Source organism: Spermophilus citellus (assembly GCF_964194105.1).
Source record: "Spermophilus citellus genome assembly, chromosome: 3".
NCBI classification, from domain to species: domain Eukaryota; kingdom Metazoa; phylum Chordata; class Mammalia; order Rodentia; family Sciuridae; genus Spermophilus; species Spermophilus citellus.
Genome location: NC_138184.1, coordinates 44,398,619 through 44,470,707, shown reverse-complemented (window position 1 = coordinate 44,470,707; position 72,089 = coordinate 44,398,619). Strand labels below are relative to the sequence as shown.

The 72,089-nt window shown below is 38.1% G+C and overlaps 1 long non-coding RNA gene across 1 annotated transcript; it reads left to right on the top strand.

The window, feature by feature from the left end:
• Positions 1-36,771: 36,771 nt before the first annotated feature.
• On the top strand, positions 36,772-69,874 carry LOC308645432. Its single transcript, XR_014021215.1, has 3 exons — positions 36,772-36,889; positions 69,208-69,294; positions 69,751-69,874. It is a non-coding gene; the product is annotated as an uncharacterized lncRNA (long non-coding RNA).
• Positions 69,875-72,089: the final 2,215 nt, after the last annotated feature.

Genomic DNA, 72,089 nt, shown 5'->3' with positions numbered 1-72,089 from the left:
AAAGCAATAACCACTCCATTCTAGAGGCATCTCTGACTCTCCAAAAAAAAGGGGTCTCTGTGGGTTTTCAGTTGATAAAAAACCTCCAAGCTTGCAGCCCTCTAGAGTTCCCCTCAATGAGGGAGTAAAAGTTCACTCCTTGTTCTTCCTGGGAACAGGAAGACAGCTGTCTGGAAAGTATATACATGGCTTATCTTCAAGAGTGCCTTCAAAAAAGGAAATACTGATCATTTACCCTATGAAATGTATTTAGTGTTTTCTTCATGCAGGCCCTGGAAACAGCTGGAATGATCAGATTGGGAAAATTGAGTCTTTCAGAAATTTTCAGGAAGAAATAAATTGTTTTGTATGACCACTCATGTGCAAACTATCTGCTTTTTACTTTTTGTCTTGAGATTAACCACCAGTTTTAATAACTCTATTTATACTTGGATTTTTAAAATAATTACAAAACAGAATTAACTTCAGTCTTTATCTTTTGATGCAATGCTAAAGGACTGTTTGGAACACAATTCAGTCTCTGTCCAGAGTACGTTGAAATAGCCCAAAGTATCTGTCAAGGCATAAACAACTCAGGAGGAAAGCATTGCTGTGGTTTTACTGAACAGATGGTGTGATGACGTCAGTGTCTCCAAATTACCTGCAGCCAAAGCAGATGGAAAAATTAACATTGAAGCCCAAGCTTGATGGCAGGCAGAGAGTCATGGAGAACTTCACAGGAGAAAAATCACACAGGGTGCTTTCTTCGCATTGTTTTCAAGTTCTATAAGGGATCTTTTCCGCTTTGCAAATTCCTTAAATAAATAAAAAAAAAAGAATTATTATAGCTGATCAACAAACAACCAGCACCAAAGCAGGACTGGAGGAAGTGACACTTAGTAATGTCTCTACCACTAAAAACAAGGATATTGATTCTAAAAAGAGACTACTCAATGTGTAAAAGTATTATGTAGATGAAAAAAATTCTCAGAGCTATAATTAAATCTGATGTTTCTTAGAAAAATCATCACAATGGCTTCATATTTAACCCTGAGCATAGCATAGTATACTTTGTGGGACTTACATTCCATCTTTTCTCCAACAGCATGCATTATAATTAACATTTCATCTGCGACTGACTGCACAATCCTTTTATCTCTATCCATCTTATTTCCTTGTTTGGTACTATGCTCTCACCTTTTCCTGCCTGCCAGTGTCCCTTATGTAAAGTTGTCAGCTGCAGAAAGTGATGCATTCCAACCTTAATGTGGACCAGCCAGTCGTGCTGGATTCTCTCAACTGTAAGATCTGAAACCCCAGAGTCAGAATCACAGAGCTTTCTGTTCACAAAGAACTAGGCCTCCAGATGTTCCACACTAACTGTGGGCACAAAGTGGAGAAATGGCTGAAGGCAAAATCAGAACCATGGAGTCTTGACACTCTACAAACCCTAAGTGCCCCAAACTCTCCTCTCTTAAGGGGCACAGAACTTGAGATAATTGGTTTGTATACTTCACACTTATAGAAAACTCACTAGGACCTGAAGAAATGGATTTTAAGTGTATTTTTTCTGGAGCACTCCTATCTAGTTTTCATGGCAGCATAGCATGGTGCAGGGTTGTCTTTGATTAATTATCAGAAAAAAAGGTTCTGAGACAAGAATCTAGATACAAGGATTTTGGAGGGAAGGTGATCTCAGGTGATAAAGGTAGGGGAGAGAGGAAGGAAGATGGAAGGGGAAAAACATACTCAGGGTCATCCTAACCAAGAGGGTGAGGGAGTTGGAGTATGTATCCTTTAATTCCCCTCTATCATTAGAGAGAGCTGCTTCCAGGGGCATTAACTCCTCCCCACTTCTGGAACTTCTGACCTGTTCCACTGGGGTGAGAAGAAGCCCCCAAGTGGAGAGTGACTGATGCATTCAGTAGACTACATTAGAACAATGAGTGTCAATGATGTGTCTTTGTCCATTTTGTGTTGCTGTAAAAAGAATACCTGATGCTTGGTACTTCATAAAGAAAAGAGGTTTATTTAACTCAGTTTTAAAAGCAAAATTCTAAGATCAAGTAGTCCCTGATGAAAGTCTCTGATGAAAGTCTCCGGGGGCTGCATCACAACATGGTGGAGAAGCAGAAAAGGAAACAACCACATACAGAAGGGACCAAGAACATGGAGTGGACTCACTTTATAATAACTCCCTGTTGCAAAAATTAACATGTTCCATGAGATCAGTATTAATTCCTTCTGGAGGGGGTGCCTCCATGATCTTTCACTAGGCTCCGTCTCAACACCACCACATGAACCTTTGGAGGAGACACTCAAACCAAATCTAAACCATAGCAGGAGATGGGGGCAGAGTATAGGCAACATTTGCTATGGTCATATTTGGGTTCAAACCTGCATCCATTGACTTGCTGGATGGCCTCAGTTAAGCTACTTTCCCTCTAATCCTTAGCTTCCTCACCTGTAAAATATAGAGAATAACATCATCGTGAGATATTGTGAGCAGCAAGTGGAATAATAAGAGATATAAAGTTCTTAGCACAATGCTTCATACAAGGAAGGTCTTTGAGAGATGGCATTAGCACTATTATTTTCCTCACCTTGACAAACGTGTGGCAGGGAAAATGCAATTTAGAATCACATCAGGTGCTTCAGGAGCTAAGGGCCTCAGACAGTACTTAGGCCAAATTCCTGATTTCAGGATGAGCTCAAGGATGAGGGAGATGCTTGTCTCAAGAAAAAAAAAATCCTCTAGCAGTGGTTGGCAGAGCCAGACGGGCACACTGCGGCATCTGGCTCTGTAAGCAGTGCTCTTTCCAAAACCTTGGACTGTCTTCCTCAGAATTATTCATAGAATATAGATCTAGAAGGAAGAATGAATCATCATCTTGTCCTGGAAGGCAAAAAGATTTTCTCTCACAACTTTGATAAATTAGCGGTGGCCACCCAGGGGGGCTGTGTTGAGAAAGATTCTGTTGCGAAGGTGCAACAGGCAAATGCACTTGATTGATTCTCAGTCTTCCATGTGCATGCTGATCCTGTTGGGTCAGAGGTTATTAAAGAAGTTGAGTGCTGAACTTAAAGTTGGTACCAAGGGAATGAGGTGATCAATTTGTTTGTTTGTGTGTTTCCTTGCAATAATAATGCATATTCATCATAGGAAATGTAAAAGATACAAATGAGAAAATAAAAATTACCTCTAACGTACAGCCAAGAAGAGAACTAATCTCTGGTACTGATTCAGAGTCTTGAGACTGAGAATCAGAAAATCTGGGAAGAAGAAAGGGCTGGAAACAGAAAATCAGTTGAAGATCTGTATAAGGAATCACTGATTCCCCCTCATCTTAGATGCAGAACAACGGGCAGCCAGTCATTTAATCACAGGATAAGAAAGAAAGAAAGAGGGGGGAAAAAAAGGAAATTTAAATCTCCCAAGTTGATTGATAGATTCAGTGCAATTCCAGACAAAACATCAGCAGGGGTGGGGGATTGTTTTGTTTTTCCCAAAGAATTAAAAGCTAATTCTAAAATTTACCTGGATGAGTTAGGAACAAAGAGTGGTGGCATTTCTGAAGAAGGGGAAGGAGAAGGGGAGACTTACAGACAACATAACTTACTATGAAGCTATTATCATTAAGGCAGTGTGGTTCTGGTACCTACGGAGCTTTGATCAATGATAGTGGTGGCTTGGCAGTGGGAAGGAAAGGGACCCTATGATATGCGGAATTAAATGCGTATTTCCCCTATGGATAAAAAAGAAACTAGATTCCTACCTTACACCATACTCTGGGGAATAATTCTAAATGAGTAAAAATCTTTATTATAAGACTTTAACATTATAGTAAAAAAATATAGATTAATATTTTGTTTCTGACCTTTAGGGAAGATAATTTTCTTAAATAACATGTGAAAAGTGAAGCTCTGAAAAAAATCTCGGCAAGCCTATGGGGAGCTTCAGAACAGAAATGTGGACTCCGGTATTTCTACCACACTCAGTCATTGAGTGGGGCAGCCAGAGACCCTGGCCTCAGGGAGAGCACTAAGGAATTCTGAGTGTGCGACGGGTGAAGTTATTAGCTAAATGCCATCATCCCAATAGGTTCACTCTCCAGAAGATCTAAGTGGCATATAATATGGCTGCCACATGCCAGGATTGAGACAACCTGGCTTCAGGACTGAGATCATTGTAAGAAAACTCCAAAGCTTCGTGTTCAGATTAATTATTTTAGGGAAAAAAGATGGCCCCAGTCATGGCCTTTGGGCTTTGATTGGCTTCTCTTTTGAAAAATGATTCTTCCTGAACTTGTCTCTAGATTTGAGAGTCTGCCTGACTTTGGGTGCCAGCTTTTTGTTGACTTATTCATGATTCTCCAGCAGTCTCTGGCTGTATGGCTAAGTTGTTTACACTCATAAAATGATTGGAAGATTTGTGAAGTACAACTGGAAGATTGGAAAGTACAGGCCAAGAAGATGAAGATAAGGCAAGTTGAAAGATACTGAGATAGATCACATCAAATTTATCTGATATCAGGATGCATGGGACTTTGTAGCTCTTCTATCCAGAGGTAGAAATCGATACCCTTTTAAAACTGGGTGGGCGCTATGACTTGTTTTGACCCATGAAAAGAAGTGGTGGTAGTGATGTGTGCACTCAAGAGGCTTAGGCAGCTTCTGCCTCCGCTCATCTGAGACACTGCCCTATGGCCACTGTGTTATAAAGAAGCCCAGAAGAAGGACCACATAGAGATTAAGGCCCAGCAAGCTGGCTGTCTCCACCAGGTCTAGTTTTTCTGTAAGTAAGCCCACATAAGACCACAGAAGAACTACTCACATTCAGTGGAAGTAATACACTTTTCTTGTTCAGAGCCACCAAGGTTTGGGAGTGTTTTTTTAAATGCTGCAATAGACAGGCCAAACAGACATAGTCAAGGTCTTAGGTTTTCATTTTTCTTACTGACCTGATGCTTTTCAAAAGATTATATATTTTCAATATATTATAATAAACATACATTTCCTTTAAACTTCTCTTTTACGTCTTGAAATATATAAAACTTTTCCCTTTCAACAATAACAAAATAACAAAATAATAATATTTAATTAACTAATTCAAACCTTAACAAATGGCTGTGGTCCATTAGTGTTCAGGAACAGAACCTAGTTCTGCTTTTTTTTCTTTTCTTCCCTAAATTAACCAGTCATAATCAAGGTCTTTAGTGTACTGCTGGTAAAAAAAAAAAAAAAAAAAAAAAGCAACACAATTACAATTACCAATCTCTCTTTCTGTGGGCACTTAGCATATGACTTTGTGTGTATATCTCACTTGATCTTCCCAAAAACCTTATGAGATAGATCCTATCACATAGTTGAGTAAATTGAGGCACTGAGAGGTGAAATAACATGACCAAGGTCACATGGCTAGCAGGTGGCAGGTCGGCAACTTGACTCTGTTTGTCTGATTCCAAAGTCCTGCTTGTATATCACCACACTTAAAATAAACCAAAAAATGATTTAAAAAATTAACAAACAGAGGTAGGAAAAGAAGCATGCATTCCACCTTTTCTTCTTTGCCTTTTAAATTGCACATAAACACTCTAGCTTAGAACTACACTGATGGGCTGGGGATGTGGCTCAAGCGGTAGCGCGCTCGCCTGGCATGCGTGCGGCCCGGGTTCGATCCTCAGCACCACATACCAACAAAGATGTTGTGTCCGCCGAGAACTAAGAAATAAATATTAAAAAAAAAGAACTACACTGATAATTGATGACTGTCATTTTAAAAATGAGAACCATATTAGAAATTGGCTTCAGAGGAGTGTTCTCCAGTAATAGGCAAGGAATGTTTTGCACATGTTCCTTGCCTTTCTTGTGCCTTGGTTTCCTCATCCGTGTACCAAGACTGTTGGATGAAATTATATTTAGGATTTTTTTTTAGATGTAAAACTGTGTGATTGTTTAAAGAGCTTTTGTTAGTTCTTCACTGTTTTCTCTAGGTACTTATGACACTTTCTTAAGAAATCAGATACAGAATCCCTCAAGATTGTTAGTAGAAACTTGACTTCACTTTTTTGGTCTTGATTTTCATCTGGAATTTTAAAAGTTCTTAATGTTGATTTTCCTGTATTTTTCAGGATATGGAATAGAGGGCATGTGTTTATGTGCATTGAATTGTTATGGTTATCCTTTTGAAGGTCCAAGAGAAGATGGGCATGTTCCCCATTATAAGCTGACACTTCTTAGGATGTGGGAATTTTGAGAAACTGCTGGCTTCGGTGCTAGCCATCTGCTGGGTTTATATAATCCACCCAGTACTGGGCTCTCCCATATGTTCCCCTCTGCCCCTGGATGAAGGCCTAACAAGGAGAGCTCAGATAGCTGTGTTCCAGTCCTCATTTAGCACCCAGTGAGTTACGTGATGAAGTACTGCTTCCTTAACTTGAGCCTTGATTTCTTCATCTGGAAAATCAGGGCCTTTATATCATGTTTCCCTAGCATGTCTGGACACTATTTTGGGAGTTAGATAAGTTTAGTGTAAAATAGTACACTTAATCCCAACATAATTTTAGCATATAATATGCACATGTTCAATTGCCCTTCAGTAGTTAAAAGAGAAGTTAGCACCTCAATAGGAAAGACAGAGAATCATCACCCCAAAGGCCTGTAGGGCCTTTGTGATATCCCTGACATTACCAGTCATGCTCTACACTGCTCTAACTGAATGCCAATTGAATGTTCCCTTCTGTATCACCACTAGCTGCAGGGGCCACATCATCACCACATCCCAGAAAATAACTCCTCTGTTATTACAACAGACAGGAACTGAGATGGCCTCAGTGGCTTCTCTCCAAGAGCTCATCCAAAAGTAGACCTTTCTACAATTTTTTAAGTAATGAGTTGAGCTGATGACATGAGACATATGGAGCAGGTACTCTAAGGCAAGATCTCCCATGCTGACACAACTGACATTTGGGGCCTGGTGATTCTTTATCATCCTAATACTTATAAATATTAGGATATTTAGTAGCATCCTTGGCCTCTACCCATTACATGCCAGTAGCACCAACTGTGACCAAAAAAAAAATGTCTCTAGATTTTGTCAAATGTCCTTTAGGGGACAAAAATCACCCCTGGTGGAGACCTGCTCCTCTAAGGGTAATGTCTTTTTCATCTGTCAACTTCTCCATTATCAAAAGCAGACCTTGAGACAAGGAATTGGGTGCAAGTAGTTTATTTAGGAGGTGATCTCTGGAAGCAATCTGAAGGAGAGAGGAGGGGAAGAGAGCTAATCCAGGGTCTGCTGTGGTCAGCAGGAAGGCATTTTCACTGCAGACTTCTATTGGGATTATGCAGAATACATAATTATGCAGAATTGTCCCGCAGAGGAACACAGAAGCCAAGATGTTTATTATCTATCAGTCCTTGGGACAGTACACAAAGCCCCCCACCTTGATTCATCCCATCTCCAGACCTTTTCCTTTGATTCAGATTCCTTTTAGTCTTACAATAGCAATGTGTACTTTGTTTTGTTTCTTTAAATGCCTGCTTAACAAAAATATTCATTTCGAATAGTTCTATCTTTTGGGTACACAGATCCTCTAATGTAACTAGGCTAGAAAATCTTTAAAGTCCCCCTCAGCACCCACATCCAAGGACTCTTTGTTGTGATTTGAGGCCAACTCTGAGGATGCCTATGAATAAATAGAGAGCACAGCCTGAAGAGGTGTGGGGTGGGTGGAGAGGCACTCATCTTTTATCTTGCAAATTGAATACGGAAATAATTGCAAGAGAACAGGTAAGACTTCCCACATTGTCATTTTTCACTAAAGGCACTTTTGTAACCATGACTTCACTGCGGAATTGACATTGCATTGGCTCCTCTGACAGCCTTAAAGAGATACCATCAAGACTTTGTCACATAAATTGAACAATTTAGACAGAGCTTAGACGACAATAGAACTTCAACTGGAATGTTGTGGGGGCAATGGGATGAATCCCTTACTAACTCTGTGCCAGTTCAAATTCCTGCATCTCCTTCTCCCATAACCCACATTAAACCTGGGTATTGAACCGTTGATCAGTTTGGAATGTAAAGAAGAAAGTTGGGGAAATGAAATTTGAGCAAATGAAGATAGAAATAGCTGCCAATCATCTCAGCAAATGGTAGACTGGTGAGTCTCCTTTTTTGGTTATTTTTTAAATGGCATTTTTTTCTTTGCATTAAAACTGTTTGAGATAATCCTAAAATTGTATTGCTTTCTGCTGATGAAAGCTTGGATATACAGCTTCCGACTTGGCCATAACTCCAGCTTTCCTTCCTAGGAGTGCAAAGCACTTTCACTTGTGCTATACCATATTCTTTAGTTTTGTAAAACTGAGGCAAAAACAGAGAGGAAAGATGGATACACAGGAATCTATTTGACCAGTGAAGATGCAAAATGTGTAAATATTCAATAAATACAAAGGTGCTAAAGATGAGTGGCTTGGCCAAAGTAACTCAGAGAGTCTGAGTACTATGTCAAGAGTTTTCCCAAATCCTAAACCTGAATGCAGTGGGGATCATGACTCTGGCAGGGATTTCCCTTTAAGAAGCCTGCATGTCAGAAAAGATGTCCAGGATTCTCAACAGAAAGCTCAGCCCAGCAGTATGAAAAGTGCATTCCCTCAGCCAGTTTGGAGGTTTTGGCATGATCTTTATCCTGATCAGAACAAAAAGTAAAGATTCAATACCAGCTGAGGGTTTTTTTATTATTATTATTTTAGTATTAAGAAACAGAAAATAATCATCCCCTTTCCCGCCAAGCATGGCATTGCAAAGACTAGCCAAGCCCACCTTTCTTGAAAACCCATGATCTGCTTTTCAAGGGAGGATGAAAGTGCCAGGAATAGATAATGGTTTTGAAATACTGGCTGACTTTTGAATATTCATGACTATTCTAATGCAAATGAATATTTCAAATTGAGCTGTTTTTTGCCCAGGTGCTGTTGGAAATGTATACACTTATAAAATTGCTTTTCTAATTCTGCAGATCCCCAAGAATGACTTTCTTTGCTTGTTTATAATTCTCCTAGAAGGTTTCCCAGGTGTCAGCCTGGGGCTGGAGTTTCACTTGGTTTCTTTTCTTTTTTTTAATTTTTTTTATTGTTGGTTGTTCAAAACATTACATAGTTCTTGATATATTAAGGAGAGTAACTAAGAGCAGACTAGGGAAGAAGAGCACGAGAAGAAGACCAACATTAAACAAGGATGAGAGGTGGGAGGGAAAGGGAGAGAGAAGGGAAATTGCATGGAAATGCAAGGAGACCCTCAGGGTTATACAAAATTACACTTGGTTTCTTTTCACCAAAATTGAGGGTGGCAGTTTAGCCTAAGCTAGGACGGAGGCCCGGCTCTGTCTGATTGGAGTCCGGGTCTGATAGGCCCTTCTTGTTCTGCCAGAGGCCACAGAAGCTTATCACACATCAGATTGTTTTTCCTTTGCGGTAACCTCAAACTAAAGCTCACTGTTCCCTGAAGAACAAAGAGAGAGTGAGAACGTTGTGCCAGTGCTTAGCTGCGTTCCCATGGCCAGGAAATCAAGAGGACTGTTTGGATTTTGCTGACTCTGTGTGCCCCATGGATAGCAGCCTAGTGGCTTTGAGTGTGGTATATGGCTTTGCCAGGTGGAAAGACTGAAGATACACAGATCCCAAAGGCTGGAGACTTTAGAGACCTCCAGAGCGCAGTGAGTGTTCAGTTCCCTGGAGGTAACTAGGGGCCTCCTTCCTACTGCCAGGATTCAGGAACAGTGATTGGGAGAAGAAGCGGGGAGGGGTCTTCTCTCCATCCCAAATATTTGGTCTACTCTCCATCCCAAATGTTTTTCTCTGTTCTGTGATCACTCTCATCATCTCATCTTTTCCTGGGGTATTTTTGTTATCTGGAGTTCCCTCCTTTCTCAGGTTTTAATTTTGCAAAACCTATGCTCACTTCTGAGGCATGCAAGGATTGTCGTTTCCATTCAGCTTCTCCCTGATTTTGTCCTTTCTCCCCAACTTCTGTAGCATATCTGTCTTGTATAATTTACAATATAATTTTAAGTGGCCTCACTTTGTTTAGTGACTATTTTGAATGTGAACTAGTCTAGTCTCCTTAACAAATATATAAATTATTTAAAAAAACCTGAAACCTTAAATCAGCTCTAAGTGTTTTAACCCTTAAGCATACTGTAGTAGAAAGTCTCCAGATATGGTCACCATCAATTCCTTCCCTCTCTGTATACTTATACTGTTTTGTCTCATTTAGAGATAAATAAATATATAAATTCCTCGAGAGTTGGCGTCAGATATTACAATTACTCTAAATCTCTTCTCAGTGTTCCATTCCCACTCCAGCACTTGGCACAAGGATGAACAGTAAGTGTCCACTCACTACTGTTAGTGGCTCTGATGAGGATTATGTGCTGGTCCTGACAGCCCCCAGCTGGGGTGGAGGTGGGTAGTTGGTGGGAGGGTGAGGAACCTGTCTCTAGACTAAACCTCTGGTCAAATATAGTAGCCATGACCCTGAAGTAGACCCTGAATATAATATAGGCAAAGATATCAGCAAACAAAGATAGATATTTATACATAGAAAATATTTCCTTCCTTTGCTTCCAGATCAAGGGACATTCCTATTTCATTTAAAAAAAAAAAAAAAAAAGAAAGGAAAGAAAAAAAGTTGTAAGAGTAAGCAGTAAGCAAAGGTGTACCTCATATGACCTCTGGCAAATTACTTTTCTGAGTTTCACTTTCCTCATCTATAAAATGGGAATGATAAAAAGAACGTACCTAGTAGGGTTGTTGGGAGGATTAAATCAGGTCATGCATATAAAGCATTTAGCCCAGAGTCCTGAAAAGTGTAGTTTAGTCAGTTATTGATCACTATTCCGCTCATTATCTTTGCTAATGCTGTCCTGTTAAATCAGTGTTTCTCAAAGTCTGACAAGTGGATTATTTGGTGGTCTAGACAATAATTTTACACGGATTGTATAAAAATTTTCATGTGTGCTAGGAAAAACATTTTATCACATTTATGATTTCAAAATGGATAGTATTTCCATTTTAGATATTTATTGTTGCATAGGAAGCCGTGCCAAAACTTGATGGCTTTAAACAACAACGATTTATTATTTATTTTGATTCATGATCTGGGCTGGGCTCAGCAGAGTCGTTCTGCTCTTCTTCACTCACTTTTCTGGCACCTGAGCAGACGGCTAGAACAGCTGGGGCTAGCTGGGAATCTCTCACTCCTGTGGGATGAATGTTCTCATCCAGGCAGCTGGACTTCTTCATATGATGGCTCAGGGGTCCATGGGCAAGCATTCCAAGAGGAAATTTTTCATTGTGCAAGTGTGTGTTAAGGCTCTGTTTGCATCACACATACTAAAGTCTCATTGGTCAAAGCAAGTCACCTGGTCAAGCCAGGTCAGTGTGGGAGGGATTGCACAAGGGTGTGAAAGGAGGAAATGCAGTTCACTGGGGGTCACAATGTAGCAGTCTACCACAGTCATAATTTATCCAAAATCTGAGTTGGTAAGTAGCCAAGCTGGGATCTGGAGCCGTCTGGCACCAGCTCTGTGGTCTTAAACACCAGGCAGCTCTCCTCAAGTGGAGTACTGCAGTAATCTATTCTCAAATGTAGTGATTTAAAGCAATGCTTCTTAATTTTGGTGATTAGTTTTTAGGCCATGAATCTTGATAGATCACAGCAAAGGTGGCTGATCTGCTGACAGTGTCTAGGACCTCAGCTGAGATGACTTAAATTGCTGAGAGCTGACTGAGATTGTTCAAATGGAGTCATATGTTTGGGGCTGTGGTTCTCCCTGTCTGCTAAGTTGCTCAGTTACCCCGAAGTGACCTCCTCACGTCACTAGCTTCTAGGCTTCCTCACAGCATGGTGGCCTCAGGTAGTCAGATTTCTTATATAGTGACTAGCTTCTCTGCAGAGACCAAGGTGGAAGTTGCCGAGTCTCTTAATGGCTGGGCTCAGAACTGTCACTGCTTCATCCCTGCCCATTGTATTGTTCAATGAAAGTCACAGAACAGCCTTAAATCAAGGAAAGAAGAAAGGGACTCTTTATCTCTTGATGAGATAAACAGTATAAATGTTCAGGGAGGGAAGGAATTGATGGTGACCATATCTGGAGACTTTCTACTACGGAATGCTTAAGGGTTAAAGCACTTAGAATTAATTTAAGTTTTCAGGTTTTTTTTAAATAGATTTTATTTTTTTAGAGCAGTTTTTGGTTTTCAGCAAACTTGAGAGGAAGATATAGGGATTTCCCATATACTTCCCACATATACTATTCCCATATACTATCCCCACACATGTATAACCTCCCTGCTTATCAACATCTCCCACCAGGGTGTTACACTTACTGCAGTTGACAAACCTACATTAGCACATCATTATCACTCAAAGAACAGAGTTTACATTAGGGTTTGCTGTTGGTGTACATTATATGTAGGTTTGTACAAAGGTATAATTGTATAATTGGTATTATGCCATTATAGTATCATAGAGTAGATTCACTGCCCAAAAAGTCTTTATGCATCTATCTTTTCTTACTAATCTCTGGAAACAACTTATCTTTTCATTGCTTCCATTGTTTTGCTTTTTCACACTGCCATATAGTTGTTATCATACAGAATATTTTATATATATATATATATATATATATATATATATATATATATTCTTTTGATTCCAAAATGCAACAGTATTTTCTACATATTTATTTGGACAGTTAATCTCAGTATATATATATATATATATATATATATATATATATATATATATATATTCTTTTATATATATATATATGTATATATATACATATATATTCTTTTCAGATTGATTTCTTTCACTTAGTAATGTGCATTTACATTTCCTTTCCTCCATGACTTTTCATGGCTTGATAACTCATTTCTTTTTAGAGATGAGTAATATTCCATTGTCTGGATGCACAGTTTATCCATTTACCTACTAAATGACATCCTGTTTGCTTCCAAGCCTTGGAAATTATAAATATAGTTGCTATAAACATCAGTGTGTAGGGCTTTGTGTGGGCATAACTTTTCAATTCCTTTCAGTAAACATCAAGAAGCACAGTTGTTGGATTGAATTTAACGTTTTAAAGTTAGTCAACTTAAAGAAAAATTAAGTAAATAACATTAAATTGAGTCGTATGAAATTTCTGGTTTTATAAATTGGGCTCAAATATTGGTAATTTTATATGGTTTTAACTTGTACCATGGTCCTAGGATATAAAAAAAAAGATCTCTAGAGTGATATGCAAATAACTGAGGTTTGTGAAGCATCTTCTGATTGAATTATAGATACTCCTCTACTTACAATGTATTTACATCCTAATAAACCCATTATAAGTAGAAAATACCATAAATTGAAAATACATTTAATATACCTCACCCTGAACATTATAGCTTAACTACACAGGACACAGTGGAGTATCAGTCATTTCTTTCATAATCAAGTAGAGGACTGGGATCTATGGCTCACTGCCACTGCCCAGTCTCCAAATATCATACTGAATATCACTACCTGGGGAAAAGATCAAAATTCAAATTTCAAAGTACAGTTTCTGAATGCATATCATTTTCTCACCATGGTGTTGTTAAAAAAAAATGTAAGTCGAACTGTAATAAGTCAGGGACCATTTCTATTTTACTTACTAGTTTCTTTCTTTGCCTCACTAGTCTCTGTTTGATTATAACATGAAAGATATTTATTTGGACAGTTAATCTCAGTAGTGGTCATGATGGTGGTAGTTTGGAAGAGAATTGATATGGACTATAATTGATGTCAGGTGCCTATCAAATGTATACATTAATCAAAATGTCCTTGGCCAGATTTCCTGGAAGCCAGACACCTGAGACAGCTGATAGGCCTTGTGATGTTCCTGCATACAATTTCTGTGGCTCCTTTTGATTCCCAAATGCAACAGTATTTTCTACATTGTTGTGTATATCAATAGAAATCCCATCAGCCTAGTGGGACATTGAAACTATTTTCTGGCAGAAATTGGTGCAAGAAAATTGGAAAATGAATCAGTCGAACATTTGATTATGAGTATGCATCTGAGGAAAATGCCCAACAATTAAAGAGAATTCTGAGACTAGATTCTGACAATGAATCAGAACTTCAGTGATTATAAAGGGTTGGATGTTGAGGATTTTTACAGAATTTTACTTTGTATTTAGTCTGTTCTAGGTTAAAAAAAAAAATCCACCCTCCCTATGACTACCCTAATTGTTTTTAAGCCTGGCAGTCTACTGTAGTGGAAAGAAAGATTGTAACCAAATTGGGTCATGTTGCTTTGCAAAGCTCTATTAAAAATATTCCAATGTTATTTGAAGTTTTGGAATTGGTAACATAATTTTAAGGCTCCTTTTCTTCATTTCAAGTCTTTCTGAGCGAAATCGTAAGAGAAAATTTTTGTTCAAAAATAACATCCAAGAGATTTAATAGTTTCAAATGGAGTCTGTACTATGTCCAGAAAACCCAACCCCCCCAACCATTTTTCCAGTAGGATTTCCTAAAGGAATGCCTCAGAAGGTCTAGAGAGATCCAAGATGGCTTAAATCCCACGCCTGCCTTAAGCCTCAATATATGCACTTGCTTCATGTTCTCAGTAGCTTCTTAAGTTATTATGGCTGCTCACCCCTGACAGTTAAATAAAAACGTGATGATAGAAGAGGTTTCATTATGTGTGTGAACTTATTTTCTTCAGCTAATCAGTGAACAGCTGACTAGAAGTTATTCAGAGGCCCAGAACAATAACCATCAAAACTAATTCACTCCCCTCCAGGTCAAGAAGGTGACCGGGGTGGTAGCCTTTGTCAGACAAACAAATGTATAGCACTTCTGTGAGCATCTTTTCAGCACATAAAATCATACCTTGAAATAAGTGGGCATTGATTTCTCTGGCTCCCATCTGTGTTTATCTGAGGTTCTTTCTCTGGGGTGTTGCCCTTGCCCGGCTGGCAACACTGCACACTTCCCTCTCTTACAGCGCTTCAGTAGCACACGTCAGCTTCTGTTATGTGCTGATTACTCACCAGTGATATGCTGAATTTTAATATCACATTATTTGTCTCTTATTTGAACACTCTAAAATATCACTGTCTTCATTTAAGGATCATCTTTTCAGGAACATAAAGTTACTTTGTAGTTAAATTTTGGATCCAGCTCTTCTTAATTTTCTCATCCATTTCATGTGACTTATGAAGAGATGATAGTTTTATTGTGACTCCTTTAGACTGTCAAAATGGTCTTAAGTGGAACAATTCCTTCATCTAGCAGTTGTCTACATATATTTATTTTATAACCAAAGCGAAAGCATGCAGAATAATAATAATGCTTCCTGAAAAATTATGCACATGACTAGTTTTTTCATGTGAGAGCCAAGTAGAACTAAAATTGCCTGTGAACAATGATTTTTCTGTGTCATCATCTTAATTGCCAAATCTCAGAAACCAAGCAAAGAAAAATGATATCTGTGATTTCTAATTATAAACAGAGAAGGTGGGGTGACCTTGAATGCTAAATTCCCAATTAAGAGATGCAAATAAATAGTCACATCATGTATCACAATACCAGCCATCTGTTCTCAAAGCCTGTAGGTTATCTCTCACTGCAAGCAACTGTTAAGTAAAGAGAGTCTAAGGTAGGTTTCAGGTTTTATAGCCAGTATTGGATTGGAAATCATACCACATATATTTTAATAGATATATATTTATTCCTTTAAGAATAGTTTACTGCTTTTTCAAAAAACAATTGCAAAAATTCTTTGTTTACTATGCAATTTACTACGTACCCTGTAATTTCTTCACCTCCATATCTACCTCAGAAGTAACTACTTTAGACTTGAGCATATATGCATGTATGTATATTACCCATTTGTGGGTTTTTAAAATATTTTTTTACTTGTAGATGAATACAATACCTTTAATTTATTTGCTTATTTTTATGTGGTGCAGAGGATCAAACCCAGTGCCTCAAGCATGCCAAGCAAGCACTCTACCACTGAGCCACAGCCCCATCCCCCATTTGTGTTTTTATTGTGAACTTATTTTCCATCTCTTATGTTCATTTGAAAAGATGAATTGTACTTTTTTCCTTACTGAATTCTCAGAGCTCTTGATTTGTAATATTTAACTGCATTAGATTTGTAGGTAAGAGTAAGAATGAATAAACAAGCAATAAAAAAGACCTTGTGTAAATAGAAATAGGAATAATCCCTCACTAAGCCTGATTACATGCAAGAGGCTTTGTTTATACTATTTTATAGAAAAATTTGCCCTCATTATTAGGGAATGCCCCCTTTGAAAGACTGGGTATAGCAAGCAAGTATCTTGGCTCAGTTCATTTTGGAGCAATAAGGTTTTGAGTGGGAATCTATTCCTGAGCAAAAATTACCTGCTTGGTTGTAATTTACAAAAATGAACGCTCCCCTATCAAGGAAGTGGAGGATAACTCCCATCTTCAAAGGGCTGGCTGCACATAGTGACTTTCTTTCAAAAAGTAAAGTATGGAAGCTGTCTATGAGACTGAGGCCCTGGGTCTTGCTGGGGAAGTCACTATAGCTAATTCAGAACATGGCCCTGGAGGAATGGGGGTGGGGCAGGCACCGTGGGTGTTGGGATCTAGGCACTCTGTGTGCAACCTCTACTTTAATATGAATATCTCCTGTAATAGTTGTGATTACCCCTATAAAAAAAGTAAAGTATGGAAAGAGGAACAAATACAACTTTCCAAAGAAATATCAACTCAGCCACAGAATCAAGGTTAATTTCGATAGTGTAAGTCATGTTGATCATATGCACCTTTGATGTAATGTGATGAAGGATGTACCCTGTGATCTTCCTACCCCCAAAGTGATAATAACAGTCCATCCAGGAGAAAAACACATCATATAAATCTGAACCTATGAACAGTCTACAAAATATCTAATCAGTACTCCTCAAAATTGCCACCACCATCAAAAAACAAAGAAAAATCTGAGAAACTTCACAGCTTAGAGGAGCCTAATAAAACATGACTACTAAATGTAATTGGTATCTCAGATGAGATCCTAGGACATAAAAAGGGCACAGGTAAAAACAAAGGGGATAAAAATAAAGTGTAGAGTTTAGTTAATAATAATGCATCCTCATCACTTCATCTGTTGTGACAAATGTACCACTGTAATATAAGATGCTAATAATAGAAGGATCTGGCTGTGGAGTATGTGAGGACTCTCTATGCTTTCCTCACAAGTTTTCCTTAAATCTAAAACTATTCCCCCCCAAAAAAATTAAATGAAAAGTTCACTAACAAAAAAAAAAAAGAATGGCAAAATACATTAATTGAACCATTTCCTTAGTGAAGCCATAAACTTGATTTAGATTGGTTCTGACAAAAGCACATCAATACACTGAACTTAAGCCTTATTAATTTAAGAGAAGCAGCAACAAAACAAAATCTAACTGTGGGAGTGATTTCCCAGGGAGGTTGAAGATAGTAATCTGTATGGCTGGGTAACTAGTCCAGTAAAAATACTGGACTGCTAGAGACTGTAGCAATGTCTTCATTGAACCATTTCCTCTTTTCTTTCTTGTTACCAGATTGAACTCAGGGGCACTCAACCACTGAGCCACATTCCCAGCCCTACTTTGTATTTTATTTAGAGACAGGGTCTCACTGAGTTGCTTAGCACCTTGCTTTTGCTGAGGCTGGCTTTGAACTCAGATGCTCCTGCCTCAGCCCCCTGAGCCACTGGGAATACAGGCATGTGCCACCGCAGCCAGTGAACCATTTCCTCTTACAAATGAAAGAACTGAGGCAAGAGAGATTGAAGCTTTCCTCTGTGTCCTGTGACACTGAATTGGAACCCAAACTTTCTGCCTCCGAATTCAGCGCTCATTCTCCTTCCTCAACCTTTCTGCTTAGCGCAAAATTGCCATACTTTTATTTTCTTCTGGCTTTGTCTAAAGAGCTATGAGCATGACACATATCCCAAACATTGTATAAAAAAATCAGAGGGAGAAAATGTGAAATTTGGGATCAAGTTCAGCTAGGTCTGAATACCAACTTCCTTATGCTTTCTGCATCTCAATTTTCCTCAGCTACAAAAATGGCTCTGATAATCCCTGTCTCTCAGAATTGAGATCCTGTACATAAAACCTAGTACTAACCTGGCCATAATGCACCCTCAATAACTGATAGTTTGCTTCCACAAGAATGTCTTTGTATATACCAGTATAATAGCAGGATATCCTGGGCCCTTAAGTAGCACATAATGAATGAGGTAATAACTATATTCATGAATGCTCTTTCTAGCCAGAGTTCTTCTATAGAGTTAGCCACTTCTGCTGACCTTCTTATTCATCACAAATAGATCTCCAGTATAGCCAAAGCTGGTGAGTGGGGAGAGACTGTAATTTTACAAGACAATTAGGTCTTGGGATCCAAGAGATAGTCCCCTCCTGCAGAGGACTGATATACAGCAGCCTGAATGAATGCTTCATCATTAAGATACATTTTTAAAATCATAGACTGGAGGAATGCAATTTGGCAACTTGGAATGTTCAACTTGGTTTCTAAATGTTACATTAAGATTGAATTGTCTCTTTTCCCCAAAGCTAATAAAAACATATCTGTATTTCAGATGGCATTTAATAAGGATAATATCAATCTTGTATTTACACTTTAAAGCAAAAAGGCAGAGTACATAGTCTGTGAGTGATCTTGTGGCCTTGTCTTTGATGACTGGCCTTACCTATCACAGTGGCAGGCAAAGACATGTACAAAGACAAACCATTATTAAATATTTTGTCAAAGTTTAAAAGATTTTTAAATATAATGAATTATAGCAGCTTTCGTTATAAAATTCTTTATTATGTTTCCATAATTGTAGAAATTTCTATAGAGTAAGAGAACAGCTTTTGGGGTCTCTTCTGTTCTATAGGCCCATGAAAAATACATATTCTCTACTGAATGCCTGTTAGTCAGGATAGGCTAGGTTTTGCTGCAATAACAAACCCCCAAACCTAGGTGGTGTTTAACAACAAAGGTCTGTTCTTCACTAATATGTCTAACACAGGATGCAGTTTGGAAAAGAACTTGCCATCTAGAAATTGTCAGTCACTCTGGAAGAGGAAAAGAAATCTTTGCAGGTCTTACACCAACAATTAATATCTCACACCAGAAATGATATTACTTGCATTTATGGCTCATTGGACAGAACAAGTCCCACCTAACCAGTAGAAGGGCCAAGAATTTCAGGGAGGAAAACGGGACATCAGTGATCTGGTCTGTTGACTAACTCAGTTGACATTCCTTCTTCATTTACTTACTCATTCATGTACTCAACAGATATTTGAATATTTGCAAGGCATGGTAGTAAGCTTTTGGCATGGGAGGATAAGCAAGTAGGCATGATTATTCTTCACAGGGAGTTCTGTCAGTAAATGCGCATCAAGAGCAATTAAAGTGAAGGAGAATAAATGTTCTGATAAGGAAAGAACAAGATGCTTCAATATCAGTGAAGCAAGCAGTTTTCATGCAAATCAGCGAGAGAACTAGAACTATGAGTATTTGTCCAAGATAAGGAGTCCAGAAAAAGCATTGGAATAGGAAAGTGAGGACCTCTGTTTATTCTTCCATGCCCTTCCATTTGCACCTTTGCTCTATTCCTGAATGAAGCCCAGAGAAATGTTTAGCTAACTCCTGCAGAGTGGTCCCCTTGACTGTACCTACCTTGGGTGGGTGCCTAGAAGTTGCATGGGAGTTTGTCAATGTGGACACACTGGCTGTGCCCCCAGAGTTCACCATGGCACTCAGCACTGGTGTTCCTGACACGCAGCCCAAGCTGGGCAGCAGGCCTGGGAGCCAGCAGGCCCTTCTGAATTTCCCCCTGAGGAGGTCACACTAGGGCAGCCAAGGTCCCAGGGCTACTTGAATGAGTCTGTGGCACTGACCAGGAAAGATGCAGGGGGGCTGGACAGTGAAGTGCTGCCTGGGTTTCTGGTGCTCTATTCTACATTCTCTGTGAGTGTTGCCCTTATCTTCAGACCTGCCTGTCCTCAGAGTAGGATATGTGGCTGAGTGTCACGGTTCAGTTCCTGTCATTTGGTTTAAAGGATATTTACAAGTACAAATTTATTTAAAAATTCTCATCTTCAATGATGTGGCTCTTTTTCTGTATCCGCCCCCCCCCCCACACACACACACACTTAAAGTCATTAAAAATAGATGTTCTGGGAGGCAGCATTGCAGTTATGAGCATAGCCTCTGGGGCCAGTCTTCTTGGGTTTGCACCCCACCTTTGCCACTTACAGCATGGGACCTTGGGAAAGTTGCTTAGCTATTCTGTGCCTGTTTCCTCATTTATAATTGGAGATAATAATTGTACCTACTTCAAATGGTCAGGAGAATTGCATTGGTTAATAGAAGCAATGTGCTTGAAAAGGTGCCTGGCACATAGTAAGTACTCAAGTTAGCTCCTATCTTATTATTATCATTATTGTCATTGTTATTATTCCTAAGTACCCGTTGAAGTGTTCCTCATCACATTTATATTTATTTATTTATTTTTTGGTATTAGCTTTGGGGAAGGTACAAAGATAGTCAAATTATGAAGAATGGTGGTCAAGGTATGAGCTCTGCCATCAACCAGACCTGGCTTCAACTTTTGGCTCTGCCATTTACTAGCTGTATGACTTTAGGTAACTTGTGAAGCTCCCTGAGTGTCATCTGTAAATTGTGGATAACAACTCCCACGGTTTTCCTGGGGATTGCCTGAAAAGATGCAGGTACCTCAATGCTTAGCAACTAGTAAACACTACAATCTGGCTACAGAAATACTAACAGGGGAAGAAAAAGAAAAGTAGTGCATGCTGGACAAGAAAACAAGCACATGACAGAAGTTTGTGCTTGAGAAGTGATGGAGAGTGGTAGAGCCATGGTCCCGTAAGGAATCAGGGTCTTCTGAGGGGGGCCAGTCGTGGAAGGCTTCTTATAGGTGGCATCTTGGAACATGGGCCTTGAAGGAAGCATAGAAATTTGCCAGGAAAGGAAGGAGGGAGAGAGCATTCCAGACCAAGAAAGGACAGGCCTTGCATACCAAGCAAAGGCATTACCATCTGATTGGATAGACAGTGGGGAGACACTGCTGCAGGATTTGGAACTAGAGCACGACCTGATCACTGAGATCCAAGAAGAAAGTGGGAAAGGCATTGGGACTGATGAAATATGAATTAAATAGAGAAGATAAAAAAGCAAGACAGTGCCATTTAGAGTGCTAATTGTGTGCCTGGTACTGTTCTGGGCACCTGCTTGGATTCATTTATTTAATCTTCATAGCAATGCCACTGGGTGGGTTCTCTGATTATCCACAAGTTACAGACGGCACAGAGAGGCTGAATCAACTGCCCAAGATTACACAGGAATCCGGGTCCAGAACAGATGATGGAAGGGGTGACCTAAAGTTCATCTTGGGGTGGGAAATCCTCATTCTCTGAAACACAGGAGAAAAAAGAGCTGTGGGTAGAGAGGGTGATATGAGATTCAAGTAATTGAGGCATCTTCTGAGAAGCAGTTTACATTTTCTGACCTGAGAAGCTGAGAAGGAGGTGCAGAGGTTGGTGCTTTTGAGGTGAAGTAGAAACGAAATCCTTGACTAGGCACTAGTCAAGTAAGCTAGGCACTATTTGGGAAAACAATACAGTGGGGATTGGGCTGGCCATCCAATTCCAAGATGTGCCAATTTCTAGCTGTGTGACTTTGACATGTCACTTAACCTTCCTGTGGTCTAAGTTTCCTCATTTGAAAAATTAGGCTACTTATGGGTGGTTGTGAGAATCGCACCTGTTAATTTATGGAAAGGGCTTAGGGTTGTTAGCACTGTGCAGGTATTTGCTACTATTATTGTTGTTGTTACTTTTCCTGCAATGCCAGAAGTATCTTTAACAGCTTTACTGAAGAACTGCATATATTTCATGGGTATGGCTTGATGAGTATGGACAGATAAATATCTGTGATACCATCATCATGATCAAAGCAATAAACATATCCAGCACCTCCCACAGTTGTCCCTTTTGTCCTTTTATTTTTATTGGTGTGTGTGTAGTAAGAACTCTTAATGTGAGATCTAACCAGTTAGTGAATACAGTATTGTTAATTATTAGCCCTATTGTACAGTAGATCTGAAACTTTACATCCACCGAATGACAGCTCCCCATTTCCCCCACCTGTGGTTCCAACCACTTTCATTGTAATCTCTGCTGCTGTGAGTTTGAACAGTATAGATACCTCATGTCAGTGGAATCATTGCCAGACATCTTGACAAGCCAAGAAAACAGTGGTGGCTGGTGGCATGAGTTTCTCAGGACCAGCCCCACAGCCCTGTGGCTAGAGTACAGGGACATTCTTGATGCCTCAGGTGGAAATGTGCAAAAAATGAATCTACCTTTAGCCAACTAACTTCCTCCTTTTTCTAGTGGCAAATTCCAGAATCACCAAGAAGGCCTTGGGAATTCAAACTCTACCTTGAGAACAGATGTGTTCAGCAGAATGCTTGCTAAGATACCAAGCCCAGGGGAAACATGGAGGCTAATGAAAACATACCAGAGACACTAACGAAGTAACATGGGAAATCTGTGCTTCACATCACAGATGCTGCCATTCCCCTCCTCAAAGTTGCATTTGGTTTAAAAAACCTTACCTACAAATTTCCCATTTCAGGGGAAATCTTCTACGAGGCAAAAGCCTCACCTGTCCCTAGATGGCTGCCACATGCTACTCTTGCTCCAGGGGCATTAAAGTTTCTAATCCTCAACAGAGACACAGAGACAGTTAACCAACAAGCAAGCCTCCTGTAATACAGTGAAGTCCAAATGATTCTAGTTTAATTTGAGAGCATACTGACTGTGTTGCATTTGTAGGATGTAACACACTCAGTTGATAACAACTCACTCGATCAGCAATCTTTGATACTCATTCTCTCAGTGTCTTAGATGAGATGATTTCAGAGGTACTATCTTTTGATGGTGGGGAGCCATGTTAGCAGCCCCTGTTCTCCTATTGTCCTGGGTCTTGGAATTGGCAAGGGTCAGGGAGAAGACATGCCCCCCCAAATCTCCAAGAGGCACTCCTGCACAGTCACACTGCCACAGGCTAATTTGGTTGACTAAAGATTATTTGGCTTTGCAAATGCCTCATCACCTTATGAGAGTTCTCGCCATTTATCTTTAATTACCCTGCTGAATCAGAACCTCTAGGGGCCACCTGAATATCTCAAAGCTAGGGGCAGAAGTGTAAGAAGAATGCAGGGGAAACAGGGGAGATTCACAGAAGCCTTTTACCACCTTTGCAGATTTGCTTGGGACCTTCGTGGCCCTCCACAATGAATGTTTCTGGAAGATGATCACTTAGGGAATTTTGTATGAGGTTAAAAAATGTGGGCTGGGATTGTGGCTCAGAGGTAGAGGGCTCCCCTAGCACAGGCAGAACCCGGGTTCCATCCTCAGCACCACATAAAAATAAAGGCATTGTGTTGTGTCCATCTATACTAAAAAAAATAAATTTAAAAAAATGTGTGCTTGGATGAAGAAGAGAGCATTTTAATTCCTTTAAAAATCAGTGATTTGGAAAAACATCATTTGTTTAATAAGCCTTTAGCTGCACATTGGAATCACCTGGGAGATTCGAAGACCTCCCATGACCCGGATGCACACCAGACCAGCTGAATCTCTGAGGGAGGGACCCAAGAATCAGTATTTTTGGAAAGCTCCCCAGGGGATTTCAAGGCACAGCAGACACACATGGTGCTTCCTAGATACTTAGGCGTCTCCTAATAGAGGTGTGAACATTGTTTCCATTTTACAAATGAGGATACAGAGGCACAGTGAAAGTCCCATGCTTTGTCTTAGATCACACAGTGGTAAATTCCAGAGAGTAGGTTTGAACCCAGGCCATCTGGCTCCAGAGCACATGCTCTTAGCCATTTAGTTCATTAGTTCATTTCTCTCACAACATGAGAAACACAAATTCTTGCCAAAGTTCCACCCTGTAAAGCAGCCGTGGAGCAGAGGATGGACACCCTATATCTGCTTTCTGGGAAGCTAAGTAAAAGATCTTCTCAAGCAATGCCACATTTATAATTAGTGGCTTAAGACATTTTTTTTTCTACCGGAAAGTACAGACTTTCCCATTCCTCCCACGGACTGTTTCAGAGTAAAATTTCCAACCTTTCCTTTTCTTTCCCATATCCATCCAAAATAGGTTGAGAGCTTGGCTCTAGCCAGGATTAAGTGGAGGGTGGATGTAGTTTGTCAGCTGGGTCTTCTATTTGTTGTTGAGTCCAGTTCATCAGGTTGAAGGCTTACTGACATGCATGAGTGGGGATGGGAGACTCATCTTGGGCCTGTCTAAAATTAGCCTATTGCTTTATTAGATATGTTATATCAAGCTGGGGAAAGAAGACAAGACTGGAAGGTGAACTGTATTTGTTCCCAGTTCCTGCTCCAAACCAGCCTGGGACCCTATTAGAGTAATTCCACTTCCCTCTGGGCCTTGGCTGCCTCTTCTGTAAAAATCAAGAGAGTTGGATTCCATTCGAGGCCACATCTCAGTTCAGCCAAGAGACATGTTTTGTTTGGCCCCCACAGTGCTTTCAAATTTTTTGAATTAATTGCCAACATTTAAAAATTGGATCCATTTACATACAAATGTAGATTTCCAGCTTCTCTTGAAAAATTGGAAGCGGGTCCTATAAGCAACCATGGGCTGAACTGAGAGGCAGCTACTGTCTTCAGACGGGGCATAGAGTTAGTCAGCTTTTCGTTGCTATGACCAAAATATCTGAAAAGAACAACTTAGAGAAGGAAAGATTTATTTTGGCTCATGGATTCAGAGGATTCAGACTGTGGTTGGTTGGCTTCAAGACAGAAACATCATGGTGGAAGGGCATGCCAGAGAAAAGCTGCTCAGCTCATGGCAGCCAAAAAGCAGAGAAAGAGAGGGGGGAAAGTGTTTGGGAGAAGACAACCCCTTTCAGGGCATGCCCCCAGTGACCTATATCCTCTAACTTCCTCTTATCAGGTCCCACCTCCCACAAGTCCATTCTTCTGAAAATCCACTGATGAGGTCAGAATCTTCATGACCAAATCATTGGCTAAAAGCTTACCTCTGAATCTTACTGTATTGGGGACTATGCTTTCAACATTGGGGGGTCATTCTAGATTCAAATCATGACATGCATGTTATCCCTAGTTTTCCATTCCCCACCTGGCTACTGTCACTGTTTATCTGTTTGACCCCTCAAGGGTTAGAAATCAGATACCTCCAAAGTCTCTTCCAGAAGTTGTGATTTCTTTATTCATGGGTTCTTAAAACCTGTGAAGTCAGGATAAAATCTTAGGGACCCGGGCTCGGTGAATATTCTCATATAAAGACAGGGATGATCAAAGTAAAATGAATAAATGTTCTCTGTTAGATTCTTGCCTAGTTTTTTTTTTCTCTTTGACCTTGACACATATAAATGATAATGTTTGGCATGCTCTCTTTGCATTTTTATATTCTGGCTCACATTTTGAAACCATAAGCAGAGACAAAACAAAAAAATCATGAAAGGTTATGAAGAAATTGCTTGATCAAGAAGAGAGAGGACACTGTGTTCTCAGGAGGACAATCTGAAATGAAAGAGGAACTACCTGTTCTTCAAAACAAGATAATCTGAAAGAAATTCCAAGCAAATAGGTCAGGTGGGTGCTGAACCTGATGTTTTTACAACAGGCCACATTCAGTAAAACTCTTTCCCAGATAGGACGTGGAGTTTTTTGGAAGCTGGGTTATTTACTTAGGAACTTTCAGATAACCATGTAGTCACTTGAAATTGTTCATAAATTTAAGTGTTGTTGACTCTTAGAACTCTTGGAATAGGACAGTGACCAACACAGCTAGATGCAGATGGTAAGAGATTTTAATGCCCTTTGACTGCTCATAAATTTCTTTTATGCATTTATTTTATTTTTATTGAATTATTTAGAAAATAAAGGTAATATGTACAGATGTCAAAAAACGGAGGAAGGTGAGAAATGAGAACTTAATTATCTCTTCCTCCTCATTTTGTTAGTCATTATAGTAATTCATATAGCATAAAATTTACCATTTTAACCAATTTAGAGTACAATTCAGTAGTGTTAAGTATATCCACATTGTTATATCTAGTTCCTTATCTTAACCCCAATATTAACTACAGTTATATTCCTCTATATCCTTTAACACAATTATATGCACGTTATTTATTATTTTTCTATATCTTCCAAAGTTTCCACATCACCACAGGCCAATCTTGCTTCTTCTTTCTAGTAGCTGTTAAGTATTCCATTTTTATTAATAGACCATAATTTACTTAAACAACTATTAATGGATACTTAAGATATACTGAGATTTTGGTGTCATAAAAGAGATTTTAAAAAAGAACACACTTGATATGTATATCTTGGCTTACATACAAGTATACCCTGTGGCTAAATTCTCAGCAGCCCGTAAAGTGAGATATTTGTTTGATTGAAACTTTTCTATCTGGCAGTAGATATAGTTGCATACTATGAGTTTTTAGACTAGGTAGAATATTCATTATAAATTTTAATGGCATAGAAAATAAATTGCAATGGTAACCTAGACTCTGGAATTAGATGATGTAAGTCCAGATGTAGGCTCTGCAGACCAGCTATGGGAACTTGAGAGCCTTGCTCATAACATTTCTAGCCTCAGCTTCCTCATCTGTAAAATACTACCTGCCTCTGAGAATTGCTAGAAGAGTAGATGAATGAACCGTACTTGGCACATGTTAGGCACTAAATGCATCAAGTCTCTTCTCTTAATCACAGAATTTGTACCTGATATTTTAAACATAATAGCATTTGATTTTTTTTTTTTTTTAGCACTGGATTTTTTTTTATTTGATTGTAGGCAGGAGCGAGGGTGGGGTGACATATGGACAGGTCATTGTGCGGGTGGAATCTGTCCAACTCGGTGACTGTAGCAACTCTTGAATGAGTCCTCAACCTGGAGCTGTTGTCATAGTGCAGTATTCAAAAGGCCCTTTCACTCCTGCCGTTGCTTTATGGCCACAAGAGGTCCCTCTGCTCTAGTTTGTCAGGTGGTGGGAAATGGTGCTGTCACTAAGGATAGAGAAAGAGAAAGAGATACTGTAGACTCCTATCTTGGGATCCTGAGGTACAAGTTGATTTGCTGTGAGCAGTGAGAAATGCAAAGTTTTGTAGTTGTGTGTTTATTTTGCAATGCCTCATATTGACTCCTGAAAATGTGTGCATCCTAGTGGCCCTGGGTGCTCTGAACTGCTCCCACTCAGCTCTGGCCTCAACTCCAGAAGGACTGGGTATTGAAAACATGATCAGAAAAAAAGTCCCTTTGGAGGTTTCATCCTGAAAGCTAACAGAGAACCCAAGTGTTTATGGAACACCTACTCTGTCCCACGCTCTGTTCTAGAACCTGAGAACACAGTGAACAGAATAGAGAAAGCCCAGCCCCTTGGAAATTTATGTAATAGTGAGGGTAGTTATAAATAGATGGCAGTAGGATCAGTAGTGGTAAGGGCTATGAAGAAAGTGTGTGGAAAGAAATGTCAAGAGTGACCAGGAGCAGGAAAATGAAATAAGCAACAAAAGATGCTCACAAACACATACATATATACATATACAAACACATTTGTACTTCAAAACTTTTGGTTTTGAAATATACCATCAAGAAAATGAAAAGGTGATACACATATGTAATCCCGGTGGCTTGGGAGGTTGAGGCAGGAGGATTGCAAGTTCAAAGCCAACCTGAGCAACTTAGCAAGAACATGTATCCAAATAAAACATTAAAAAGGTAGAGAATGTAGCTCAGTGGTAGAGCACCCCAGGGTTCATCTAATTCTGCAAAACAAAAAAGCTGGGGATAAATCTTATATGTAATAAAGGCCTTCTATCTAGAATATAAGTGGTTCTTACAATTTTTGGACTTTGTGATGGTGCAAAAGTGCTACATATTCAGTTCTTCAAAATATGAATTTTGATCTTTTTTAGGCTATAATATTTCTAACTTATTGGGTTTATTGGGACATAACTGTGTCATAAGTCAAGGAGCATCCATACATAAAGAACTCTTACAACTGAATTAGAAGAAGACAAATAGCTTGATTAGGGCAAAGGATCTAAATAGGCATTTCTCAAAAAAAAAAAAAGATATACAAATAAGTATGTCAAAAGAGATTCAATATCACTAACCATCATGGAAATGACAATCAAAACCATGACGTACCATTTCACACCCATCAGGATATACCATTTTTCACCCATCTAAAATCAAAAAGTCGGATAATAACAAGCGTTGATATTGCAAAAATAAAATTACCAACATCATACTTTACTGGTGGAACTATAAAAAGATGCAATCATTTTGGAAAATACTTTTCATGTTCCTCAAATGAGTAAACTTAAGAGTTACCATTTGACCCAGCAATTCTACTCCTAGGTATATGCCCAATAAAGGTGAAAACATGTCCACACAAAAACTTAAATATTCGCAGAAGTATTATTCACAATAACCCAGATATAGAACCAGTGCAAGGGTCCATTAATTGGTGAATATTTAAATGTGGTATATCCATACAATGAAAAGTTAAGAGGACATAAAAAGGAATGAACTATTGATACATGCTAGAATGATGAATCTTTAAAACATAATGCCAAGTGAAAAAAGCAAGTCAGAAAAGACCACATATCATATATATGAAACATTCAGAATAAGTAAATACATAGTAGTTACTCAGAGCTGAGCTTAGGGCTGGAGTAGATTTGAGAGTGAGAGCTACAGGGGATGGAATTCCCCTTTGAGGTGATGAAAAAGTTCTATAGTTGATTGTGGTGATGGTTTCACAACTCTATATATTTTTCCACCAGATTTTTAAAAATATTTTATTTTAGTAGTAGATGGACACAATACCTTTATTTTATTTTTATGTGGTGCTGAGGATCGAACCCAGGGCCTTGCACGTGCTAGACGAGCACTCTACCGCTGAGCCACAACCCAGCCCCAACTCTCTATGTTTTTAACCAATGAATTATGTATTTTAAGTGAGTGAGTTACATGGTATGTATACTATACAACAAATTCTTAAGGGAAGAAAGAGAGTTAAAAAAGGAAAAAAGATAGGGAGAGAGGGAGGAAAAGTCTAAGGATCAAAATTTGCAGAAAGTATCAGCAGATTGTAGGAAGAGAAGGAGGAGGACAGGATAAAGGGGGGAGGGCTTTTTCTTTCTTTTTTTTTTGAGCTTAGTTTCAAAAGCTTTTTATTAATAGTGTAACATAAGAATTCTTTTTTTAATTTGTTTTAATTAGTTACACCTGACAGTACAATGATCCTGACATATCATACATTTGAATCAGATGGGATATAATTCAAAGGGGTGATGTCCTGAAGGCCTCTTTAATAGGGTGATATTTATAGCTGAGACCTTTGGGAAGAGGAAGTCTGACACAAAACTCTGTGAATGTCTGGAGAAAGAGAGTTCAGAGAGAGAAAACAGCAAGTGCAAAGGCCCCATGGCAGTCATGGGCTCAGTGCATTTGAACAACAGCATGGAGGCCCAGGTATCAGAAAGACAGTGGAGAGAGGGCAACAAGAAGTCTAAGCGGCAGGCAGGGACCAGCTCAGATAAAGGCTCTTAGACCTCCATGATAAGGACTAGATGTTTACTAAGTGAAATGGAGGGTCACCACGGCCTTCTGAGAAGATGACATGCTCATTCTGGCTGCCAGAGGGATGGAGTACAAAGGAAGTGGCAGTGTGTTGGGGAGGATGCCCTTTGGTACACAGCATATGAGATGCCTCTGTTTCTATATGCTGTACTTTACTTGCCCTTTTAGAATTCAGGAAACGGAATCCATGGTTTGAACATTGCACAAACCATTGAAGAGCAGAATTTCCTGGAGAAGTGGACAAATGACCCCCACCCAGGGGACATAAAACTGCTTGCTTTCAATGTCATGCTCCACATGATAATGGCACAAGTATGTGTTCAGTCTTCACCTCCCCTCCTTAGACTGGAAACGTCATGGTGGTCAAAGCCATCTCCATGTGTTCTCTGTGACATTTCTGGTGTTTAGAACAGAGTCTGACACAAAATACGCCCTCAACGCACATTTGTTGAATGACTCAGCAAATGAACAATTATCTTCAATCATCTTCATCTTGGTGTTTCTATGGGTGGTGAAGACAATAGAAAACCACCAACATCTGTGTCTTCCTCTACATTCCTGGCCTCCCTTGCAATAACTTGTGGCCATTTGATTGCTGTTGACCAATGTGAAGAGAGCAGAAACAAGGACCAGGACAGTTACTACCTGGAGTGTATCCTGCATCCTTCTGTTTTCTTGATGAGGTGTTCTTGAAGGCAGTTCCAGATGGCAGAGCTACAAGATCGAACAGGACGCCTCTCCTATGTAAAACTTTAGAGTGAGAAACAAAACCTTTGTTGAATTACTCAGTATGATTCTTTCCATTTCCCCAAGTACAGACCTCTGCAGCATACCCCACAGCGTTAGACCGGTTTGGATAATGAAAGCTGAAAATTGACCATTGCCCCTCATGTTTAATTTTCCTTGCCGTTGTCTCCTTCTTATAGGATGAGACAGTTTATGGTTTTTCAAATATTCCCATGGCAATTGGAATCATGAGAGCAGCAGAGTGGCACATTTCATAATTTCCAGAAGGCCGTCAGTGTGGTTGGACCCAAGGCCCTCCTGATAATGGAGGCACTGCAGTCAAGTTCTAATAAATGGGGCTGGACCTTCTCCCATAATTTTTTTCCCGTAATTGGAGGCAAAAATGTGAAGTCTTCATTCAGCTGGGAAGAGGGGTTGGCAGCTGTTTGGAAGAGATGTGCATTGGCTGAGCTCCGCTGTAAATGTTCCTGGCTTAATTTGTACATTTCATCTCTTTATTCTGCCCACTCAACTCCATTCTCACTTTCTTGCTGGCCAGAAACTAGTCTGTAGAATCTAGAAATAAAATGCAGAGAAAGAAGTTTAGAATAATCAAGATCATGTTTTATTTTTAGCACTAAGCTATCAAATCCACTATTTTTACCCATTATATCTTGATTAAAAGAACATAATTAGAACATCAGTAAAAACAGCTGATTTTAGTACGAAAATGAATACCCAGTCAGGACATAATTCAGCCCGAGGGTATGTATAGAGTCCTACCTTAATCTTTGCATTTGCTATTTATCATGTGCTGATTCAAGTACTGTATAAGGCTTTTGAATCCTAATAGTAGTTAATACTTTGAAAAATTATATGCCTCCCACACCGGCCCCACCCCTTCCCCAAGCTACTCACTCAGTTAGATCCTAAGGGGTAAGTAGCCTCTGGAGTCAGTTAAGTAAGGATGTCATGCTGGTAGTCCCAGGTCTATCCCCAAGGTACAGAGGGTCCCCCAGGCTGTAGTGACACTTTGTGGTTTGGCTATTATTTTCTCTCCTGTCCCTGCAGGATACTCTGAGCCATGGAAGTTGCCTGTACAAGGGAGGAGACATGAAGCCTAAGCTTCATTAGCTTCCAGAGAAGTCCACTACAGCACTCCACACACACGATAGTCCTTCCATGATCCAGAGAGTTGGATATTACCGCAGCCAGGTACAGGTCAGGAAAGTAAGGATGGTGGAAGGAAGCTCCTTTGCCCAAGTCTTATAGTTAACGGATGAGTGGGAGAGCCGGGATTCCCACCAGCCCTGCCTCACACAGGTGAGGGTTTGCAGCTGCTATTTCTACGGCCTTGGTCTTTCTGTTCTGGAAAGGATGTGGAGGGGCAGAAGAGAAGTTCCTGGCAGAGGAAGTCGCAGACAACGTTGGCGGTTCCTTCTCATAAACTTCCTCTTGCCCTGACTTCCCATAGACTGAAGAATGTCTACCTTTTTCCATGTGCATGATCATGCTTCATGAATTTTCCCCCTTCCATGACAACCTTGGTGAAAAGTTTACTTCCTTTGCTCAGATAACATTGGTGGAAATGACAGGTCCCAACTGCAAACCCGACAATTACCCATACTCCTAGGGTACTGCCTGGGTCCTGTGGCCAGTGTGATTTGGCCTACTGCCCTGACTCCCACTCCCATCAAGGATGGACTCAAGTCCTGTACCCCTGACCCCTACATCCTTGTCATGATCTTCTTCTCCCATTCATTCACTCAACAAATATTTATTTTTGCCACCTTTGTGCCTGACACTGCATAAGAAGAGCTAGGGAAACTGTGCATCTTCCTCAGGACTGCAGACCACTGTCTCTCTATGATAGTTTTATGTGTTGACTTGACCAGGCTACAGTCCCAAATTATTCAACCAACACCTAGGTCTCTCTACAAAGGTATTTTGTAGATGTGGTTAAAGTCCTTCATCAGCTGACTTGAATAGGAAGATTTTCCTGGATGACATGGATGGGCCTGATTCAATCAGTTGGAAAGCTTCAAGAGCAGAGCTGAGGTTTCTCTGAAGAACAAATCCTGCCTCTGGATTATAGCTCCAGCTCCTACCTCAGAGTCCAGTCTGCCCTTTCAGACAACCTGTCACAAATCTTAGGCCCAGGCCCACAATTACAGAAATCAGTCCTTTGCGATAAGTGTCTTAATAAATCTCTCCTATTGGCTCCATTTCTCTGGTCAATCCTGACTGACATGCCCTCCTTTCTACCTATGAAATTCTTCCTTTCAAGCATACTCATTTTTGTCTGCCCTCAGCTTGCAGAGGAAAACAAGAGAAATACCAAGGTTGGCAAAGCCACTTGGTTGCCCCCATTGGTCACTTCATCCTTGGTAAATTCCAAGGCCCTGGTCACTATTTTAGGCAAGTTCAAAGTGTCTGGGAATGAGTGGAAAATGGAGATGGACCTCATAATGAGAAAATCAGATGCCATATACCACTGGTGGCCCTGGGTTGATAAACCACAAAGGTCGTGGGTCCTTGAATGGTAGTTCCAGGGAAGTCATTACCCCATCAATAAAGTATGTGTGTGACATTAAGTATGGATCATGCTCAAGAAGGCTTGTCTAAGTCAGTTTTAAATAACCAGTGTTTCTCCATTTTAGACATTAGGCTATACCTGGATATTATACCATTAATGCTTTCAAGGAAAACAACTAAAGAATGATATTGTCAGTATAGGTCCTGCGCTCCGAAAACTCAAGTTTCTATTTGTTGGTGTGTACAGTTTCCTGTGGACTTCTTCAAATTTCTTTCCAATGCTAGTTTTTTTTTATAATTCTCTTTGATAAGACTATCAGTTTCTACTACTAATTCAAATGGGTTTCAAAGCAAAACAATGTTTGGCCATGAATTCAGGTAGGCTCTCCTCAGAGAATCTGAATTGTGGAAAATCAGCCTTACCAGAAGGCCCACCCCAGTATGTGGGAACTGCAGTCCCCAGAACTTTACAAGTCTACCTTCTGAGACACGTTTGCACAATTACAGGAATTCTTCTGAAACTGAAAATTCTGCCAGTTACTGTTTATTACACTTTCTTGGTTTGCTTTTCAAGTACCAGATTGTGAGAGAAATACCTTCATCACTGAGATATTATTGGTTTTCTCAGATTCTCAGTGAGGGAACAGTGACCTAGAGCTAATATGTAATAGAACCTTCTAGAAAAGGAAGACCTGTGTGATGGAAAGGAAAAAATTTGGATTGCAGTTAGTTTGATTGAATAATTAAAAGCAATCATTCCCCCCAAAAAAACCCACCCAGATAAACTAATTCTTCATTATATTCCACCATAGAGACACATATTGACAAAAGCAATCAGTGTCCCTACATTAAGGAAAACGGCCATCACTGAAGTGACTTCAAACTTTCAACATCCGAGAGGCATAACAGTCTAATCAATATATCAACTTTGGAGCAAGATCATATTACCAAATGTTCTGCATGTGCTTTAGAATGGTCGGGGGACCTCCAATCCATCTGTAGACTGAAAAAATAACTTATTACAGTTCTTTCACAGATTTCACAGATTTTATATGACTCATAACCAAATCTATGTAGATGGTAAAATGAAGAACAAAATACAAATTATATTTCAAAGCCTCACTGAATTCACAGTGGCTTCCAATCTTTCGACCCTACTCAGACCACACAAGGCACACTGAGAACAGTTTTTGACCTTGAAAGAAGGTCCTCTGAGCACAGAGATTAAATCCCCTGCAGATGAGGGAGAACCCTGAAATGTCAGGTTTGCCATGGCCAGCCTACCCTTGAGTCCCGCCAAGCCCACAGTTGCTGGTTCTGTCCATGCACTTCCCCACCCCAGTTGTCGGCAATGAAAGACATCCCCAGCTGTCCTGGGCAAAAAGGGACACAGAGAGGAGGCTTTTGGGCCTGCCTGTATCTGTGCTTCAGCCTTTGAAAGTACAGCCCCATGTAATGACAGGGAGGTTTAACTTCAAGCTCTCTGGATCTTTAAACTCAGCTCTTTCCTTTTAATTCTACCTCATTGCTCCTCTCTCTTTTGCTGGATTGATTGTATTTTTTTTTTCTTCCAGAATGTGTGGTTCCCAGATGTGGTTCCATCCAGCAGATCTAAGGTAAATTCAGTTTTGTTTCTAAAAATGTAATTTTCTGCATCTTTCTCACCTCTGTCCTTTGTCTTTGGACAGTGTGGACATTTAGTCACATGACACATTGGAGATTCTCTTCCCAATATGTCTCTTTTTTTTTTTTTACTCAGACCATACATAAGTGAACAAAATACTCATCTATATCAGTTTTTACCTCTAACATGAAATCTGATAATGGGTTAAAATACATTGCATGAAGCAGAATAATGGGTTATTAGCATTTAATTTTCACAATATCTTTATTTATTTATTTTTTATGTGGTGCTGAGGATCGAACCCAGTGCCTCACATGTTCGAGGCAGGCTCTCTAACACTGAGACTTGGTCCCAGCCCCACTTTATATATATATATATATATAGTAAAAGCATGACACTAGATTTTGGTTATGCTCTCCTATTTTTTTTTTAAGTAAAATGATAGTTGTTATCTGTCAAACCCAGGAGACTTTAAATTTTGATACTTTGTATTTTTACACTACTATATATATCATTGGGAAATATTCTAACCTTCCTTTCATAAAAGCACCCATTGCTTCTTGCTCTGGGTACCCCCAGGTTGGCATGATCTCTTATTCTCAGACTTTTTATTTTTCCATTCTCAATCCTGAAACCAGCTCAGTACATTAAGCTGCTTGTGTTGCTCTCAGATAAATTTCCTGAATTGCTCTATCAAGTACTTTGCTCTTTTTTCATGACACCCAGCTTCTATTTATAGGCAACAGATGATCAGAAGCCAGGTCAAGGACAGTTGTTGCTTGGGCAGGCCCAACTGTTGAATGCTGATTGGTAACTGGCAAGGTGTGGCAACTGCCATCTGGCCACAGCAGGGTCCTGATAACACTGCCAGCATTTGCTTAATTCAAGCCAAAGAAGTTAACTTCAGCCTATTCTGCAGAAGCAAATCTGGTTAACTATTTTGGACACCTCATCCAGTCAAATTGGTTCCCGAGTTTAGCACAACTGAAAATGAAAAAACGGTGCTGTCTGAGTCATCAGGGTCTGTCATGACACACTTGTCTCCCCACCCTGTTTAGGATTCAGAGACAGAAGTGTGTGTATCTCAATCCTTCTCTGACAAAGAGCATTGAGTACTTTTGCAGAACATGAACCAGAAAACCATTTTCGGTAGCTCAGAGGGATGAATATTTTAATAGCTCTCCAAGTATTGGAATAGAGATGTATTAAATCAATCATATGAAATAATATGGCACTGTGGATCTATACCTCCCAGAAATTCGGCTAGCCCTAAAAGAAATCACACCATGAATAAGTTAAATAAATATTTCAGAGGGAAATAGAGATCAAGTCATTTTTTTAAAATCATGGATTATGAGTAGTGCTATTGAATGACCCAGCACTTGTAGGGACTGAGGGACTAGTGGGGGAGAAAGTCTGTTTTGGTAGTTAAAACTTCACTGGGATTGATATTCAGAACTCTTGGCAAGATTTTCAGGGATTCTTCTTTGTGCTGCACATTACTTTCACAATAATTTCGATCGTAATTAATCAGTAGTCATTGTGTGAATGACAGATGCTGTCCAAAACTCTATAAAACATTCCTCGGCATCTGATAGTCCACATTTTCCTTGCCTAAGGTCCAGTAAAGCCCAGCATCCTTGCCATCTTCCTGAGAGAGGTTGATGCCCTTTTCCTTCTTTTAGGAGAGGAAATTGAGTCATGGGAGGAATAAGGGTCTCCCTGGCAAGCAAGATGATTCCTGACATCAGTTTTTCTCTTGGAAGCGAAGGATGCAGACAGATGATGTCCCAGGGATCCTTCTGTCCTTCCCTTGTAGAATTCACAGAGAAATGGGGCTCCTTTCCTCTAGATAGATACTTTACTTGGAGGATAAAAATGAATAAGGTGCCTCACTCACAAAAGGCCCCCAGAACATAAACTTTGATATTCTAGCATTTGGGGATCCTGCTTTTAAGGGAAGTTGTGTCATCTGGTAGCTGAGAGCATCCACTCTGGGACCCATAGACACAAATTTGAATCCAAGTTCTGCTACTTACTCTATGACCACATGTCAGCAGGGAGAGCTGGATATATTACCTCTGGGTCCTGAGTTTCTGTTTGCCTGGCATGAATTCAGATGTTCACTTTGGTCTGAGTACAGATAAGGTTGGCTGTGGATTACTTTCAGTGTGCAGACTCTGCTATAACCCACCCGTCCTGGACAGAATCTGTGGTTAGGACCCACTGTACAGGTATATGTAGTGGGCATTTGCCAAATATTAATTATTTATGAGATTAAATTTAAAGACATCTTTTATAGAAAGTCAAAAGTCTCATTGTCCCCTTTTCTAGCTGTGAGTAGGAAGTGATTGTGTTCTAATGGGTTTTGAAATGAGAAACACCACAAAGAAAACCTAAAACATTAGAGTATTTGGTTAATAATATATATTTTGTTGTAAGATCATGAAGAGATAATTTATGGAAGAATCAAATACAATTTGGTTAATTAATATAAAAATAATTTTATTTATTAGTAATTTTTTAAAAATGTAAATTTAAGGGCAATAAAATCTAATTTTTAACCTATCAAGTTTACAGATTTAAAAACAAGAGAATTTACTACTGGTGAGTATACAGAAAGATGAGTAATTCCACTTGTGACTGGTAGAGGAAATTTGGTACAATTACTGGGAAGTTATTTGTCAATATATAACAAAAAGCTTTTAAAATGTTCTTATTCACTAGTGGAGTCATCCATTTTAAGCAAATAATATTTTTTAAAAGAGCAAACAGAAGGTTATAGTCAAGAAGCCATGATAGTGCTATTTTTTAATAGGAAGGGTTAGAATATTTCTAATTCAGCTCAATACAATAAAAAGGTGGTTAAATATACTACCTAGAATGAAGAATCATGCAGACATTAAAATGAGATTTTAGTAATAATTTAGGGCCATATCTAGCATTTATGAAGAGTTTACTGTATGCCGGTCACTGAGCTAAATGCTTTGCATATATATTATTTCATTTTAAACTTATTATGACAGATTAGTAATCTTCTAGCTTCCAACAGTTTTCCTTACCATATCATTTAATCACATTTGACAAATTAAAAATTGAAAAAATAATGTGAACTGAGAATACTCTTGATATTCATTTAAGCCAAAAAAGAAACTATTACAAAATCACGTATAATTTTAGTTCAATTATATGAGTACGGTAAACCTTCTCATAATGCTATGAGTAGGGATCAAAACTCCCAAGTGCATAAAATGTATTTTTGTACAATTATAAGGTTCCTGAAGTAGAAGTGGGGGTGGAAGGTGGATGGCAACCAATCCCTAGTCACATTCTGTGGAAATCCATATTCTAGGATTGTGGATATATGATGTTTCTTGAGAAATTTGCCAAATGTTAAGAGTGGTTTTTCTCGATATTGTGACATTTTCTTTATATTGTGAATAATTTACGTTTTTCTGTATTTCCCCAATTTTCTGCAATTAATCTGTAGAAATACTGCATAAGAAATAAGGTGCTTCTAAAAGAAAAAAAAAAGCAATTGTTGTGGTAATTCTTTCTGTAGGTAGGCAATTTCCTCTTTATTCTTTACTGTCCCTTTAGATCTGACAGCTCAGTAAATTAGGCAGGAAAGGGAAAGGCAAAGCCCAACAGTGCGAGGGAAAGGAGAGGCGGGTCTTCCCTCCCCACCACAGTGAGGGAGGGAGCCACGTGACGCCTCTGGCAGCCGCTGTGGTCGCCTGTCTTACAAGCCGGAAAAAAAATATATCCCAGCTGGGTTGGCAAAACCTGGGGCATGACCCAACACCATGCAGCCACCGAAAATGCTTTTACAAAAGAAAGTCGCTCTTAGGGGGTCCAGCCCCTGATGCGTGTTCTCTGAGAACACAGGTGGTCCCCAAGTCAGCAGGGGAAGCTAAATGAAGGACCGCAGCTCTGACGTTGCAGGAGCTGTGGGGACCAAACTGAAGTTTAACTTTGAGGTGGGCTGGGTATCAGTTTAGCCTGCGATTCTGAAGCTCTCCCAGTGCAGGGCATGTCCTTGGTTCCAGCAGAAATTCACACAACCCAGGGAAAGTGCAAGTGGGAGGTGGGTGGGTGGGGACCCCCTGTAGTGTGGCTTGCTGGCCCAGGGCGGGGCCTCACAGGAAGCACCCAGCTTTTGTGGAGGAGGGTGTGCCAAGCTGCAGAGACCCGCCCTTGTTTGTTGGGGCTTTCCTCTGGGTTCTGTCACTAGATGGCTAAAAGCAGAAGGCTCTGTAAACCAGCTCTGGCTCAGCGGGAAGGCTGAAGTTAGTGCATTCATAGAAGTCATTCTTGCGTCCAGGGTGTGGCCCTAGCAGCTGGGAGGGAGAAATGCCAAGAACATGCTTCCAGATGGGCTCCTGGCAACAGCGATGTTAACTTTCAGAGAGTACTTTCCCCATTCTTCAGAGCCACTTGCTACTGACAATCCTGACAGCATTGTTAGAGGTGGAGAAACCCGGAGAAATAAGACACTACTGCTCTCCTCCCAGCTCCCAGGAAGGTGTCAGAGAACCGACAAACACATTTTAGCGTGTTGATGCCATGGTGGGCTGAAGACCAAGGCACCGTGGCCGCTCCCTGTAGAGGCATCTTACTAAGCCAGGGGCTGAAGGAAGTGACAGTGTTTGAGCTGTGTCTCACGTAGCCCTCTCCAGAATGTAATGGGCCCAAGAATCACTCGAGGGTCTTGTTAACCTGCAAGTTCTGGTTCAGCAAGTCTAGGTGGGGGCCTGGGAGTCTGCGTTTTTAACAAGGTCCCAGGTGATGCTGAGACTGCTGGCCCGAGGTCCATGCTTCAAGTCAGCCCAGTCCTCTGTGATTTCTTTTTCTTTTTTTTTTTTTTTTAGATTTGTATGGATTCATCTTTTATTTTTTTTTATTGGTTGTTCACAACATTACAAAGCTCTTGACATATCATATTTCATACATTAGATTGAAGTGGGTTATGAACCCCCAATTTTACCCCAAATGCAGATTGCAGAATCACGTCAGTTACACATCCACAATTTTACATAATGCCCTATTAGTAATTGTTGTATTCTGCTACCTTTCCTCTGTGATTTCTAACAGGGAGCTATCCAAGGAAACAAGTAAGAAAGGATAATCCAAAGAAAGGTCACATCCTAGGGGGCATTTTGGGAGAGGCTAAATCTTGAGGAAGTTGGAATTTTGCTGCATAGCCTTGAAATTGCCCAGAGTTTGCCTCTCTATTCTATTAGAGATTTACTTCATTTTTTAAAACTCAGTCCTAAACCTGATATTTTCAGAAATATATTTCAATCACTCGCCTGATTGTATTCTTAGTGGTGTTTAATGGGCTTGTTTCCCTGGTGATCTTTTCCTGACATGTAGACTAAAGATCCTCAGAGCAAACAGTGACTGGTGACTAGTCAGCGTTACTGCCTTTCCAAGTCCAAGTCTGCAGCCCCACAAGGGAGGTCGCTGCCTTTTTATCCCACCACAGGCTTAGTTCCTGATACACATTAGCAGGTAATGCTCCTTATATACTCACTTTGAAATAAGTGCAAGAATCTAAATGCCTTAGGTTCTTCTGGAGAATAGCTGAGTGGTTTAGAGTGTAAACATTAGAGCTGGAAAGTCTAAGGTATGAATCCTACCTCTCTTGTGTTAGAATGCCTTGGTATAAACCTTGACTCTAGCTATTTAACCAGGGCACATCCTATAACCTCTCTGTGCCTCAGTCTCCTCATTGTAAAATAAGGGTGAAAAATAATACAGTTATCTGCCTCAAAAGATTGTTGTATACATTACATAATACATATAAATTGCTTCTGCCAACTGTAAACATTTGATAAATCTTATCTGTTATTTCTCTTAAGGGCTGACATTGATATTAGCCAACTTAATCATATGTTATCTGGCATCATTTGGTAAGGATGAAAATATTTACCTAAGGTAGGGCTTATAAGTGAACGTGGCTCTCTTTTTCATACCTGCCCTTCATTAACATACATAATGACAGGTCATTTTATTCTTTTTTTAAATTTTTAATATTTATTTTTTAGTTCTCGGCGGACACAACATCTTTGTTGGTATGTGGTGCTGAGGATCGAACCCGGGCCGCACGCATGCCAGGCGAGCACGCTACCGCTTGAGCCACATCCCCAGCCCATTTTATTCTTTTTTATAAAAGGATTTTTGAAGCTAAAATAGGAAAACACATGTAAGGACAGAAAGAGTGGACTTAGCAAGACATGTCAATTGGGACCCTTAGGTTGGAGCCAGTTTTCCCAAGACCTCTAATTATTAGGTAGTGCTATGTGGGGGGATTTTATTCTGCTTCCCTGTGAGATTACCTGAGCTGGGCTTCTGGAATCTTAGATGGGGCATAAAAAAAAAATAGGAATGTTTTGTCAACAGATAGACAGTAGGGAAACCTGACTGAAACTGTGCTATGTGGGTGAGGAAGTTGGGGAACTTCATGACATCACTAATCAATACCATTGTAGATTATTTTGGCTTAGAGTTTATTGAAAAGCTCTGGGGCTGGTATTATCTATCCTCTTTTATCAGTGAATACTTAGACCTGCACTGCTGAATACATTTTTCACTATTTACACGTTACTATTTAAATTAATGAAAATTAAATTAAAAACTCAATTGCAGTGGACATAGTTCAAGTGTTCAAAGGCCATTGGTGGCTAGGTGTCACAAATTAGACAGCACAGGTATATAGAACATTCTATAGAGTAGTACCTACTTATAATGTGAGTTTCTGACTTTTGGAGTCGCAGATCATAAATGATACCCCGAGATAGCGAAACCCAGAACTCACGCAATGAGGATATTGCAGAATTGAATTAAAAAATTAGGACATGTAAATGGGAATTTTGTGTTACTTTTAGACAATAAAGTTTGACTCCATAGTTTTTTTGCTCAACAACTATTAAATAACAAATCATTACTCTATGTAAAGCACTAAACCTAGGGGAGAAAAGCCAAGTCTGTTAGATGCAATCACTGATCCCAAATTGTCTGCTGTTGAATAGAAGAGATGCTAAGTGCAGGAACTGTGTGAGAAAACCCAATTAAATACTGTGAGACTTAGAGTGAGTTTCATGAAGGAGGTGATGGTTGACTTTGACATGGCAGGAAAGGAACAGTGTACTGCCTCAAGGAGACAGAAATGGGTCTAGCATACTGAAACAGGAAAGGGGGAACTCTAGATGATCTAAAAATATTATTAGTCAATCAGATTGGACATAGGGCTGGGGTAAAATTTTTGGAAGAACTTGAATGACAATCTAAGACAATTAGACTTTTTCCTATAGACAGTGGGGGCAATAGAAGGAATGGGAACACAGTAGCACCATCACATGAGTAGTGTTTTTCCAAGATGAATATGGCAGGTAAAAGATGAACTAGATGAATCAGGCTCTTTGTAGGGGTACCAGCCCAGAGGATGTGGGAAAAATTCAAGCAAGAGGTTGAAAATACCTAAATAAGGTCTATGAGAGAAAAATTGGAAAGAGAAGCAATAAAAAGAGAAATTCAATAGGTTTGAGCTGACCAGGAGTGGCAGAAATATAGACTAGAATGGCTTACCAACTTTGAACATTTGGCATGTTCAGGAAATATCCATGGATTTGGAATTTGGTAGGTGCCTCCTCAATGTAACTTGACCAAGTCATGCCCCACACCTCCTTGAACTGCTATCTAATGTTGTTCCCTGGGATCCATATAACCCCAGAGCAAGGAATTTGGAATCAGTGATTGCATTTGACAAGTTTTGTTTTCTTCCCCAAACCCCCTTGCTCAGTGCCATGCTTGGAAAAAGTACCCAGTTATTTAATGGCTGTTCTACAATTAACTGTAAATTCAACTCTATTATCTAAACCCATCATTTTGTTTTCCAATAAAAAATCCCAAGAAAATCTTTCATTATTATGAAGAGAAATGAATGACTATAAAATGCAGTTGCCTGAAAAATATAGGTGCAAATACCTACCTCACAGAGTACCGAGGATTAAATAAGATACATGCAAACTACCTGGCAGGTAGTAAGCCATAAATAGCTGCCAGTTGGTTCTAATCTAAGAAACTTAACTATACAGGGATTGCAAAACCCCACACATGACTTTATGGCAGTCACTTTCTCCACCTTCTTGGGTGCCATAAAATCAAGGATGTTTGGGGGTTATTCCAGGTCATGCTGGGCAGAATTGTTAAACATTTGTTTGCTTGAGGAGGCAGAAGCCAGGGAAGGGCTAAGCCCCAGATATAATCACACGCTCAGGTTTCTGACTTACCCCTTACTTGTTCCTGCCTCTTTTACCCTTTAAGAGTGGGTTGTCAGTGGAGCATCTGAGGATTTGGAGATGTAGCTCAGTAGCAGAACACGTGCTGTGCATATAACAGTATTAAAGAAAAATTTCCAGGAGGGAATGATGCAGTCTTTGTACATGATGTAACCAGTTTCATAAGCATCAGAAAACCTCTGTCATTGTGCTCAAGTTCAGCATCTCAACTACTGCCAGAAACTAACCCAGGTTGGGCCATGGCACTCAGAATTGAGGGCTGCAACTTCTTCCCTGAGTGCTCCTGCCTAGTTCTCTCTTCTGTGCCTCACCTCATGCATCATGGGCAGGAAAAAAAAAGATTTAATAGATCAAATTCTGCTTGTCCAGAACTGTCAGGCACCCTCTTTGGCATGAAGAGGAAGTCTGAACTCCACTGCTTAATTTTTGTTGCAGAAACATTATCCGCCATGTTGATTCAAACTTACTTTCTCATTTTTCCAAGTGTATCCTTAGTTTATTGTACTAAAAGATGCAATACTGATTTTTTTCTTGTGCTTTGGCTGTATCCCTCATCTTAAAGAAACAGCCTTCACTTATTCTTTAAGATAGTCAAGACCCATTTCTTCTATGAAGCCCTTCTTGATTACTCCAGCCTGTAAGCATTCACTGAGTTCTGGATTCCTACTGCACTTGTTTATGGTGACAAAAATTTACCACTTTCCTATTGCATGTTGTTTTTTACTCATGTTTCCAACCAGATCAAAGTCAGGGACTATTGTCTCACCTTCAAATCACATCATCAAAACTGAAAGTTGAAGTCTCTGTGATATTTCAGAATCCTAACTCTCAAGTGTTTTCCAAGTGACCTCTTATAGACTTGTTGCTGTGAGTACTTGAGTAAACTTGTGTTTGAAAGAAGGAAGCTTTAGTGAAAGCTTGAGGACTACAGTTCACAGCCATTGGAAACATGAGAGTGAGCTACTATGGTGGTGGGCAGTATTATAGGTTGACCCACTCTCAATTATGAGAATCTGAAAATTGTTCTATTTGGGAGAAGTAGAGAATGGGGCTTAACTCTTAGAAGACCCATCCCCACCCTCACACACATACACAGAAAGTTGGAAATATTAAAAAGCACAAAGAAAAAAATCATCTCTACTCTTACCACTTGGGAAATAACACTGTTAATTTTGGTGTACTTTTCAGTTTTTCAGTTATACGTACTCACACAGATATAATTTATTATAGTTAAGAGAAAATCCTGTGTGTTGAGTTTGGTATCCTCTTTTCACTAAAATACTCTTAACTATATTTGTGATGGCTCATTGTTGTGGCCCACCCTGAAAACATACTCTGAGATGCAGATTGGCATGTAGGATGCTTATTAGAGTGCCTTTGGAATTAGCATCTGCCAATAGGAAGATAAGGAAGCAGGGAAAGACAAAGGGAGAGGCTGAGCTGTGTTGTGGACCCAGAGAAGATCTTGACCAACTTCATGGGCAAACTCGAGTGCTGGGATGGCCTCCCAAGTGTCCTAAGCAAAGGGACTGGATATCTATACCTCTAGATGGGCCACTCATTGATTTCAGGCTGCTCCTAGAAAAATGCTTAATTTGGGGCAAGGCAGTCTTAAAGAGGGCTCATGGTTGCCATCATGGGACAGCATTTTCAGTAGCTGGGAGAATAACTCCTTCATTTCTGAAAGGGAATCCAGGCAGCCTTTCACAGCCTCCTCTACAATGGTAATTCTATACAATCCGGCCAAGAATGGCTGAAATGAGTACTTACCATATGACAACCTGTACTAGGAGATCTTAGACACCTCAGCTTCCCATGAGATGACTATTAGTGGTATGCCCTTTTACTTATGAGGAAATAAGAGCAGACACTACATGGTTCCACAGTTAAGTGGGGGAGCCAGGAATAGAACCCAAGCCTTTGTTTTATTTATAAGCATATAACAGAGTGTTTCCAGGTAAAGATTTCCATTTCCAGGAAAAAAATCTTACCACATATTGAAATGAAAAGAATCATGCCACATTTTTCTTTCCTCTTCAGGATGGACTACAAGGATGATTTTCAGAAATGGTAAAACTGATCATTGCTTGTCCAAGGTGAATTAGGAACACTTAAATCATGAAGTCACACTTTAAGAAGGTGTGAATAAGAGACCATAGGGACTGTAGAAGTTACTTATAGCATGTTTGGTTCAAACTGTTTCATTCAAAACACAAAATAGCAACTGCACATTGATATGAAAACTCAAGCTTGACCTGCCCCTTTCTACTATGCATGTAAAATATTATTTCTACTACATGTGAGAGGCAAGGGTAACTCTAGAGTTCAATATGTCTTTCTATGCACCACATTTAGTGTTCATTCTTATTTTTGAAAAACTATTCCAATAAAGGACTAATTTTAAAAAATTAACATTTTACTCTTTAGATTAGTATAGATTTTAGGGTTTTAAATTTGGGAGATTAAATTTGCCTTCCATTCTTACAATTATACAATAATTTTATTATTTTTTTCCACAAACCTAACCAAATTTTTCATATTTTTAAAATAAAGTGTTTCGCCAGTGGCTTGGGAGGCTGAGACAGGAAGATTGCAAAATTCAAAGCCAGCCTCAGCAACTTAGTGAGGCCTTCTCTCAAAATAAAGGGCTGAGGATGTGGCTCAGTGGAAAACAGTGGTAAAGCACCCTGGGTTCAATCCCCAGTACACACACACGCACACACACACAAAAAAAAAATCCAGAAAAGAGAAAGGCTTTATCAATTTTTTAATATCACTCCATTCACCACCCTATATTGTACATATGCAGCTTACCAGTTAAAATGAATATTGGTTCAGGATGATTGCATTTATTTATTTATTTAGTCCACCTTAAACATCAGCACAGAAATTAAAATTCAGGGTTGGTTATTGCTGGGGAGTGTTCTCAGCAATGTAATTTGGTTGCTAGGCAACCTCTGGGCGGGCTTTAACAAGAGGAAGAGAAAGCTCAGATAGCCACACTTCAATAGCAGTATTGGCTTTCATTTCAAACGTGCTAAATAATAGGGCCCTGCAATTTGCCTTCTTTCGTGAAAGTTGCTTACTTTTCTCCTTGAATGGAAAATTAACCTAGTTTAGTGTTGATAACATTTGCAACCATACTTCCTCTGTCAAGCATTGAAACATAAGCATTTCTCACTTTGGGAAGTAAGAAAGTTCTGTGTCTTCATGTTTTATTGTATTTCTTTCCTTTCCTCTCCTCTCCTCCCTTTTCTTTCTTTCTTTCTTTCTTTTTTATTTTATTTTATTTTTTGATGAGAAAACACATCTCTGACAGCTATTAGCCCAGGAAGAAGGCAGAGAAAGAAGAGCTCAGAAGAAAGGGAGAGGTCAGAATAGGACTTTATTTCTGAGGTACAGTATAGAGATGGGAGTGAAAGGAGTCCTGGGTCTGAGGAGGAGATAAGAGAACTGACCTAGGCAACAAGTAGAGCTTGAGGAACTGAGCCAGAGGTGAAAGGGAACCACATTTGTAGTGTCAGCTCAGGCTATTTTCACCCCTGCTCACACAGAAAACTGAACACAGACCTGAGAGCACCTTGCACAGAGTAGGTGCTAACAACTATATGTAGGCAATGCACAAATTCTGACATACTGATCCCAGTACAGGAAATTCTATCAGAACAGCTGCATTCAGTCATAGAGTTGTAGGGGAGCATGTTTGAGGCCTCACGTAATTTCCTGTCTTAGGAATGCAAAAAAATGGACTAGCGGCCAAGCTTGGTAAGCTGCTCCTGGCCTACTGTGAACCAGGCTTCAGATCTGCATTACCAAAAACTCTCCTATGCTTTTTTCCTCCTTCCAGTAAATTAATTTTCATTTGCCTGCTCTGAGTTTGTAGGAGCTATTGAAAGCAGGCCAAGGTTACCTTCAGCATAGATTTAACAGAATTCCCACTCTTTTGCAGACTTGTAAAACCCGATCCAGTCTAAGAATATGAAGACCCTAACTTGAGGTTCTTCTTTAGAAATGCCTCTCCTCTCCCTTCTTCCTTGCTGATGAAATGGGGAATTTAGATTCTTACTGTTTTAGGCTGGCACTGATCCAGCCTGCTAACAGGGCCTTCTGCTGGTAGACTTGGACTTCTCCAACCTCACAGGTTTCATCCATATGATGCCATTTGTAGAATCTTGCCCAGTTGTTTGTCCCTTCTCTTGAATACCATGCGTGCCCACTATTATTTCATAGGATCATATCAACTCTTTTCACAACCACAGACAACAGTACTCTCAGGATGAGGTGTGTTACAATGGAAGCCAAGCCACCTTGGTGGTCTTCAGAGTTTTTCCCCAAGGTTTGGAAGCTCTCAAAGTTTGAGAAATGGTGCCCTTGTGAATTTTCACCTAAGCAGCTCACCCTCCACTGTGCTTTGCACTTGAATTTTTGAACCCAAGGTAGTGTCACACATTGATCTTTTAATGGGCAGTAACTAGAGAGAGGCACAATGAGAAGAAACAATAAAAAAATCAGGATTTGATTTTTAGAAGTTAGATTTCCAAGGGAAAGGGGAAAAAAATTGAGGAGGAACCCTTAGCAGAAGGTTAGAGAAAGGGGAACAGGGTGAAGGAAGCTAGTTAGGTCCCCCATCAGGGGACTTAGCGATCTTAGAACACAAAGTATGCTTTCAGATGATTAAAAGGTAATAATAGGCAGCAGAATAAGGGAACTGGCGATGCTGGGAAGAGGTAAAGGCCCAGAGTAGGGGGATGTGATGAATTGGGCATGCAATAGAATCCATGGGCAAGACAGATTATAGGAACTAAAATCTCCTTCTTCTCACTCTTTCTCCTACTGCTGATATTCTATTCTTTTTTTTTTCTTGGATATCTTATATTTCTTTTTCTTTTTTTTCTGAATCCATCAATTGATTAATCAAACTCGCTCTTCTCCCCACTTTCCTTTCTTGCCTTTAAAGTGTTTTGTAAACTGCAGATCATGACCTTTTAATAGGTGATGAAATCATGTTGGATTACAACAAACATTTACAAAACATGGAAATAGAATAATATAAAAAGAACATATCGAATAATACACAATAAAATAGAAAACACTGAATGTGTCTTAGGGTAAGGGAAGTCTTTCATTTCAGTTATGTGTATGGCTGCATAATGGGGATTGCAGCCAAGAAAAGTTTGAAGACTTCTAGGATATAATCTATAATTTAGGGAATCTCTTTACATGTAGTATCATTCTTAATGTTTTTCTGTTACAGACTTTTAAAGAGGACCATATTGATAACACTTTTACTATTTCTCTCAATTTCTGGCCCTAACAAAAATAACCCTGAATTTTTAAACTACTTTTTCCTGGAGATTTTTCCTTATGGACTAGCATCTCTGAAAAGGAAAATATGTTTTTTAGTAAAAAAAAAAAAAAGTCAGAATACTCAGTTTACATAAAATACTGATTTCGGTTAAACTCGAAGGCAATATCCATTTGCTGGATGCAAATTAATTCAGACGGTTAGGTTGTTGCCTCGGAGAAGGTAAGTTTCATTTACCATTCTTGGATGTCATTATGGTAGGCAACAGAATGTTGAGATATGTAATTAATTAATTTTTTAAATAAACTATGGCATGCATTGCCTGATGAGAGTTAAGTGGAACAGAACCAATCCTACTTGTAAGAAAATTTCCTCCTTGACCATAAGTCTGTGCTGCTTTTGGTTTACTTGATGTGCTATTTGCTAAAAATATGAAATGAATACTAATACGCAGCCTGCATGGTGATTTTTCTCTTTACTGTTTTATAAATTACAGAAGATGTATATGTAAGTTGAATCAATGTCAAGTAATACAGTTGCAGAGAGAAAAAAACCAAGAACATCCTCTTCCCACTCCATCACTTCCCTCCCATCCCCACTCATCCCCCAGCTTCTTGCCTCACTTTGATAACTTTGAGGCCAGTATCCTTCTAGATACAGGGCAATGCTACTAAAATTTTAATGTGCATGTGAGTCACCTGGGATCTTGTTAAGTACAAGTTGTGAATCAGCAGGTCTAGGGTGGGTCCTGAGGCTCCACCTTTCTAACAAGCTGCCAGAGAATGCTGATGCTACTGGTCCAGGGATCACACTTCAAGTAGTGAGGAGTGAGACTGCTAGACTGTCCAATACCCCCACCACATATGGAGATTCAATTTTAAATTACTTAAAAAGGAGAGAAAGTATTCTCTTATAGGCAGGCTGCCTCTGACTCTTCCTGCTTAAATGGTATTACATTACTTCTGATCACCTTCAAATTTTTTTTACTTTTTATTATATAGTTATGGGCAGTAGTGGTGAAGAATGTTGAGACCAGGTATAATTTTAGGGTGCACATTTGATAAAGTGTTTATTGTATAGTGAGAAAAAGATGAGGATCTGCATATTCATTTATTCAATGACTCGCTCATTCAACACCAATTTTTTAGTAACTACTATAATCCAGATAAAACGCAGCCCTCGAAATCAAATTATTTTCAAATTGTAAATTGGAAGCCCAAATTTTGAAACCTATCTCCATGTCAGTAGAACTGTCTAGAAACCATATTGACTAATTAACTTCTTTTTTTTCTTTTTAAGGAATGCACATGCGTACACACACACACACACACACACACACACACACACACACATACACTATAGTTCTTTAAGGGTGGATTTGATGTTTGATTTGAACATAAGTCTTCTCTGGGCAAAAATCCTAAAATATGATACATGCCCAGGAAAACTCACTGCAATTAACCTTGGTTTTTGCAAAGGAAATATTCTTGTTGTTTTTGACTTATAGATTAACTCAGTTTTTGTTTTTAGAAAGCACATAAGTATTGGGCTGGGATTGTGGCTCAGTGGTAGAGCGCTCGCCTCGCACATGTGAGACCCTGGGTTCGATCCTCACACCACATAAAATAAATAAACAAACTAAAGATATTGTGCCTATGTATAACTAAAAAAAAATTTTAAAAAGAAAGCACCTAAGTATTTTTAAAATTTGTGATTAATTAATTTTATTACTATAAAATGCATAGATTTAAGGTGTATCATTTGATGAGTTCTAACAAGTACATACCTATGTGTCACTGCCACAATCCTGATGTTGAATATTTTCATCACCCAATGTTGTTCCATCCTATATCTTGGCACTCAGGCACACGTTCCATTTTTCTCCTCATCCCCACTCTAGGCAACTGCCATTCTGATCTCTCTCTTAGGTAAATTTCACAGATTTTAGAACTTTATATAAATGGAATTACATAATATGTACTGTTTTGTGTCATTCAGCATAATGGTTTTGAGATTTATTCATGTGATGGTGTCAGTATTTTACTCTTTTTTTTTAATCGACGAGTATTATTTCCTTGTATGAAGATACCACAGTTTGCTTAAATGAACATTTATCTGGGCTGCTTCTAGGTCAAGGCTATTAATAAAGCTGCTGTTTACATTCGCATATATTTTCTTTTTGTGGATATATGTTTTTATGTATCTAGATAAACACCTTGAAGTACAGTTGCTGAATCATAGGCTAGGTAGACGTTTAACTTTATAAGAAACTACCAAATTACTGGCCCAGAGTGATTATATACCTATTGGCAATATATAAGAGTTCCAGTTTCTCCATATCCTAACACTTGGTATTATCATTCTTTTTAGTTTTATAGAATCCAGTGAGTATGTGAATGATATGATTGTGGTTTTAATTTGCATTTCCTTGATAACCAATAATGTTAATATCCTTTAATTTTGATCCCTTTGGCCATTTGTATAACTTTTTTTTTTAAAAAAATGGCTTTTCTAATCTTTTCCTCAGTTTTTACCCATTGGGTTGCTGCTTCTTATTAGATTATAAGAGTTCTTCACATAATTGGGATAGAAGATCCATGTGAGGTAAATGTATTACTAATTTTTCTCTCAGCTGGTAACTTATCCTTACATTTAGTGGTGTCTTTTGAGGAGCAGACAGTCTTTATTTTGTTGGAGTACGATTTATCATTTTTTTCTTATATGATTAAAATTAAAGAAACCTTTGCCTACCCCAAATTGCAAAGATGTTCTCCTGAAGCCCTTTTACCAAATGTTTTATTGTTTTATATTTAATGTTTAGGTCTATGATACATCTTGAATTCATTTTAGGGTATGGTGTGAGATAAGAGTAAGATTTAGTTTCTTCCATATGGATATTCAGTTGTTTCAGCACCATTTGTTTAAATGGACATCTTCATCCTTTCCTTTTTTGGGGGGAGGGTACTGGGGGTTGAACTCAGGGGCACTCAACCACTGAGCCACATCCCAGCCCTAATTTGTATTTTATTTGATACAAGATCTCACTGAGTTGCTTAGTGCCATACTGTTGCTGAGGCTGGCTTTGAACTCAGTGATCCTCCTACCTCAGCCTCCCGAGCCACTGGGGTTACAGATGTGCCCAGCTCCTTTTATTATTCATTTATTTGACAATGCTGGGGGTCTAAATCAGGGCCTTGCACCCGGTAGGCAAGCTACTCCCCCAACTTTTATTCATGTCCTTTCTCTGTTGAATTATCTTGACACCTTTGTAAAAAAAAAATCTATTGATGGATAATGTATGGCATAATCAGTGTAGTTAATCACTGATATATTTGAGCACTGGTGTATTCTTGTAGTTATTCAAACTAAATTTATATCAACATCAAAAAGCTAAATCAAGATCTGTTACTTTACTAATGAAAGGAAATTGAAGTGAAAATCTTGGAGATGACTCATCTTCAATTTAATAGGCTGATCATGAATATTTGTGAGATTTGCTTCTCTGTGAGGAGGACAATAGCTATAACTCAACATTTTACTTTTTTTATGGTATGTACTTATAGGCTTACAAATTGATTCTGGAGATTTTTATTGAATAATACATCTTTGGGAACCAACACAGAATATATATTTTAAAATTAAGCTATTTTTTAAAAAACTTTAGGTATGCATTTAGCCAAGTCAACAAGAAAACATAGGATGGGATTGTTTTGGTGCTTTGACTTATGTCTTGAATGTATTCAAGCCTGATGTTGTGACTGGAGTTGACCAAAAAGATAATAGTGAAGCTGTATATGTTGTAGCACACACCCTATCAAGCCCTGCATCCTGTGATGCTCTTCAATGTTTGCATGGGAGATTTCACAACAGACACCTACTCCCTGAGCCCTGTCTGAGAGTGGCCTCCTAAAACCCAGTGGCTCCATCTCCTCGCCCTTCACCCACTGCTCCTTTTCCAAGTCCTGAGAGTCCTGGAGGAAGGACCTCATCATGCCTAGAGGCAGAGCCCACACTGGTAATAATAGTCTGCATGGAGCCTTCCTCATGAACCCAACCAGTAGACCTGCACCTGAACCACCCACTGGCCCTTTCTACAGGACCAAAGAGGACCACAAGAGTGCAGGAGAGAGTGGGGGTACGTTCGAACACTGCTCTGTAGCAACCCCTGTTTGATGAGGTTGTCACAGTTAATTGTTTCAATTTCTTTGCTCTTGCTTAAAATACTGATTTCATTCATTAAGGAAGAATGATCCAAACAAAGAAAGAACCCAAAACTTGAGGTTCTTTCACTTGCTTCGTTTGTACTCATCCTAAATAATAGAAAAGCTATTAGTGACACACAGAGTTGTTGTGAACATCAGATAAAAGATTCTGAAAACTGTATTCAAGTGATATATAAAGTATCTTTCTTTCAGTAGCCCCAAACGTTGCTATTTTCAAGTCTGATTTATTACTTAAATATGCTCTGTTGAAATGAAGTGCACAATGTCTTTTACTCATCTGCTGGATTCACTTTCTTTACAAACTCATCAGCAAACATTTGCTTGCTGAATCGCTCCTCTAACCTTGAAATACATTAGAGTTAGTTCTATAGAAGGATAATTGCTGAAAGCCTAAGTCATGGTCAATTTGTCATTTATTAAGGATTTATACTTTTGCTGAGGAAGCATTGAAACTCCTACAAGACCAAGGTCAGGAAATAGTGCACCTTAATTTATGGCATATCAACAAAAACAAAAACAAAATTCCCCCAAAGTTTACATACATACTTAAAGCATTTTAAAGAAGATGTCATTATATCTTTTCCTTGATATGATTTAATTTCCATAAATATTTTGTGGGTAATCATTTATTCCTAACTATAACAGTGACACAAACTCATTATAGAACTTGGAAAACTATAGGCACGTAAAGTTGAAACTGAAAATCACCTTCCCTCTTTGCCACTCGACACCAATTGACACTTTAATGAATATTTTCCAGTTGTTTATATTCACATATGTATTTTTAGAAAACTTGTAAAGCATTCTTGATGTAGTTTTGCATATTGCTTCCCCCAAAATTAGTTGTATACATCGTAAGCAAATTCTAGTATCAGTGATATTCTCAAAAAAATAATTTTGAAAGCACCTAATATTTCATCTATACTTAGCACACCTAATTTAGATATAGTTCTTCACAAATGATCACATTAAATTTATACAAATTAAAATTTACCTACTTTAAATTTGCAACTGTCAAATTTAAGTGACTGAAAGAATTCTAAATCCTGTTTATGGTAAGGAAAATAAAATATATACAGTCAAATACATACATACAATTTAAAATTAGACCATACATTTCAATAGGGGTGATATCATCTAAAAGGGAATGAAAATTGGTTTGAGGCAAAAAAGATCTTACCTTGTTTGATGGATTAAATATATACTATATATATAAACAGATCTATAGTATATCAGTAGGGTTAAAATGTCTTGGGTAAGGAGGGTGATTAGGAAAAAAAAGTTTCTCTAAAAAGTTTTCTTAGAGGGTGATAATGAAAAATAGGTTGAGAAACGCTGAGAAAATCTGATAGAGAGTTGGAATCCTGCGGACAATTCAATTGCTTTAAACTTAAGTTCATTTCAAAGAAATGTTTCCTCTTTAACTCGCAGAATCTTCTGCTTTAATAGCATAAGTTCTACCTGGTATTAGGCGGTGATTTCTTTTTGAGTATAGGATGCCAGGAAAAGAAAATATGCAAAATATGCAATATGAAACTCTATGTTTCAATTATGTAAAGGAATAGCACTCCATTATAAAATAGTTCATTTTGAAAGGGAAAACTCCATTACTATGCCTTATAAACCTACAATTAGTCATTTACCTATACAGAGAAATTAATATTTTCTTTGTATTTTAATTTGACAAACTTCAGTAATTTTCCAAGAGTATCAATTTTCATTTAATATGCAGATGTAACAATCAAAAGGATAGTATCACCACAAGAACAAAAATTAGAGTAAGATGCATTGATTTAGTTTATTTTTTATAACAGTTTTATTGAGACATAGCTTACATTCATACATTCATCCTTTTAGAACTTACAATTCAGTGGGTTTTGTGTATTCATCTTCATACAGTTATTAGCACTAAGTGCAGAACCTTTTCATTACCCCCAAAAGAAAGCCCATATCCATTGGCAGTCACTTCCCACTCCTCTTTTTTTTTTTAAAGTTTAGTGAACATCTAATTATTTCTGAACTTGTTTTTGCAATTATATGTGTTTTTCTTTTTTTTTAAGAGAGAGAGAGAGAGAGAAAGAGAGAATTTTTTTAATACTTATTTATTTTTTTTAGTTATCGGCGGATACAACATCTTTGTTTGTATGTGGTGCTGAGGATCGAACCCGGGCCACACGCATGCCAGGAGAGCGTGCTACCACTTGAGCCATATCCCCAGCCCACTTCCCACTCCTCTTTCCCCACAACCCCTGGAGCCACCAAATCTACTTCCTATCTCTAAGATTTTCCTATTCTGGACCTTTCATATAAATGGAATCATACAATATGTGGCCCTTCATGTCTAGCATCTTTCACTTAGCATTAATGTTTTCAATGTTCATCCATGCTGTGGTGTATATCAATACTTCATTCCTTTTAAATTCCTTAATAATGTTCCACTACAGGTGAATACTACATTTCATTCATCCATTCATCAGTTGACCATTTGGGCTATTTATACTTTTTAGCTGTTATGAATAATGCTGTCATGAACATTGTGACTAAGTTTTTGTGTAGACATGTATTTTCAATTTTCTTCAGTTTATATCAAGAAGTGAATTGCAGAGTTATATCATAACTTGAAAGTTTAACATTTTAAGAACTGTAAAACCATTTCTCAAAGAAGCTGTCCCATTTTACAATCCCATTGACTATGTGTGAGGGCTTCAATTTTTCCACATTCCTCCCAGCACATGTTATTGTCTTTTTATTTTAATCATCCTGGTGGGTATGAGGTGATACCTAACTGTGATTTTTTATTTTTATTTTCCCAGTGAATAGTAATATTAAATATGTTTTCATATGCTTTTTGGAATTTTGTATGTAGTCTTTGGAAAACTTCCTATTCAAACCCCTTTCTTATTTTTAAATCGGGTTATTTGTCTTTTTAAGATTGAGTTGTGAGGGTTCTTTATAAATTCTGGATACAAGTGCCTTATGAGACATACCATTTGGACATATTTTCTCTCATTCCGTTGATTATCTTTTCATTTTCTTCATGATGTCCTTTAGTACAAAAGTTTCTTAATTTCAGTGAGGTTCCATTTACCTGTTTTCTCTGTTGTCCCTTGTGCTTTTGATATTATAACTAAGGAAATGTTACCTAATTGAAGGTCACAAAGATTTACTTCTGTGTTTTATTCTAATAGTGTTATAGTTTTGTTCTTACATTTAGATTGACTCATTTCGGGTGAATTTTTGTATGTGGGGTGAGGATCCAATTTTGTTCTTTTTCATGTGAATATTCAATTGTTATAGCACCATTTATTGAATAACTTGGGTTCAGAATCCAGATAAAATAATGGTTAAGGGTTAAGATCTTTGTCTGGAACATTCTTTGTTTTTCCTATCTATCATCCCTTTTTCTTCTTTTCCTTTTCATAAAAATATCAGTAAAATGATAATGTTTGGAAGTCACATTTTTTTAAATAAAGACTTTATTATTATCAGTGGTAGTGACATAGAATGTTCTAATTGGTTATTTTTCCAGCCATAAAATACAGATGTAAACCAAGATTTTTAAGTTCCCTAGGGTCCTGGTTAATACAGATTTAACATCCACTTTATCCACATATTGTCACTTTTGGAATAATTAACATATCATAACATTAAAATTATTCTTAAGTAATATCATGTTTTATTTAATGAGATGGACTGGAAACCAGAATGGGCATTTATTAGGAAAAGGACAGACTGTGTTCTAGTGAGGGGTTTTCTAGAAGGAAAGATAGTGAACTCTATGAAGTATAATAGAGGATGAACTCCAATAAAGAGACTCTGGATTTAGCAGCCTGGACATTGTTGGTGACCTTTGAGGGAAATCTCAATAATTGGTTGATGTAATGTTTAGTTTTATGTTAACTTGGCTAGCTATAGTACCTAGTTATTTAATGAAATGCTAATTGAGGTCTTTCCCTGAGGTGTTTCATAGATGTGCAATCAGTTGACATTAAGTAAAGGAGAATTTCCTTGATAATCTGGATAGTCTTCATACATATTTTTAGTTGTCTGTGGACCTTTATTTTATTAATATGCAGTGCTGAGAATCAAACCCAGTGCCTCAGACATCGCAGGTAAGCACTCTACCACTGAGCTATAACCTAGCCCTCATTTAAATTTAAGAGTAAATCTGAGGTATCCTTGAAGTAGAAATAAGACTGCTGGCTTGCCCTACTGATTTTCAACTTGCCAGCCTCCACAATTGCATAATCCAGTTACTGGAAATTGATTTTTCTTTGTAAATAAATATATATGTAAATACATACCATATATATATATATATATATATATATATATATATATATACACACACACACTCTCTCTCTCTCTCTCTCTCTTATGTAGTAATATAATATACCTAATATAGACTTAGAATGTATAATTATATATAATATATAGTAGATATATTGACACATAAAGAAGTTATATCGATATATAAAGAATAGAGAAGATGTATAAAGATATAGATATTAAGAGAAGTTTGTAAGGAAAACAGAGGGGAGGATAGAGTTCAGCAAATAAAGCATTTTGCTAAGAGAGATGAGTCTGGAGTATTTGAGAGAGAGAAAAGTTGTTTTGTTTTTTTTTTGGTTCGTTTTTTGTTTGTTGGTACCAGGTATTGAATCCAGGGGCACTTAACCACTGAACCACAGCCCTGGCCCTTTTTTATTTTTTATTTTGAGTCAGGGTCTTGCTAAATCTTTAGAGTCTTTCTATGTTGCTGAGGTTGGCTTTGAACTTGTGATCCTCCTGCCTTAGTCTCCCAAGCCGCTGGTATTACAGAGAGAGAAAAAAAGAAATTAAACACTTAGACACTTCATAATATAACCCTTTATGTATTTAATAAAGTGGGTTTTTTATCATAAATATATCTACCTTCTATTTATTTCTCTCCCTTTTTGTTAATATGCAGCTGAGTATTTGACTTTATAATCTGACATTATAATTTTAGGGTCTGAATTCCCATTAAAATGTTCTCTTTTTTTCACAGAATGACAGCTACTTGAATAGCAAAAAATGGTCAGTCAGCCTCCATAACATTTCCCTTATAGATTTATCCTTTTATCTGTTGGCAGACATTATTGAGGAAAGTCACAAAAGAGTCATCAGTGGAAAAAGTCATAAAAACAAAAACTACAGATTCTAACTTTCATGCTAGCCATCGAATCATAGCTGTAGTAGAATCATAGAATCAATAATGGAACAAAGATAATGATGAAGCTCATTGGGAAAAGGTGATGAAAATATATTCTTTTAAAAGACATATGGAAGAAAGTGTTAAGAATGCCAGAAGTAGAGATTTTACTTTGAGTACACAAATGATACCACCTTTTAATTACACATTAAAAGTGTAGATTTACACTTTAAAACGTGTGCTTTAAAAAAAATAATGGATATGTTTACTTTGGTGCAGAGCTGGATATAGTAGTCTATAAACAAGCTGATTAAATTCCATCCAGCTCTGATTAACCCCTACTGATTATATCCTAGGGCCATGTTAACTTTGAAAAAAAATCAACCTTGTTGATTTTTAGCAAGATGTTAAAATTATGTAGTTAATAAATCAGTGAAACTGCTTTCTGAGTATTTTTTGTAGAGTTTTGTCCCAGAAGAACTCCATGAAGATAAAATACAAGCATTTAATTTGGGTCTTCTTGAGCTCAGTGACTTCCAATTTTTTAGATGTCTTAGATATTATTGTGTCAAGTTCAGTACTCAGCATGAAAGCGTTTGTCAGAAAGACTATTATAATTATGGGAATATAGGCCTTCAAACTGATTCTAAAATTTGCAGAAAGCAACCATCAATTTACTCAGATTATATATATTACACAGTATCATTCACAGTCATCTGGGGTCTGTACCTTCCTTTTTTACAGTACATATCATATAAATCACTGAATGATGTGTACCACATTAGGCTGAGAGGTTATTGGGTACTTAGGTCATATCCTGAGTGCACTCTACTTAATAATTTTCATGATTTATCCTTTGGGAGGACATAGGAAACAGGAACTACATACTATAGAAAGCCTTCAGAAAGACTGACTTCCGCTGTCACTGTTAGATTAAATGGATTTTAACAGACTTAAATGTTGCTACTACTTATAGTTTTTAATTCTAGAAATTGCTACAGAAATATACATGTTTCCTAACTTGTGATGGTTCTATTTATAGTTTTTCAAGTTATGATGGATTCATCAGGAAAGGTTCCATTTTGATTTGAAAATACCATGAGTCAAAAAAGCATTTAATCTACCTAACCTACTGATCATCATAGTTTAGCAACAGAGTGCACTACAGAATATTGGTTATTTACCCTTAAGACTGCATTGGTGGCTTGCTGCCCCTGCTCAGAATCATGAGAAAATATACTGCATATCACTAACATGGGAAAATATCAAAATCAAAAATGCAAAGTGTGGGTTTCTACTGAATTTGTTTCACTTTTACTTCATAATAACTTGGTAATAGAGCATTTGCCTAGCATGGAAGAGACTCTGGATTTGATCCCCAGCATCTCAAAAAAAATAAGTTGTGGACATCCATAACATTTCGCATCTAACTGAATGCTTCATCATATATATAAAACATACAACTGTCAAATCTTAATAATAGCTGTTGGTTTTAGAACTCTTAACAGGTGCCTGACCTATGATAAATGCTCTACTTACATTCATTCATTAATCCTTACAACAGCCCTTTGAGTAAGATCTGATCACCAAGACAGGATTCATATCTATCTTGGTCATCATCAAGACCAAGACTAACTGATTCCAAAGTCCAAAAAACACAAGATAAGATATAGTTAAGGGTCCAGAGGAATGAAACTACCTTAAGTTTTCATTGAACTTCAGAGCAGGGAGTAATCCTAGCAACAAGTTCAGTTTGAAAATGTTTCCCTGAAATGGATGCTTTTGGTTGGATCCATGGAGACAGTTTTTTTTTTTTTTTTTCTTGTACTGGTGTTGGGAACTTATGTCCCCAAATCACAACATTTATACATCTGTATTTCCTTTTCATTTTAAAGGTAAAATTAATGGCATGCAAACATTTATATTGCTTTTCCCTAAGGCATAATAATATATATTATATGAAATTTATTTTACTTCAATAGCATTAAGTATTTTCCTAGTGGAGAGTCATATATTTACTGTAAAAAATGTTCTGCGTTTCTGTGTTTAGCTATATAGAAACTTTTTAAATCATAGGAGCTGTCATAGCAGGTCTATTTCTAATGTACAGAGGGATGGTATGTGTGCAAATATATCACTCAAAATGTAAAATCTCGAAAAGCATGAAACTAAACATGGTTCATAACTCAACAAAAACAAGAGTGAACTTATGCCAAAACAACTTTGCTCTGCACATTTCCCAGTGCAGCAACATTTAAAGAAGGATTATTTCTGAAAATGTGCGTGAGTCAGAAGTGGGGAATGAGTAATTCTGTACTTTGGACTTTATTAATGTTTTAGTGTTGAAGGGATATTATCTAGTTTTCTATTTTTTTAGTAAGGTAGTGAGTTACTGCTTTATCTTCAGGTTCCCAACTGGCTTCTTTAGATAAACCAGAAGACAATTTGAACAATCTAGTTAACTAGTATCCTCTGAACAATCAAGTTAACTAGAATCACTGAGCTTTCTTAACATGTTCTAATTCGTTGAAAAATACTTTAATACCTCTCTCTCTCTCTCTCTCTCTCTCTCTCTCTTTACCCTAGTGAAAATGCACATTGGACACCGAGGGTTACAATAACCTTTGAATAGGTCAACAATGGTCTTTAGCAAGTAGAAAACAAGGTTGGGCTGACTCATTCTAGGTTAGAACTGCATGAAAATATACTGGATGGTTTGTTGATATTTCAACTCTTTTGGTGGATTTTAAAAATCTATCATGATGAAAAGGTCAATGAAAATATTCATGAGGCCTATGAAAAGGCTGGATTTTATGTCTTATAATTTGTACATTCCAAGGGGATTTGGAAGTCTCTAAATTTCATTCTTTTGTGTATTCCTTCTCCCCATTCCCAGATTTCCCCCCACTGAGTATAACATTTTTGGCTCTCATTATAAATGAGTTAAGGAATTTTTCGGACACCCCAGTTTGAGTTCCGTGTTTTAAGCCAGTGAATTATGCTATTTTAATTCCTCAGTTAAGCACTTATTCCTGAACATTCCTGAACATCAACTGTGGTTCTAGCACTGGAATTGGAAAAGTGAGCACAACTCCCCGCCCTTTGCCCTCTGAAATCTTTCAAAGGAAACTTTTTCCCATTTGAGACATTGCATTTGAAACAGTGATCTTGGTATACATATAGTAATGGAAAGAATGGCCATAACCCTTTCAGGGGAACCCTACTTTTTTGGGGAGTACTGGGGACTCAACTCAGGGGCATTCAGCCACTACACCACATCCCCAGCCCTATTGTATATTTTATTTAGAGACAGGGTTATCACTGAGTTGCTTAGCGTCTCACTATTGCTGAGGCTGGCTTTGAACTCGAGATTCTCCTGTCTCAGCCTTCCAAACCATTGGGATTACCAGGCATGCGCCACTGTGCCCGGCTGGAACCCTACTTTTAAGCTGCTGGAAGAAAACAAGGTTTTTTGTGTTAGAGTAAGAAACTTATCCTAAATTGCATATAGAGGCAAAATTTAGCTTATAACCTCACTATGTCTCTTATTATAGGGAGGGACTAAATAATCCAAATCCTATATTTTTAGAGTTACATTAAGAACAGCCTGTGATGCCCTCAGCCCTTTTCAGAATTGGAAGAGCCACCTCACCCAGGGCATTCCCTCTTTCTGGGCATCATCTAATAACTGGTCAATGGAGGTGTATAAAACCTGGCTCCATTGCTTGCCTCAACTTGGTACAACTCTGAAGAGCCAGCTCAGCTCCTGAGCCCTTCACAGGGCTGGCACAGGTCTCCCCTGTGACTACATCAGAGCAGGACTTCTCCCTTTGTCGAATCTTGCTCTTTTCCTTATTACAATTGTTGATACCAAGAACACTCTCAATAAACCTCCTACCCGTTGATCCCCACCTCAAAATCTGTTTTCCAGGGTCTCAGTCCAAGGGAATGACTGTAAAAAATGAGAATTCACTCAATTTTTGACAGAACTTTGTAGAAAAGAGCATGAAGGATCCTTGGCTATTAACAGCTTTGCTAAATATTTCTTCATTCAGCTTCTTTGCAGTAGGTATTTCTATTTTATTTGAGCTTGATATGAATGAACTCCTTTTCATGAGTGATGCTGTTATCGCCCTCACCTCCCTACCTCCAGTGTTCATATATTTTTCAAAATGTTGAATACTGTTTGATGTTAAGATCCAAGGCTGAACTTTCAGCATATGTGATGATTTGGGACTTGATTTACTGTTCTTTGTCCTTGGTTTGTTTCCTTTTGATTTCAAAGGATGATTAATCTTCCTGGGAAAGCCTCCAGGGGTGGATGGTGCCCTGGTCCGTTCATTGTCATAACCAGAATTATTCTGATGTTCATGTATCATCTCCTCTTCTGACAACCTTTATCCTCTTAAAGTCCTCAAATGTGACAATATTTAGAAGGAGAAAAAGAATGTTGGGGGGCAAAGACATAACTGATTGAGTTTTACCAAAAGTATGTATTGGGTCTACAACTGGCCTGTTGGTGAGAGGATAGAGCATGCTGAGCTCTGCAGTACTGGCAGCTGATGGCCCACAGCTGGAGAAAAACACTTTACAGAGGACAACAGAATTGCTGCTCATCCAGAAAATCTCTCACAGCCTGTGGGCCCACTAGTCTTCTGGTGTGCAGATTCTAAGACCACAGGGTTCTCGCCCAAGCACTCTCTTACACTCAGATGTGACCTCAGACCTATAGTACACTGAAACAGACTAGTTGGACTCTTGTACACTGGACTGTGGGTAACAGTATCGCATAATGGCTGAGTGGACCTTCTCTGGGCTCTGCCACTGACTAGCTCTGTGATCTTGAACAAGTTACTCAACCTCTTTGTGCCTCAGTTTCCTCAACTATAAAATGAGGATGACAGTAACAGTGTCTAAGTCAGAGTTTTGGTGGGGGTTATATAAATTAATGTATGTCTACTACTTAGAAAACATATTAAGCACTGTATGTGCTTTGAATAATTAATAAAAATCTGAAAGTGTGACAAAATATGGAGAAAGAGGAACATTTGATATTGAAATGATATTGAAATGGTGCCATGGCTCAGTCAACAAGTCTCCACTGACAGATCTGGGCAATAAATTGTACAGCCACATAGAATACTGTGGGCCTATATATTCAAAGCTCCTATAGTAGTTGTATCTGTAACAAAATATGAATCAGGTAAAAAAAAATTCTAGAGGAATGGTGGATGCATGGAACATATTAATGTTGGCAAATGGTCAAATTTATGTAATATTAAAGTTGAAGAAATATAGGGCCGGGGCTGTAGCTCAGTGACAGAGTTCTTACCTAGCATGTGTGAGGCACTGGATTCAATTCTTAGCAACTAAACAAAAATAGGCATGCTGTCCACCTACAACTGTAAAAGAAATTTTTAAATAATTAAAAATGAACGAAGAGGGGCTGGGGTTGTGGCTCAGCGGTAGAGCGCTTGCGTAGTGCATTCGAGGTCCTGGGTTCAATCCTCAGCACCACATAAAAATAAATGAATAAAGATATTGTGTCCAACTAAAAACTAAATATTAAAAAAAAATGAAGAAATATAATGACATACAATGAATATGAATTTTTATAACCTCCTGAAAAGCAAGTAAACAGTGATTGATTTTAGAGTACATCAAACTTACTTAAATCAACATAACTTCTATCCTTGTTAGTAGTGTGATTATTATAGCACAAACCACTTACCTATGAAGTAAGTCAATCTCAGCTGGTAAAGATGACCTGGAGGGTTGTAAGAAGACATTTAACGTATGTATATATTTTCAGACAAAGGGAAGAAAATGAAGCACAAATTTTTCCTCCTCATCAGGGCATCATTCAAGCAATGCCTAGAATATGCCAGTGTTGAGTCTTACAAAACATATATATGGCAAAAAGTGTCAGATAATATACATTTCCAAAAACCAATCCCAAGAAAGATATATTTGTGTGTGTTATTATCCTTTGCTTACTGAAAGACTTGTAGTTTAAATTATAATAATAACAGTAGGTGTGATAAATACTGCTACCAGGTTAAAGTCAGCATTAAAATGTAAGTAACATGTCAAAGTGTGTATAAGTCAGCTTTTGTTTGCTGTAACCAAAATACCTAACCATGACAATTTAGAGGAGGGAAAGTTTATTTGGGCTCACTATTTCAGAGGTTCAGTCCATGCTCAGCTGACTCCATATTTCCAAGCCTGAGGTGAGGCAGAACTTCAAGGTGGAAGGGCATATAAGAGGAAAATTGTTCAGCTCTTGGCAGCTGGGAATCAGAGAGAAAGAGAGCAAGTGAGGCTCCAGGGAAGAAATACCCCAAGGGAACACCCTTAGTAACCCACCTCCTCCAGCCATGTCCCACCTGCCTACAGTTACCACCCAGTAATCCATTCAAAGTCTTAATTCATCAAATGTATTAACCACCTATTAGGTTACAGCTCTCATAATCAAATATTTTCACCTCCTGCACAACATGTGAGTTTTGGGGGATACCTTATATCCAAACCACAATTGTAATCTAGAAAGGATAATAGCATAATGAGAGGCCCCATATGTCAAGTCATTTAAAACCATCAGTGCCCTAGATGCTGTGGATGGGGCTTCACCCCCTAATTATCTTAACTATAGTAAATACAACCCAGTAATTCTAACTTCTTTTCTGCTAAAAATTAAGAGTATTTTAAAAACAAATTTGCTATGAAAATTATCATTGATTTTGCTTTTATTTTTTCTTATTTTTAAGTCAATGTTTTATTTGTTTATTTTATCTGAAATATTTTCTATTGCCTTTGAGAAACTCTTAGGGTTTGGGCATTGAATCTATGGGGGGAAAAATGCCCCCAAATTAAATTATTTTTGGATCCCAGTTTCCTCATCTATTAAGGAAGTGTTACCCAAACTGGAATATGAAGCCGAGCTTAAACTCTATCATGGCTCTTGATGGGGAAAGGGACAAAGAATGAATCCAGCTGGAATCATGACTTCTGAGGAAAAGCAGGGGTTTCAGAATTTGCCATTGGTGAAGTCAGTGATTTTAGGATTCTGCGAGGGCCAATGTTTTCCTGAAAAAAATGTTCTAGGGGGTCAGTTTATTCCTGGTTGTGTGTAGGTGCAGCTCTTAAATTCTAGGTATCCACACTGTCCTATATAGTAACCACTGGCCACACAAGGCTCTTTAAATTTAATCAAAGCTAATGAAACAAAAAAAGTCAGCTCCTCAGTCACATTAGGCAAACTTCATGTGACAAACAGCCAACCAGTGTCAAATAGCCATTGTCTCCTGTATTACACAGTGCAGATTTAAGATATTTCCATTGCTGCAGGAAGTTTTATTAGACAACAATGTTCTACAGTCCTGGTGTCTGGTTTTTTTAAAAAGGAAACCACTTGCTCTTCCGAAAGTTAAATGTTTTCTTAAAAAACAGCTTCACTGGATACGATTTATGCACGCTAAAATTCATCCATTTTAAATGTACAAGTCAATGATTTCTAGTACATTTACCAGGATTCCTCTTCTGCACCAAGGAACACAAAAAAATGATTGGGGTGACTGTTTTCTCAATTTTCCCAAGGATGGCATATAGCTAACAAATTCCAGATGCCAAGGAGAGAAGTTAATACATTACAGCCTACAAGTGGATGCCTTAGTGAATTGGGACTTTATTTCTCCAGGAACCCCAAGTGAGAAAGACAAAACATTATTTGGCAGCATTTTGAATTACATCAAAGAAAGTAGTAAACCTAGCTGAATTTCCCTAAGTCAAATTCATGGTGCAATTGCACTGTATAACCAAACTTTGGTAACTGTTGTGGTCATGTTGAAATATCTTAGCATTTCCTTTCCTTTCTTCATAAACAGAAGTATCTTTTTTTTAAGAAGAGAAATCTTAAATCCAGTAAAACATGATTAAAGTAAAACTGCTTTGAAACATTAATGTAATAGTATTCTATGCATTAGTATATTAATAGTATTTTACTATTAATATGTACATACTTATAAAATATAGTATATAATGATATCACATTATAGTATTATACAATATTAGTATTTTATTCTTCACACTTAGTTCTTTTCTTTGTAATCACACAAACATGCTTTTTCATTTAGTTGTGAAGAATTTTACACATTGTTTGGCTTTTATTTCAATTCATGCCATTTTCAGTGTGTGTGTGTGTGTGTGTGTGTGTGTGTTGACAGTATTGCTAGAGGTGTTACAAAATTTATCTTGTTGATTTTACATTTTTTTATTAGTTTGGCCTTAGTACAGTTTGGATGTTTTCAATGTTTTGATAATGTACATAATACTACAATGATAATACTTGTGCTCAATTTTTTCTTGGAGTCATTTATACTTATTTGTGTATATATATTTCCATATGTAAACAAATAAGCAATTTGTTCAATACTATCATTATCTATGTTGTGTTGTTTAGCATGGTAGTAAATAGCCTTGTGAAAAGTGGGTGTACTGCACTAATATGTGCAGTTGTATGACATACAAATTGAATTTTGCAGATTAGTATGAACAAAGGAATGTAAAATATATTACTGATATTTTTTATGCTGATTACATGTTGAAATGATATTTTTGATGCAATGGATTAAATAAAACACTACTAAAATAAATTTCACCTATCTTTTTGTACTTTTAAAAATGTAACTGCTGGAAAATTTAAAATTATATCTATTGCTTATATTATATCTCTTTGGGGTAGGACTAATCTATTGTCCTGAATTTGTTTCTGAGTTTTCTATTGAATTGATATTTTTCCTAATTGTTCAAACCTAATTCCTGTGCTTTTGATAATTAATGATTTAAAAGATACTTGAAATATAACAGAAATATAATCATATTTCTAAATAAATTGATTTCTTATGTATTCTGATGATGTGCATCATCAATTTATAATTTTATTATGTTATGGGAACTTGATTTCATAGTGCATTAAATATTTTTATTAATTTAGAAATATTGTTATATTTTCTAATTTTAGACTTTCCAAATGCCTGCTTTCTGCTTTATTTAATATATATTCCTTTACTTTTCCATCTGGCTTTATATTTTTTTTAAAATCAATGTATTCTGAGTCATTAACCTTTTCTCATTGTCTTAATGGGAACTCTTTGTATTTTCTCTCGGCATGTTATCAGTATAAAGGAATGCCATTGAAGTTTGTGTCTCTCAAGTTCTTTGATGTTTTTATGAATTATCTTTGATACTTTGTGATTTGTTTATTTCGATTTTCTAGATTATTTGTGTGTGTGTGTGTGTGTGTGTGTGTGTGTGTGAGAGAGAGAGAGAGAGAGAGAGAGAGAGATGCTGGGGATCGTAAAAACAATTTAAAATTTTATTCTTCCATGTTTGTGTATAATTTCTCTTCCCTTTTGAATACATTGTGCTAGAATTTGTATGTAGCTTTTACTGGTAAAATATCTTTGCGTGTTTTGTTTATTTCTTATAATTCATTACTATGCATTGGTTAATAAAATAATATCAACCTTATATTTCTCAAATAAATTCTTCTTTTTCCAAATTGGATAATTTTTAACCTATTACATTTTGTTTGCTAAAATTTTAAGGTTTTACATCTTTGTTTCATTAATGGGATTTCCTAGTCCTGACAAGTTTGAAACTCAACAAATTTACTTTGAAAATATAGTTCCCAAAGGAAACATACTACACTTTAAAAAACTATTTTAGGAGCAATTTAAATAATACACGGAGTTATTTGTTTTTTAAAAGCTTAGGAAGGTCTCCAGTTAATTCCTCAGGGTCATAATTCCTAACTTTTCTTATTTGTGTGTCAGAAAGTATAATGTTTTCTATTTTTGAGTATATATTTTCCATTGTATTGTGATAAACCAGATAAATATGATTATTAATTAGTTATACACTGAGAGATAAGAACAATGCTCTTTAACACTCGATGAAATGTATGCCAGTTTGTCTTATCACTGATTATATTAAGTTGTAATTTTTCTTTATCATTTGGCCAATACTTTATCAATTTTGCCCATTTTGTTGAAATCAAACTTCTGTTATATTGTTTTATTTCTATTATTCCTCTTTTATTTTTAAAAAATATTTATTTTTTAGTTGTAGTTAGACACAATATCTTTATTTCACTTATTGATTTTTATGTGGTGCTGAGGATTGAACCCAGGGTCTCCTATGTGCGAGGTGAGTGCTCTGCCACTGAGCCACAACCCCAGCCCCTCCTCCTTTATTTTTAAAGTTGTTATATTTTCTTTTTTCTTCTTTGTTTTGGATCATTACCTCCATTTGAAGTTTCTTTAGGTACATGATTAATTCATGATGCTTCTATTCTCATTTTCTTATTAATATATATTGAGAGAGATAAATTTCCTTCTTAGTACACTTCTACCAGTATCTCATGCTATTTAAAAATATTTTTTCAGCAGCGCGGGAGGCTGAGGCAGGAGGATCTCAAGTTCAAAGCTAGCCTCAGCAAAAGTAAGGTATGCAATCCCCAGCACCACAAAAAAAAAAAAAAGAAAAAGAAAAAAAAAGAAAGAAAAAAAGAAAAAGAAAAAAATTTGAGGCACTAAGCAATTCAGTGAGGTCCTGTCTCTAAAGAAAATACAAGATAGGGCTGAGGATGTGGCTCAGTGGTTGACTGCCCCTGAGTTCAATTCCTGCAACCCCCCCCCAAAAAAAATAATTTTTTGTTAACACAGATTTCCTTTATGTAAATTAATATGGGATTTTGAATTTTTATTTCCATGTTGTTTTTCTGTAAAAATTCTCTTTTCACCATTTAATTATAATTGTATTGTTAGGTTGTGGTGTGAGAATATGGTTTAATAGATTTCATGCTATTGTTTCTTGAATTAACTCAAGTACAATTTTCTGTCCCTGTATATGATTAATTTGTGTAACTAAAAAGAATCTTTATAATCCCCTGCCTGATAATTCCATACTTTTCATGTCGATTTTTCTATTTTATTCCGTATATTTTTTAAGTTATATAATTTCTCTCTTATTTGTTTACAGATTTTGTCATATACCTGAGATCTACAACTATAATTATTTCTGTGAGTTTCTTGGCCAGCTTCTGTATATGCCTTGTTGGAGGGATGGCTTCAAGGGCATTGTGACCCACAGGGTTGCACAGGCTCCTGTCCTCAGAACTTGATTAGTGCTATGCTGTTACTGTCTTAAAATTCCTAATAATTTCTGAACAAGAGGCCAGCATTTTCATTTTGCAAAGAGCCCCCACAGAGTCTATACTGGTCCTAATTGTTCCTTATATTCTGAGACTTCACTGGACTCTTTCTTTCTTTATTTTTTTAATCAGAATCCAATTGGGGGTGATTTGTTGGATTTTTCCAGATAAGTCATTCCATTATCTAAATGAGATTCTCTTCCAGCCTGGCAGCTTCAAGAAAGTTCTCTGGTTAGCTCTCCTCCCACACCCCCACTCCTAGAGTGAAATTGCTGCAAATAGTCCTCTTCTTGTGTCTCCTTCACTTCATGTCAAGTGTTCCTTTATGACTTCCAGAAGAGGTTGAGGGCAGGTGTCCAACAGATGGGACCCAGCTCAAGCCCCACCAGGGATTTTGTCTATAGCAGGAGCAAGAACAGAAAAGTAAGTTTTGTTCCTAGTCTCCCTTTCTCCCATACTCTTCTCTGCACACCCTCCCATCATCCTGGAGGTGCAAAAACTCGCTTTCCTTCAAACACAGCCCTTCTCTTGAGGAGCAAAGAAGGTAGCTAACTCTTCTCAATATATTCTGGAGAATAGGGCTGCCACAGGGCAGTGGGGCCAAAACATACAGGAACACCCTTGATGACTTGTCTTTGTCTCTCAATTGTGGCTTCACCTCAGGCAAGTCACTTCACCCTTCTAAAAATGAAAAAGATAGAAGTAGTTCTGTAAGACAGTTTTTGTTGGGCTCAAGTGAGGTGAGGTATAAGAGAGAACCTGGTGCATAATAAGTGCTCCCTAGTTTTCCACTGAGATACATGATTAACCTCAAGATGGTGGGGCTACATCAAGATGGTGGTGTTATTTGAACCTCTGAAGTGTTATCTTTTTATACAGTGGTCTCAGGAATGAAAATGAGAAGACAGTAGCTGGGTAGCATTCTCTCAGCCTTTGTGCCTGTGGAGAGGAACATTGGACCAGATGACTGACCATGATTCCAGTTGCTGGAAATAAAAGAGATACAGATGTGTATGCATTCTGTTGGATTGTATTCTCAAGGAGGTGTCCTGGCTTTTCCTTCTCTCAGTATTACATGGTAGTTAGGTGAATGGACTTTAAAGCCACACTTGGCCCAAAATGAGTTCCATAATTTTGGCTGTGCCTTAGTGCCTCGTCTGTAAAATGGACACAAATGTGAGTAATCTGCCCTTCCTCCTGGTCTTACCATGGTATTCCCTGTCACTCACTTAGCCACTTTATATTAGGGTGGCTATTGGCCCAGAAGGAGATGAGTGTGCTTGGTTATCACCTAAGGACCCTAGATCCCTTTGCTTCATTCCTATGTCCTCAAGTTGAACTCCTCTTTTCCAGTATAGCTGCTACTGAAGGCTAAAATGACTCTCAAAGGAATCCCACCTCCAGATTCTGGAAATAGAATATTGATGAAATAAGTCCCTAAAGCTTGAATTTCAAAGCAGGTCTACCCCAGAGTTCCTGTGTGCTCACACTGAAGGGCCTGTGTTCAGGCCTGGATAGGGATGTGAGGCCACTCTCAGGTGCCCTTCTTGCCCTACAACACCTGCATGCTTCATTCTGAGGCCTGGAATTATATAGACTTTCCCAGGGAAACAAACTAATAAATATTTTGTTCCTCCCGACTGTTCTACTCAATGACAGAAATAAGTAGGACCCTTGAGCTTGCCACACAGGAAAGTTTTAATTCTACTAATACTTTCTTTCTTTAGTTACTAGAATTTTCCACTTTTTAAATTTGTTCTAATTAGTTATACATGACAGTAGAATGCATTTTGACGCATCCTACATAAATGGAGTTTATATTCATTCTTCTGGTTGTACATAATGTCAAATCACACCTGTCATGTAGTCATATACATAGGTAGGGTAATAATGTCAGATTCATTCCACTATTCTTCATACCCCCATATCCCTCCAGTCCCTTCTTCACTCCCCTCTACTTAATCCAAAGTAACTATTCTTCCCTAGCTCCCCCACCCCTTACGGAAAAAAAAATTTGGCCTTTGGTTTTTTGGATTGGCTTATTTCGCTTAGCATGATATCCTCCAGCTCCATCCATTTACTGACAAAAGCCATAATTTCATTTTTTTGTTAAGGCTGAATTATATTCCATGGTGTATATATACCACATTTTCTTTATCCATTCATCTGTTGAAGGACACCTAGGTTGGTTCCATAGTTTAGCTATTGTGAGTTGCTAATGCTTTCTTTTATTTTGATACTTAGGAATAATGTTCTTCCCTACATATGAGCCCCATAACTTGCCCACCTTTCTGGATTGGTGAATGGGTTTTTCCCCAAGGCATTCTGTGGTTGCTATGCTAGCTTCTTTCTTTCTTGATGAGATCACAATTTAGGTTCTTATATTCTCAATATTTTGTGTCTCTTTCTCTTCAGGATTATCAGATTGTATTTAGAAAGATAAAAAAGTTTTTATAACACGTTGTGTGCTGATAAGTGAGTGGGTGTACAAACAATCCCTAAGTCAATATAATATACAAGAATCAGTTGTTAATTGCACTGCAAAGGGAATGTAGCTTGTGTGCTCCAAAAAATATCCATATTCCATGACCAAGCACACATTTTGTTATATTCAAAATGGAAATAAGGGGGCCATTGACTGGGGCTTTGGAATTTGAGTACATGGAAATTTTTATCATGAAATATTTATTGCACCCCAAACACACCTTTCAGAGAACCAGTGAGCAGGGACGACAATTATATATAGATGAGGCTTAGACTTTCTGTGTGTGTCAGAGATACCTTGTGGATCTTTTGGGGAAATCATCGATGAGTTTAAGTTGTTACCTTTTCTATCAGTGTTCATATCATTCCTTAAGGCTTGCAAATGTCACTCTGACATCCACCCGATAGCAAGATCAGGAAGCCAGTCACCATTTTTTATCTCTGTGTGACTAAAGAGGAAAATGAAGTTTTAAAGGATTTGTTTTATATCAAGCAGTGACCAAATGCTATGTGTTCTGATCCCCACTCCAGCCAGAGAATCTCAGGTCTGGGGGCTGAGTCACACAGCAACGCTGCTTCCTAATACCCCCAATTAGACAGAAGGTTCAAATTCTTCTACAAGTAAAAGTGAGAACAGTAGGCTGTTGGATTGAAATGTTTATACACCACTGCAGAGAAAAGGGCTTTTGAATTAAGCTCAGTGTTTAAAAAGGGAAAGAGGGACATAGCAGGGA